Source organism: Tachysurus vachellii, chromosome 7 (genome assembly GCF_030014155.1).
Source record: "Tachysurus vachellii isolate PV-2020 chromosome 7, HZAU_Pvac_v1, whole genome shotgun sequence".
NCBI lineage: Eukaryota > Metazoa > Chordata > Actinopteri > Siluriformes > Bagridae > Tachysurus > Tachysurus vachellii.
The window spans coordinates 6,173,060-6,245,148 of NC_083466.1; the positions used below are offsets into that span (position 1 = coordinate 6,173,060).

Genomic DNA, 72,089 nt, shown 5'->3' on the forward strand with positions numbered 1-72,089 from the left:
AAAGCACAAACCTGCACCACCCGGGAATCGGAATAAACGGCAGGCAGGAATTAATGGCTGCTTTGGAAAAAAATAACCTTACTTATACCATTACCTTTTTAGAGCTTGACATGGAATACCACCAGCTTTTAACATTTGACAGAAAGTTCTATTAGGAAGCTCAAAAAGTGTAAATCTTGCTGATACCACTACATATTGAAGAGCATGACTTGGAATAGAATCAGCTTGTAACATATGACAGAAAGTTCTATTAAGAGGCTCAAATTAACTCAGGAGTTACAGCACTTAAGAAGCCTTTTTCAGCACAGCTTGAAAGGAAGCAGAAGACAAACCTGCACCAGCCAGGAATCGAACCCAGTTCACAAGAATGGGAATCTTGCATGATACCACTACACCACTGGTGCACAGTGCACTGTGCACCAGTGATCTTGCTAGTTATCTGAACATTTGTTGTTCAGGACCTGCAGGATTCTTGAACTTCAGGGTGCCTTCTTAAGAGCTAACTAGAAGTGCACCCAGATGCTACTCCAACCCACAATCATCATGTGAAGCTGAAGCTTTACCTGTTTGGCCTTCAGGTTTGATTTTTTGACAAAACAGTCAATTGGCCGAAACATAGTCTTAGTCACACACAATCGGTTGTAAATGGGGAAAAAAAACAAAAACAATATTTCACTACTGATTAAGATTGTGACAAATTTTTGTCCTTGTACAAAAATGCTAATGCAGAGGGATTTGTGATTTCATAGGAGATGGTGTATAAGTGTAAGTATATAAATATTACAGAATGTAACTGTAATTACACCTTTATATTATTTTATTATAACTGAATTATTATTTGAGAATTGACAAACGTTGTATGTTTGTGAAAACATAAATAAAAAAGTTAGTATGTGATTCTCATTTTCTGAATTAATATTTAGAATATTTTTGTTGATGCTGTTATTGAATATGATTGTAGAGACTACTGATCATTCATTATACAAACAATGCATCTGTTTATCCACAGACTGTTTATAACTCAATGTCAATTGTGATGACATACAGTCACATCAGTCAGCTGCATGAAGACTGCAGAGAACTGCTGGACAGGACCAAGATGGTATTATTAACAATAAACAACACTAAAGTCTCTTCTTGGTGAGTTGGGCTTCTGTTCCCCACATTCACTTCAATAATAAAAATAAATAAATATGTAATATATATGTATTGAGCACTTTATTGTAAATATATTATAAAGATACACATATATTATAAAGATACACACACACATATACTGGGACACTTTTCTGCAAGGAGTGGAGCTTCCCCAGCAGATCAGTCTGGTAAAACATTTACTGCCAAACCCAAGAGGGCTTCCAACAGCGCACCAGTGGAACATGTACATGCTGTTATTGAGTTCCAGGAGCCTGAAAATTTTAAGGGTGAGTTAGTAATTCACCACCACAAACATTTTAGATCTGAGACTATGGTATCACATGCAGATGTAGCTGCACCTGGCACGAGCCTGCTCGTTTTATTATTGCTATCAACCCTAATTGTTGCAGGTCAACGCCACGATCCTGGTGGCCTATTGGATTATGTTTTGGCCTCTTGCATCAAATACAATGGGTTTTGTCCAAAGACTTTTCAGTTTAGCTCTTAGATGCCTCCAGCAGAAACCCAGAACACCAGAAACTCAAAACAGCAGTGCCCCTGTGGCCTAATGGATAAGGCATTGGCCTCCTAAGCCAGTGAATGTGGGTTCGTGTCCCATCTGAGGTGTGCTGAAGCAGAGTGGTGCAGCAGAGTTGTGCTGGGAGCAAAACCAAGCAATCAATAAAACACACCCATCTTCTACTAAGAACAGCCTACATTTTAGCTCTTAGATGCCTCCAGCAGAAACCCAAAATGCCAGAAATTCAAAACAGCAGTGACTTAATACAGCCTTGCACCAGTGGTCTCCTAAGCCAGGGATTGTAGGTTTGAGTCCTATTTAGAGGTACCCTGAAGCAGAGTGGTGCAGCGAAAGCGTGCTGGGCCCATAACCCAGAGGTCGATGGATCGAAACCATCCTCTGCTAAGTGCAGCCTATGTTCTAACTAAATGCAGGTTGTCCAAAATCAAAAAAGAAAGTTTTAATCCAAACTTAAATACTGGACCTGAAAAAAGATGCCCTGTTAAAAAAATACTGCTTTATTCGTCTCAACAAATAAAGTTAATAAACTCATATAGGTGATCTAAGGACAAGAGGAATCCTTAATTGAATGACTGAAATGACTAACTTTTCATATAGGAACAACTATCGAACGTTTCTCTGACCCAGATTGAGCTGTAAAAAGTATAATTTGCCCGTTCCAAGATCAGCCTGAACAGGGCCAGTGGCGCGATGGATAACGTGTCTGACTACAGCTCAGAAGATTCTAGGTTCGACTCCTTGCGGGGTCAGTCTGTTTTCACATTACGTCCAACCTTCCTGCTCACTAACAAAGTTTACAGTCAGAGATCCCTGGTTTAGCCCAAGTGAACAGATCAGGTCAAGTGTGTGATCATGAGAGTGGGTGGGTAAGTTTACATGTTGCAGAAGGTGAAAGATTTCCAGTATTGACAGAAGTCACCACCCCTGACTTGAAGAGGCAAAAACAGAGAACATATTAAAGCTGCTCACATTCTTTTCTCATCCTTTACACAATAAAGCCTCTGTGATATAAACTCTACCTGTTCTTCTATCATACAAACTGCACAAATATGATCTTAACTAGGGTTGAACAATAAAGGGAATTTATGGTGATTAATTAGAAAAACATAAATATAAACATTTTGTTTGGACATAAACTGACATGCATTCAATCAAATATAGATTTTTAAAAAATTACATTTTGACAACACTGGCTGAGGTGAAATATATCCACACATGAGATGGTGTCTGTGACATAGTTCTATATAATAAGTTTGGGAAAAATCTTGGGTCTGAGAGATACATTTAAAGACCCCATGCATTCATGGTGTGTTTTGGAAGCTTTTCTTCCTGATAGGTTTCATCCATTTTTCTTTGCACATGTGCATCATCACTGACCTCATCATAACCACAAAACCTTCGATTGTTGCTCACAGAACGTTGGTCCATGCTAGAGTGGGGTATGAAAATCTAGCCCTGCGTCTAGGTGTTTCGCAAGGGTGTGATGAGTTGGACCCTGCTTAAGTGCATTAGCTGAGCGGTCCAAGGCGCTGGAGTAAGGTTCCAGTCTCTTCGAGGGCGTGGGTTCGAATCCCACTGTTGCCAGGAAACATTTCAAGGCACAGATAAAGCATTTGATAAAGCAGCTAATTGTTCCCTGAGTCTGTGCTAAAGTGGGGTGTGATAAGTTAGCACTGTGTCTGCAACTTTGGGCTGTATTTCCATGCTGGTTTAGTGCAGATGATTGTTAGTTCACATGAACAAGATCATGTCTTTCTTCCATCAACACATTTGGGAGAGCATAAAGGCTTCCAATTCCATAGGTAGCATGGCTGAGTGGTCTAAGCTGCTGGATTTAGGCTTCAGTCTCTTTGGAGGTGTTGGTTCAAATCCCACTGCTGCCATAGACACTGCATATTCCTTCTAGACAGTTTTTTACTGTCAGTGCATTTGTATTTACAATTGTATAATTTTGTTGCACAGTAACTTACACAAAGCACAATGGAGTTTAAATATAACTTTATGTAATATGTAAATACTCACCAAGATGGACATTTGTTTTACATTAATTTGTGTGCAGGATTCATAAGGAGTGTCATAAAGACACCACAAACTACATGGTGTTGTAAATACAATTTAATTATAAGGTATAATAAATAATTATTTATCCAGAGCATACATGTGTGGCTGTATGACCTGTTTGCAGGGTTTTATTTATTAGAGTGTTAAGGTACGGGGGCACGGTGGCTTAGTGGTTAGCACGTTAGTGCCTAAGCTCATTTCAGAGATACCATTCTGATTAAACAACAGTGTAAATAAAGTGTATTAGTAAATAAAATTTGTTTTGATAAATAAGCATTGTGTGTTAATCGTTCACATTCCAAAATGTCTTTGAAGTCTTTGCTGTGGTTTCTGAAGTTTAGTGGTTATCTGCTTTGGCTATCAAATGCTGAAACATTTTCTGTCTTCCTTAAGTCATTTCCAGAATTTTTCAGTTTTATTGAAAGCCTACAGTATGGTGGTGCTTTGAGGTCTCCGTATTGTAGCGTTCATAGCGTTGCCTAAGATGCGAAAGGACCACGGGTTGCAACCAGGCAGGAACATGCTGAGGCTTTTGAGCGTTGCTTCGGTAAGCAACCTGTTGTATCAGCTCATGTGAAAGCAGTCAGAAATTGAGGCTCTGAACGTGACTGGAGCAGTTTCTCCACAACGGGGACTAAACTGCATGCAAGTGTTTGTTGCAGCTGAAACAACATCCAGCTGTAACATAAGCAATTCAATTGTGTCTGCTTCTTGACAATGGCACTCAAGTGTTTGAGCTTCAAACAAGTGTTGGTAAAGGTCATGCGTTGGCCTTGAATCAAACCCAGGTTAACTGCTTGGAAGGCAGCTATGCTCACCACTATACCACCAACACCTTGACTGCAGAAATCCCAACTTTGGTGACTGAAAGTTGATGCTTTTTAGTAACTCTATTTAGTAACTTATTTATTTTGTTACTTAGATGTTTCCCAGGCCTCAGGAAAGGGTGTGCAGGCTTTGTTGTGTTTTCTGTAGTGTAGTGGTTATCACTTTCCTCTCACAAGCGAACGGTCCCCTGTTTGAAACCGGGCAGAAACAAAGATTTGGACTTTTGGTTTAAAGGAAATAAGGGACAAGTTTGGCGCTCTGTGTCGGCCGTTCCTTCTGGAACACCCTGAAACCAGCCTGATTCCCACATAGTGTGACAGTTTTCAAGTGGCTGCTCATCTGCTATTGCGATCACATGAAGAAACAGTTTCTTTCTTCCTTTTGTCAGTTCCTTAATTTATTTTCAGAGTGAGAGCCCAAAGTTGCACTTTGTACTTTCTGTAGTGTAGCGGTTATCACGTTTGCCTAACACACAAAAGGTCCTGGTTTGAAACCGGGCAGAAACATGCTGATGCTTTTGAGCTTTGCTTCAGTAAGCAGCCTGTTGTTTCAGCTCGCGTGACACAGTCAGACATTGAGACTCTAACCGTGATAGATGCAGTTTCTCCACAACAAGGTGCCTCCCTTAAAATTCGCTATACTGCATGAATGAGTGTTTGTTGTAGCTGAAACAACGTACAGAAAACTTTGGACAGAAAACAACCACCCACAACACAAGTGGATATCAGAAAGAGCTCTTACATCAATTCAATTGTGTTAACTATTTTATTCTATCTATAATTTCAGAAGCATCGGTTGCATGTTTGTATGTGTGTGTGTGTGTGTGTGTGTGTGTGTGTGTGTGTGTGTGTGTGTGTGTGTGTGTAAAGATGTACAAAAGCCTGGGAAGTTTACAAACCAGTGAGAGGAATAGAAATACAGGAAAGTAAAGCAGAAGGTAAAATTTTTCAATATGCGGATAATACAACGGTAATTGTAGAAGGGAAAGAAAGTGTCAAACATGTTATGGAGATTATAAAGGAATACTGTAAAGGCTCGGGAAGTAAATGAGGACAAATCAGTATACATGAGGTTTGGGAAGGCATTGATTTTACGGGATTCTTTTAACTTTAAAGAAGTAGATGAAATGAAAATTCTAGGGATTTTAATTGGTAAAAACAAGAAGAAAGTAAGAGATGAAATGTGGGAGGAGCTTTTAACAAGAATAGAATGGAGACTAAACTTTTGGAAACAAAGAGCACTGAACTTGAAAGGGAAGGTTTTAATTTTAAATGTTTTAATGGTGTCTAAGCTTTGGTAGGTTCTATATGTATATGATATGCCTGTTTGGACAGAAAAGAGGCTGAAAAAATGCTTTTGTGACTTTTTATGGGAGGGTAAACCAGCAAGAATAGCTTACAACATGATCTTAGGGGTGGCGGAGAAGGGAGGCTTAGGTTTAATGGACGTAGAACAGAGCAAAATGAGTCTAAGAGTGAAAGTAGTCAAGAAATATCTACAAGAAGAAAACCAATTTGAATGGAAAAAAACACTGAAATATTTTATAAACAAATGTGGCAATTTTAATTTGGACAAGGGAATTTTATGGATGAAAACAAAAAATTGGATGACGGAAGGATTACCGGAATTTTATAGAGAAATGTTAAATGCCTGGGGAAAGCTGTTAAAGATTATTGAGCACTTTCCACAAGGGAGAGAAAGCATTTTAAATCAACCTCTGTTCTTAAACAAAAACATTTTAAAACAAGGGAAAGTAATATTTTTTAAGAAGTGGATGGTAGCAGGGATAACAAGAGTACAGGACGTTTTATATGAATTTAAAAAGGAGTTTCTACCAGAACAGTTTTTTATTGATGCAATGGAAGAGGCAAAAGAGGAATATGATCAGAAAGAACTGAGGGATGAAACAAGAAGAAAAATTGTATGGTTTTAAAAGCTGTACAGTTAAAATGTTTTAGGGAAAAAGTTTTTAAGGAAACAAATACAAATGAGTACTGGGTGTAAACTTTTGAAGGATTAAAAAAAGACGTTATATGGAAAAATATGAAAGGGAAGTGTGTGAAAGTGAAACTGGAGAGTTTCGAATATTTTATAAGGCATGAAGCAGTATTTACAGACGTAATCTTAACCAAGATAGAAATTGAACAAAGTCCAATGTGTAAAGTGTGTCAGGAAAGGGAGGAAGGGTTTTTACATCTGTTTTTACATTGTAAAGAATTGGAATTGTTTTTTAAACAATGTAAAGTTCTAATCAAAGATGTGAGTGGGGACTGGAATGAAAATGATTTGGAATGGAATAGAATGGTAATGTTAGGTCGAGACAAAAAAGTCAAAACAAAAAGTTTGTAAATTTGAGTATGATGTTAATGAAAAGTCTAATATGTGAGAGAAGAATCATAGCCAAAAGAAAAGGAATTGTTTTAGATTTGTGGAGACTTTTAAAAAAAATATGGGCCCAGCAGCAGAAGCGTGCTGGGCCCATAACCCAGAGGTCGATGGATCGAAACCATCCTCTGCTAAGAGCAGCCTACTTTCGAATAAAAATGAAATGGACAAATAGTTTAGCTCCAGCAGAAACCCAAAACGGCAGATGTTTAAAACATCAGCACCCCAGTGGCCTAATGGATTGTGGGTTTGAGTCCCATCTCGGGTGTGCTTAAGCAGTGTGGTGCAAGAAAAGCATGCTTGTAGCAAAACCAAGTGATCAATAAATCACAACCCTCCTCTCCTAGGAACAGCCTACATTTTAACTAAGATGAAAATGTCGTAAATTTCAGAATGGTTGGTATCAACCCTAAACCTTGCAGGTCATTGCCACAATCCTGGTGGCCTACTGGATGAAGCTTTGGCCTCTTGCATCAACGAAAATGGGTTTTGTCCAAAGACATTTCAGTTTAGCTCTTAGATGCCTCCAGCAGAAACCCAAAACGCCAGAAACTTAAAACAGCAGTACCCCAGTGGCCTAATGGATAAGGCACTGGCCACGTGAGTTTCAGGCGTGTTGCAGCAGAGTGGCGCAGCGGAAGCGTGCTGGGCCCATAACCCAGCGGTCGATGGATCGAAACCTTTTACACTTGTTCCACATGTTTCTCTGAATGCCTATTTATACCTGTTGTTTTGCATTAGTATTTGCTGAGTCCTTGTTATTAGTATCTGTTTTGGGTTTGTGCCTCCGTTTTTGTGGTTTCTGATTTGTTTTTCTGTGTTTTGCAATGCTTCTCACTTCTGTTGTTTAGTGTTTTCCTGTATTTTTTCATTTTTAATTACAAAAACTAAAAAACTCTATCATACACATGAACAGCCACACAACACTACCTACACATACACACTTAACTTACACATAAAACTCCAGTAAAGAAATATTTGTCTCAGTGTGTTTATTTAAAAGGTTTCAGCATGAAGGTTTCCATAAATCCAATGCGAAGAAATAAATGTAATATAGAAATAATATAGAAAGGTATGATCTTAAATGTTAAAATTTGAGACAAGATCTTGGAAAATTCAATGGAAAAAATACTTTTTTTTTTTTGAGCTATTTGAGCTCACGATCATGCAGTATTGGGAGGAAAATATAATTTCTGAGGAAGTTCATGACTTTGGAATATTTATCGAAGATATATTTTTGGAATATTTAGACGGAAATATGTTTGGTATATGTTAAACGCGGTAAGCTTGGAGGTATCACAGTGCAACTCAGGCCTCATTTCCTGCAGACATATGAAAGAAAACACCAACCTCCCATCTTCACTACATTCATGGGAGACATAAAGAGCATCCTGTGCAGCTGTTGCACTGTTTAATATGAAACGTACATGCTGTGCCGGAGCACAAGACACTACAACAGATAATGAACATCGCTTAATTCAATAAAGGATTCTTACCAGAATGTCTACTTTTAGAAAACCAGTTTTGTGAACATCACCTCCCTAGACTGGAAGAAGGGATGAGAACATCTGGACAGAACATCTGCCAAACTCTGTACCAGCTTCCTCCCCCAGACAGTCAGTCTCAATAACTGAACTAATATAAATGAAACAATATCTAATCAAAAAATAAATATAATGCATTTGTAGACAGAAAATAATTATTCACATGTAAATATCTATAGGTTTTTGGACAATGTTAGTGTACAGTAAGTGTACGGTATACAGTATAGGCAGATATGTTAAGTTAAAAATTATGTAGATACTGTATTAATTTCCAAGTTGAAATTTTGAGCTCTGTTTGTAGCTCGGTTTCATTCATTTTAGTACTAAAATAAGTCAGATTATACAAAAGTTATATTTAATTCAAGTTTTATTTATTGTTTTTTAAAATAATTTTTTTTTAGTGAGACAAGGTTTCATCCTGAACAGTGTCACTTCCTGGGTGTGGCCTTCTAGAGACGTGTAAAGTTCAGCACATACAGCACTATTATACAGAATCATCACAGAGCTGTGTTCAGAAATGGCTCAACTATACAACTTACTGTACATAGTGAGATACACACCACTGATTCTCACTCTAGTTACAGGTCATTCATTGTATTATATAATATTTATGTTTGTTTTTAAAGCATATAGTAATTTCCTAATTTACCAGTTTAATATTTGCTTTTGAAAAATTCTTTGCAGATTTATTTCTTTATATTCTTTTTCACTCCAGGCAGTTTTGCAGATAAAATTGGACCACAGGATGCCAACATTGTGGGGAAAGAAACAGACAATGTTACTCTGAAATGTTCATATGAGACAAGCAGTGAAAATGTTTTTCTTTACTGGTACAAACAATATCCTAACAGCGCACCACAGTTTTTACTGTATAAAGGTGCAAGGTCATATAGTGGTGACGAGAGCACTCCTGATGATCATCGATTAGAGTCAAAAACAAGCAGAGACTCTACTGAACTTACTATCAGAGGTCTAAAGCTCTCAGATTCTGCACTCTATCATTGTGCTCTATGGGTTGGAGCACAGTGTTACAGAGTCAGTGAAAGGCTTTACAAAAACGTATAAAACCACATTAAAGATCCTCCCTTTACCAACCTGTTATCAGTTAACCACAGACACAAACGATAATTGTGGTAATTTTGTGGTATAAATGAAAACAAGCAGAAAACAAGCAAACACTCCACAGTGTGTTACAGGTGCACAGGAAATGAAATTAAGTTAATTGAACTGTATTGTTTCTTGACAGTTTTGTCCATGATACACTAGTTATGTTATGCATGTATGTACAGCTGCATGTTACTTTGTAGGATGTGAACTAGAGCAATGTCCTTTTATAAACCTCTCAGAACAGATGTAAGTTTGATTGTACATATAATATTGTACAGATTGTACAGAAAATGAAATAAATAAATAAAGAAACTCCTCTAGAGAGTAGAAAGTTCAGTAGAAAGTTTGTTGTCACTTTAACTGCATGTACATTTGATTGCTAAATGTCAATGTTTCTGTTACTGAATCTATTCTAAAACATGACTGAGATTACGGATGTCTCTGACGTTTGAGTTAACTCTATTCTGTTCCCACTAGAACTGTGACATTCAGGATTTCCTCAACACATTTTTATCTGCCAGCATTTGTTAGGTTGCAGCTGCAGGGCACTAAGCACTTGTTTATGATGTTTAGAAGGTAAAGTGGGTTTTAATGTGATTATATAATACATTGTAGTTTTAGTAATGTCACAGACACACTGATAGAAATGAGTATCTATAAGTAAAAATCTATAGCTAGTGATCCTCAGTGAAGTCTGTGCTCTTCTGCTGGCATTGGATATTATTTGTTTTTATTTTGTATTAATATCCAATATGATGTTGATAATCTTTTTTTATTTTTTGTTTCCACTGTTCTTAAGCATAAGTTGTAAACTGCTAAATGTGTCTGAACACTACAGTTCCTGAGATCATAAAAACTCTGCCGTCGCACAAGTCTGCTTTAAAGCACAGCTTAAATCATATCTTCAAGTGTGCTGAGGCAATACAGTGTTGAGCTTTATTAGCACAATAGTGAGTGTCCAGAGAGATGGTGGAGAAGTGTGAAGACTAGTGTAGAAGCAACAATCCAGACACAAAACTAGAGAGATGACTGTTGTTTTCAGGAGGAAAGCGATCAACCTGTGCTGCTCTGCTGAGACAGGATTGAAGTCTGAGACAATGCACAATGGATAATGTGTCTGACTACATATCAGAAGATTCTAGGTTTGACTACTGGCTGGCTTGGTCTGTTTTTACATCATCTCCAACCTTTCAGCTGAATAATGAACTTCAGAACAGTCAGAGATCCCCTGTTCAGCCCAAAAGATCAGATCATGTGTGTGATCATGAGAGTGGGTATGTAAGTGTGCATGTTGCAGAAGGTTAAAGTTTTCCAGTATTGACAGAAGTTTGGTGGTTTTAGCAGAAACTCACCTGGCGGGGGCAGTCCTATGATCAAGGATGTGGTTTGCCCAAAGTAAGGCTCAGACATTGCACTGGGGCGATTTCTCAAATGCTGGTATCCTGAGTGCATAATTTCTGATAGTGCTGGACTATGATCTTTATTTTGTTTGGGGCAGTGGTGGCTCAAGTGGTTAAGGATCTGGGTTGTTGGTCAAAAATGTCAGAGTTCAAGCTGCCACTGTTGGGCAATTGAGCTACGTCCTCAACTCTCCCTGCTCCAGGGAAGCCATATAATAGCTCCCTGTGCTCTGACCCCAACCTCCTCAGTTGGGATATATTAAGAAAAGAATTCCACTGTGCTGTAATGTGCACATGGTGATAATAAAGGCATCTTTGCTCTAAATTCATTTTAAGTAGGTCACTAAAGTGGTAGATAGATTAAAATTATAAGGAGTGGTGTTGGACCAACCACCTTAAATGCAAATGAGGTTATATCATGGAAGGCAGCACTGAATATTTTGTTAGTTTGTTGCAGTGAACATCAGCAAGTCCACAACCCCTGACTTGAAGAGGTAAAAAGAGACAGAGAACATATTACAGTATTACAGAGAGAAAAATATTTTACAAATATATAAATTTACAAAACATGTTATTCTTTTTGACAGCTCAAACCTTCTTCTTTGTAATGTAGGACTGTATATGGGGCAAACTTTATTTGTGTTTTAAGTTATTTCTCTTTGCTGAACACAAGATGGTGAACTCAGTTATCTTATGGTGGACCAAGTACTAGAGCACCATACTGTACAAACCTGCTCACATTCACATTCTTTTTACAATAATCCCTCTGTGATATAAACTCTACCTGTTCTTCTATCATAAATACTGCACAAATATAATCTTAACTAGAGTTGCACAATATTCCAAGTTGAAAACTTACTCTGAATTTATGGTGATTAATTAGAAAATTGAGTAAATTTATATAAACTGTATCATAAAAACATTAATATAAACATTTTGTTTGGACATAAACTGATATGCATTCAATATAATACTGGCTGAGGTGAAATGTATCCACACATGAGATGGTGTGTGTGGCATAGTTCTATAGAATAAGATTGGGAAGAAGCTTGTAAATGCAATGCAATGCACAGATATATAAATAATTAGATGAACAATTGGAATATTTTGGAATAAAAACAAAAAAATAGATTGTTAGACTGAAGATCTAAAGGTCAGTTGTTCAATCCCTGATTTCAGTAATTGGTTTGTTTGGAGACAGGTGGCGTAAGTTCATATCCTCAAGCTACATCGGCTAGGCAGCGCCAAAAAACTTTGCATAGCCATAGTGTCTTTTTATCTTGGTGTTCTTGACAAGCCCATTTGGTAAAGTAAGCATGCCTGAGAGATATATTTAAAGACCCTATGCATTCATGGCATGTTTTGAAAGCTTTTCTTCCTGATTAGGTGGCTGAGATGTTGAGGTGATGGACTACTAATCCATTTTTCTTTGCAGGCATACATTCGGTGTGATGAGTTAGACCCTAAGCACATTAGCTTTAGGAAGCGTGCACAGTAAAGTATTTTTACACAAGCCCCTTGCATGCAGGTAGCTTGGCTGAGCAGTCCAAGGCACTGGATTAAGGCTCCAGCATGGGTTCAAATCCCACTGCTGCTAGAAAATCTTTTTAAGGCACCGAATAAAGCATTCAAGCTGTTCCCCCTTAGTCTGTGCTAGAGTGGGGTGTGATAAGGTTGAACACAGATGCTTGTTAGTTCACATGAGCAAGTTCATGCCAGAACCTTTTTTTTTTTTTGTGGACAGCAGAAGACTTTCTTCCCCCCACACATTTGGGAGAGTATAAAGGCTTACTTCTACTCAGGTAGTATGGCTGAGTGGTTTAAAGGGCTGGATTCAATCTCCAGTCTCTTTGGAGGCATGTGTTTAAAACACACTGCTGCCATAGAAACTTTTTAAAACACTGCATAGTCTTTTTTAAACAGTTTTTTATTGTGTCACCTGATTGTCTACTCAGTCAGTGTATTTGTATTTACAATGGTATAATTTTGTTGCACAGTAACTTACACAAACACAATTAAGTTTTAAATATAACTTCATGTAATATGTAAATACTCACCAAGGTGGACATTTTTTGACATTATTTTGTGTGCAGGATTCAAGAAATGATCTGTGATAGGTTTATATGACTGAACATAACAATCTGACCTCGGACTGAATTTGCTGTGACGCTCACTAATGAAACATACAGAGCAACTGTATTGAAGGTTTTCCCCACATGTAAACAGTCCTATTGTAGGATAAAGTCTAGGATTTAAACTATGGCAGGAATCTGTTTTTAATTTTTAATTTTGGAGCATCTTTTGGAGCTCATTGATTAGATTTATAAACTGTGCATTTAAATAAGGTTACATATTATGACACATTTTATGTGAGTGATGCTTAAAAGGTTTTGTATAACATTGTACATTGGTTTTTGTAAAACATTTTGTGTATCTTTAAAAATAGACCCGTGTGTGTGACTGAAGTGACTGAAAAATTCATTACTTTGGTTTATTTATTTATTTTCATTTCTGACTACAAATTTCGGTGTATTATAATTAATTAATTATTAAAACTATGGTTTATTAGTGCCAGGAAACGACGTGATGTGGTTTGAGGCCACAGCTTATTGACGACATGACGTCACTATGACGCGGCGCCTGTTTTGAATTCGGCGCTGTTCCAGAAAGCTGCGATTTAAAACACGCTTCTTTACAAACTCACTATCAACGCTCTTATCACGCCCTGTAACACGTACGGATTAGACGACTTGTTTACGAGTATGGAGAGAGAGATGAGTGAAGACAGGAAGCTGTGCGGTTTACTGAACGAGATGCGATTGGACGGGTCGCTGTGTGACGCGGTGCTCAGAGTGGACGAAGTGGACTTCAAGGTCCACAAGAACATCCTCTCGGCGTACAGCCCGTATTTCAGGTAAAAAAACAAACACAACTTTTCATCTTAAAATGGTACCTAATGAGCAAAAACTATACCGAAGATGAAATGGTATTTACATTAGTATTAAATGAACAGATCCATAGTCACAACTCACAGCGCGAGTCTGATTTAATGATGATTTCTTAACGCCGACGTTTCCTCACAGCCATCTGACTGAAATCCACCCTGTTACACGATATTGTAATAAAACAAGTGTCAGGATGTTAAGGAGCGCATGTCCAGTGTGTGTACTGTGTAAAACACATGCGGTGACAACTGGGCTGGAAATAAACTATGAAGTGTTTGTTTTTTTCGCTGATATTTAGCTCGAGTTTAGTTTTCTTCGGCTACACCGTCTTCATCTTATCTTCATGGAAGAATATTTATATAGTGATAGATTTATTTCTTTTTAATAATCTGATTGACAGGCTAGAGGAACGCCCTCCGTTTAAACTCTCTCTATCTCCTGACTTCAGCTTATACATCATCAGGACTCCAGTCTATTGTGTGGAGATATTTTTCTAATACACGTTCTTCTCTTCCTGATCTGCAGAGATCTATTCAGAAGATGTAGAAATCTGGATCAGAGAGTGTACAACATCACTGGTGTATCTCCAGAAATCATGGATCTTGTGATCCACTACATGTACACGCAGGACATTCACGTCACCACCGATAAAGTGGAGACTCTTTTGGATGCAGCCAATCACCTGCTCATCCATGACCTTGCACTGAGCTGCTGTGAATTCCTAAAGGATCATCTAAACCCAGATAACTGCTTAAGGATTTGGCAGTACGCTGACGCTAATGCATACTACGAGCTGCGGGATCAGACCTACATGTACACGTTGCATCACTTCGAGGACGTAGTTTTTTCACAGTCTGGAAAATTCCTAGAGCTGACCGTGGAGCAGCTCAGTGACATCCTGGAGAAGGATGAGCTGAACATCAAGGAGGAGAAAACAGCCTTCCAAGCTGTATTCCTGTGGATCAGGCATGAACCCAACGTCCGAAAGCAGCAAATAGTGAACCTGCTGCCGAAGGTGAGTGTCAGTACACCCGACCAGACCATCCAGACCATTCCTACAGTTTGAATGGAACTGAACCCAGACAGTAGACTAACAGTTAGGGTTCCGGTGATAGCGCTGACTTAATTTAAGCTAATTATGTTGTTGCAGAATAAAAAACACACTTTGTAGAAGATTCTTTGCTCATGAATTTTTAGACACAACCTAATCTGAGCAATTTAGTAGTGTTAAAACTGAAGGGAAAGTTCGATTAAATTCTCACTTATGTAAAATAAACAACAAGGCAGCAAACTCACTGGACATCTATAAATACATAGTGGTGATAGGCAGAAAAACCTTGTTATTCCAAAACCTCTTGGTTTATAAGTATTTTTTGCTGATTTATGATGTAATCTGATGCTGTTATTGTTGGAGGATCTTTATTGTTGAAAAAACATATTATCTCACACTCTGCTGTAGAAATCAATTAGGATTTTATTGGGATCTCGTTCAGCTTTACATGTAATAATGATAAAAGTTCAGTGAAATCACACAGTGTGAAAAACAGGAAAATAATCCGTATCCATTTCCACATCATCCTACAACCGTCCAAATTTTGTCCACTTTCTAACCAAAAGTTCTGACCTTTTATATTGTGTTGTCTGTGCTGTGAGGTCAGGTGCGGCTGGCTCTGGTGACTCGGGAATACTTCCTGGAAAATATAAAGAAAAACCCGGTGGTCAGCAGTGTGTGTGAGTGTCAACCCATCATCGCCCACGCCATGAAGGCCATGTACGACTCCAAGATGGCTGAACCAAACACCAGACTCTCGGATCCGTTTACCCGTCCACGGCTCCCATATTCCGTCTTGTTTGCCATCGCCGGCTTCATTGACAAATCTCCTACGAACAGCGTGGAAACGTACGACTCGAAGCTGGACAGCTGGATGTGCATCTCCAGCAGAGCAGAGCGTGCTCGAGCATATCATGGCACAGTGTTCCTGGACGGTTTGGTGTACGTTATTGGTGGCTCTGACATCATGGAGTACTTTAACTCCACGTGCACATTCAATCCTTTGGATGGAACGTGGAACGATGTGGCACCCATGCACTCGCCCCGTGGCTATGTTAGCGTTACCGTGCTGGACGGATTCATCTATGCCATGGGAGGCTTTGATGGCACCGTGAGTCTTAACACAGCTGAGTGTTATCAACCAAGCACCAACCAATGGAGCCTCATCCCATCGATGAACGAGCAGCGAAGTGACGCCAGCGCTGCCACTTTAAATGGCAAGGTAAGCCTTCAATTCTCACACACAGAGTCAGCCATGATACAGTGCAGTGGTACAAAAGAGGGTTGATTGCTTTTGGTTAGAATATAATGACAAGCCCCAGCATTATTTAATGTTTCAGTCCCTGAAGAGACCTTGAAGCTGAACCTGGAGACACCCAGAGCCTTGATTAATTTTTGTCTTTTTTTGGTTCCTTTAGATCTACATCTGTGGAGGTTGCAATGGAAATGAGTGTCATTTCACGGTTGAGTGTTTTGACCCTTATTCTAATCAGTGGACTCTGATTGAGCCGATGCACATGCCCAGGAGTGGCCTAGGTGTCATTGCGCTGAACAACCAATTGTTTGCTGTAAGTACTGAAAATAACACACACACACACACACACACACTGAAAATTTAAACCATATGACCTATGTACTGATATAAGGATAGAAATTTCATCATGAACAGTGGACACTGATCGAGCCAATGCACATGCTTAGGTGAGTTCTAGGCATCATTGTGCTTATCAACCAATTGTTTGCTTTAAGAACTGAAAGTCACATAACACACACACAAATGAAACCATGTGACCTTTGTACTGATATTAGGACTGAAATTTCAAACGTTAAACAAAAATGAGGTGGTAAATGTGAAAATAATTCTATGAATTCTATGATGTTTTATAGATCGGAGGTTTTGATGGCGTCACTCCGATGCAGAGCATCGAGGCCTTTAACCCTCGTACCAACTCCTGGAGGATTCTTTCCCCCATGTTTAACCCACGCAGCAACTTTGGCATCGAGGTAACGAACCTGGTGTTAATACAAGATTAGACCCAACTAGAAAAACATGGAGTTAATAAACTATAATCCATATACTGTCTGACTTCACCATGTGATCGTCTTCTTCTTCTTCCAGGTGATGGACGGTCGCTTGTATGTGATTGGTGGCTGTAATGATGAAGGCACAACCTCCAGGTGCGAGTACTACGATGTGTATAAAGATGAGTGGTAAGAGCTGCTTACTGTCACTTCCAGAGATCTGGGTTTATGTAGTTAAGTTTATCCTAGAAACTTGTGTGTGTGTGTATTTATTGTATTAAACTCAACCCCAGGATAAATGTGATGTTATGATGATAATTAAACACAGAAACACCACAAACATGACAAAAGTTTGATTTCCTGCAGGTTCAAGATCCAGAACATGAACACTTGCCGCAGTGCGGTCAGCTGCTGTGTGGTTTCTGGGCTTCCCAACGTCACAGATTACACCACAAAACGTGATCTTTTTCTCTAGATGCACAGCTTTTATTAACTATTTAAGCACAACTCAAGCTCAAGCTCTTTCTTCATCTGTCTTCACATTTGCTTCTCATTTAGAATCGTTTTATTATTTAATTGCCAGGTATTGTGAATGGATTTATTAATTAATTGCCTATTTATTGACATATTATAGAGTACAGATTAGGATTTAACCTCTATCTGTCATTTTAAACATTTATTTTATTGTTTTAATCATCTGCGTAATTCACCTGTGTTTATGACACAATAGTCTGTTATCAGAAATCTGTATAAATATTCAGGGATAACAATGTTTATTTTATTTATTTATTGCATCTTTGGGAGCTCAGAGTTTATAGTTATATACAGAACAAATCAATCAGATTATGTATGAAGTATTTCATGTAAGAGTGATGAGTGAAAGGTACGAAAAGTCAAAAAATCTATTTCTATAATTGTGTATAACATTCATTACGGGAAATGTTACTTTATACCTTTAAAACTACTCAGGTGTGTGTCAATGAATATTAAATGTTTTAAAATGAATATATATGAATATAACAGTGTATTGATTTTTTTGGTTCTTTTGCATTTCAAAAAATAAAAAAAAAATCATAATGTGCTGGGTGTTAAAACACAATGTTTAATATAAAATGTGTCTTATATGTATATTGAGTTTTTTTTTTTTTTTTTTACTTTTTATATGAATCAAAGTGTACAGAATACAAAACTTGTCTCACTTTATTATTGTTACTAAATCTCATGTACTGGATCTATAATATATTCAGCTGTATGAGTGTGGAGCTTCCTGGTTTGTTATAATAATAATGAAACACAAATAAATTCATTAATATTGTTTCATCACTGTCTTTTTTTTTAATCATTTTTGACTACATATATTTTACTGTTTTATAGTTATTTTGATTAAAACCATTTAAAGAAGGCTTCTAACACAATAAATCTGAGATTTATATTAAAATAATTCAGAAAGATCTTTCTATTTTTTTTTTATTCTGAACAGAAACAATATTTTAGTGTTTCCTGTCTCCTGTGTCCCACAACACTCCTCTTTAGTCAGAAACCAGCTAAAGTGAAAGACAATAATGTTTAATACAATTCTTTATGTATCAGAGACTACACTGAAGCTGAGAGTAGAAATCAAACACATGGATAATTATTTTCAGTACCTGAGCTTAGTTCTACTTTGCAGTGTGATATGTTTTGCTCACAGAAAACACTTTCTACATGGATCAACCTTAAAAAAAAAAACAAACAAAAAAAAAAAAAAAAAACAAATGCAACAATAAAAAATAATAAAAAAACAATAAAAAATAAAAAATGTAATGGATATACATTTTTTTTTGTAACCAGACATACAGGAAGTGATTACTTCTGTGCAGGACGTTAGGCCTGTTTAGGTTCCTGAAATCACTTTGGAAAGGAAAAATAATGTTAAACAGTTAAGGACATTTTAAACAAAATAATAAAACTTTAGCTTGAGCAATTTTAGTTGATTTTATTCAAATTAAAGTTTTCATTTTCGTTCCCTGTAGAGATTCTAATCCCTGATTCTAATCAAACAATAATTAACTTTATTAAGCTTCCTAACTGTTCACTGAGTCTGTGCTAGAGTGGGGTGTGATAAGCTAGCACTGGATCTGCATCTTTCACAACTCTGGGCTGTATTTCTGTGCTGGTTGGACACAGATGCTTGTTAATTGACATAAGCAAGTTCATGCCAGAATGTTCCTGCATGTCTGTGGGTAGCGTGGCCGAGTGGTCTAAGGCGCTGGATTTAGGCTCCAGTCTCTTTGGAGGCGTGGGTTCAAATCCCACTGCTGCCAGGGAAATGTTTCAAGGCATGGATTTAGTGTCCTGTCTCTGCTAAAGTGGGGTGTGATAACCTAGCAGTCTGGATCTTAACTTTGGTAGATATTTCTGTGCTGGTAAACTTACACGCTCACACTAGCTTGCATCCTGTTTCTGCTCTTTGGAGGCGTGGGTTAAATCCCACCGCTGTCAGAGAAACTTTTTTTTTTAATCTCACCTAAATGTCTGCTCAGTCAGTGTATTTGTATTTACAATGGTAAAATTTTGTTGCACAGTAACTTACACAAAGCACAATGGAGTTTAAAATATAACTTTATGTAATATGTTAACACTTTATGTAAATACTCACCAAGATGGAAATTCTTTGACATTATTTTGTGTGCAGGATTTGAAACGATCTGTGTTGTTATGGAGGAATGCACAGTGCATTGGGGGTTCGGCCTTAATAGTCCTGCAGTAGGCAAAGTGCTGGGTGCATGGGATTGATGAATGTGCAGGGTGGAAATTCAGCTGAATTCCACCCTGCACAAATCTGGCTGTTTTAATCAAGATTATCCTGCAAGATTTTTTTCAATTACCTTAAGTTCCCTATTATAGGCTAACCTGCAATTTTGTAAAGCTACCTCAAACAAGAGGCTGAGGCTATAGAGTGCCAGTGAACTTTGCAAAGTGTTGTGGGGTCTTAACAAAACAAAGGCTCACACTCGCGTCCCGTTGCTAATGCTCACAGCATTGTGTCCCATTGCCGAAATAGCTCAGCTGGGAGAGCGTTAGACTGAAGATCTAAAGGTCCCTGGTTCGATCCCGGGTTTCGGCAATTGGTTTGCTTCTAGAGAGGTGGCGTATGTTTGTATCATTGGCTAGGGAGTGCCGATAAACTTTGCAAATCCCTTGTGGCTTTGGATCTTGGTGTTCTTGACAAGACCTTTTTTAAACCTGTTTGGTAAAGGAATTGTGCCAGAAAGCTACATTTAAAGACACCGTGATTTTCAAATCTATCCCTGGGTCTAGGTGTTTTACAAGGGTGTACTGACTTAGGACCTGCTTAAGCGCATTTGCTTTAGGAAGTGTGCATGGTACAGTCTTTGTACACAGGCCCCTCCTGAGCCTGGGTTTACATGCAGGTACTGTGGCACAGTGGTTTTTCCAACCGATATAGCGGTTACACCTCACAAAACGGAGAAGCTCTTCAAAGTTTTCTTCCAGAAAGCCACACTGTTGGAACAGCTGTTGTGTACCGTTTGAAACCAAAGTCAACACTTCACCCACTTCTTCAACCCCACGAGTCCTCCTCCTGCAGTGTTTGGCCAGCTCACTGGAGGTGATGCTTGACAGAATTTGGGCTTCAGATGGAATATGGCCACCACATTTTTTTAAAAGCTCTGCCTTCTTTGCCTCTTTAAGCTGATGGATGTCAGGACACAGTGGTCAGGACACAGTTCAAGACTTGGCCAAACTTGTTTCCAATATTGGTCATCCATGTAGCTGTGTCTGCAATGCCACCAGCAAGACTTTTGGTAATCTATATGAGCACAAATAACACAAACAACCATCAAGTATAAATAATATTTGTAATGTATACATACACACAAGCAGATGTGTATATATATATATATATATATATATATATATATATATATATATATATATATATCGTCACTGTCGGGCGGAATCCTCGTATCTCCAAACCCATTATTTTTCAGGAAATTAAAGAAACGCGTATTTTTTTGAGTTATTAAACATTGTATCGTTAAAGTTGTTATTATACCTTATATTGCTATCACATACTGTTGTGTACCAACATTAACACAACATTTTCCCAAAGTCACGTTTTATCGGAGATACAAGCTTTATGACTTGGGAGCAGGGAGATACGAGATTATGCTGTCATTGATAAGAACGGTACAGACACAGACGTCGCTGCTGCCAGCAGTGTTCAATAAAGTCTGCGGTCACGTTGAGCCTTTTGACAAGAGACAAGGCTTCAATAGTTAACCAAAGCTAATGACTGTAGTTACATACATCTTCCTAAACTCTATTTTAAAGGTTTAAGAGCTATAAGTGATGCAATACAAAACACAATAAGCTGATTAGGCTGTCTAATAGGTGGAAATTAGTCTAATCTGTTCGCAAACTTACCTTCATGGCTCACGGGTTTCTTTCTGCACAGAAGCATTACAACTATCGATTTTTAACAAAACAGACCTACTCAAATGTATCTAACCTAACTATTTTCACTTGTTAGTGTCCAAAAAACAGTGCCAAGAGAGGCATTGTCTATAAGTAGGCTGACTTAAAGTCAGTAAAATAATAATAAAAACAATAATTTAATAGTGGTATCCAAAACATTAAATTTAATTCAAATATTATATTACAAAAAAAACATTTTAAAACGTCAATGAACATGTAAAATAAGTAGTAATAAATAGATATTTAAAATACATCAATAACACAGATAAACACAGATAAAATCATAGTTAAAGGAATAGTTCACCCAAAAAATACAATTAATAAAGGTCAAATTATCGTTTCACTACGTTATACGGCATGTTTACCTATAATAACGAGGCAAAAAGCCAGCCAGCTTGTTAAAGTGATGATGAGCATGACGGCAAAGGCAGCTACTTGTTGAACATAACGGTTTGCCTTGACTTTGTAAGATACAATCCTATCTTATCTGCAGATTTTTTTTTCTTTGAGCCCCACGAAAATCACTTTAGATTCCCGCGGAGTGAAGAAGAGGTGGAGTTACGAGGTTTCTCATACAGTTGAAGTGTCCAATGGAGTTAAGAGATTTGCGCTCAAGCTATTTTCAAGGCTTTAGATTGGTTAATAACTTGTAAAAATAACAGACCCACGTGGGGACTGACCAATAGCATCGATATGTGAAAAAATATGAAATTGACAAAATTTGGACATACGAGGTTTCGCCGCCCGACAGCGACGATATATATATCTCTGTGTGTGTGTGTGTGTGTGTGTGTTTGTGTATGCATATGTGAGTGTGTATTTACCTTCTTTGTTGAATCAAGCTTCAGAATTCTACCATATGTAGAGGTAATGACACCCTTCAGCTCATCCAGATGACCAACAGTCTGACAGGTATTCTACAGTTTGCCTTGCCCACTCCTCACTGTGAATTCCTTGTAGGGACGCTGCAAGTAACTTGAGCTGTTTCCGGCAGACCTTGACTTCAACAAAGTCACACACTTCCTATCAAGGACAAGCTGAGTAGTGAGGACAGCCGGGAATTTGTTTCTGTGGGAAGGATCTAGTTGTTTAAGCACCTCCAAACTCCAAGGGCATATAGGAATCCTACACTTGCTACAGCGAGGGTAGTCTGCTCCAATGAGATAATACCTGGAGTCAATATCGATGACTTCCCTCACTTTTGTGTAAATTCCAGAATGGTGCATTTTCATATTGCACTCATCACATTTTAGAGGGATGCCCCACATCTACATTGGAGCCCACAGAAACATTCGCTGTCTGAAATAGCTACCTGGATCAGGAGGTGAAGGGCTTGGTGGATAAAACCAGTTCTGTGAAAATTGCTGCTTTAGCTGTCCTGTGCTGTCATAAAGACACTGTGCTATGCACTACTGATCTGCTGGTTTAATAACTCTACAGAATTGCTTGGGGAGAAAACACCCAATTCACTTCTGGAAGCTTCAGATTGATGTCTGTTGTGCATGATGTTTGAGGAGCACTTTGTAAAGTTTCTTGTCACGCTTGGGTGAAACTGGACTTTTGGATGCCAGCAGCCACCGATATATGTTCTTGATCAGCTACAGGATGATTTTCAAATGACTCTCTGAGTGAAGCTGTAGGTGGCACCACAGTTGCCCTGCCTTGTTCTGCAACACTGGTGAAAAGGTGGTCATTTTCAATGTGCTGAAGCAGTCCAACTGCACCCCAGACTTTTTTGTCACACTGGTCACAACTCTCTTTGGTATGGTAGTCTAAGAGATGGCCAGAGAAATGCTCCGCCTCAATACTTTTGCTGCACAAAGCACAACTGACTGTAATATGTGCATGAGTGTTGGTTTGAGATGCTGGCTGAGCTGTTGTGCTGGTTTGAGATGCTGGGCGAGCTGTTGTGCTGGTATGAGGGGCTGATGCTGGGTGAGCTGTTGTGCTGTTATGAGAGGCATTAATTGTTCAGGGTGCCTTCTTAAGAAGCTGAAGCGTTACCTTTTAGGCCTTCAGCCTTGATTTTCAAAGTCCATTTCAATGTTTTTTCATCCGGCTCACACATGTGACAGACCAGATTGTGAAAGTGATAATAAGCAGCAGTGAACAGAAGTGCTTGGCAGTTCCTAAAGAACACCTTATAAGTTGACCCAGATGGGACTCGAACCCCCAATCCTCAGCTCCAAAGGCTGATGCCTTATCCATTAGGCCACTGAGCCTGCAGACAAAGGTTGCAGACAAAGGTTGCAGACAAAGGTTGCAGACAAAGGTTTCAGGAAAAACTTTTTTTTAAACCATATCATTTTTTACTGCTATCGCATGAGTTTATTATCCGCATTCACTCCAATCCTTCACCATTGTCCAGATAGATCTGAAAAGCTCTGGAAAGCAACAATTGAGCCTTCTTCAAATAAGATGCTTAAAGAAACACATCCCCAAAACATTCTGTTTAATGCAAGAATAAAAGGCAGCTTGGCAAAATCCAAATCTTGCTGATGCCACTACATTTTGAAGAGCATGACTTATAATAGAATCAGCTTGTAACATATGACAGAAAGTTCCATTTAGAAGCTCACATTGACTCAGGAGTTACAGCACTTAGGAAGCCTTTTACGGCACAGCTTGAAAGGAAGCAGAAGACAAACCTGCACCAGCCAGGAATCAAACCCAGTTCACAAGAATGGGAATCTTGTATGATACCACTACACCACTGGTGCACTGTGCACCAGGCTCTTTTGCTAGTTATCCTAGCATTTGTTGTTCAGGACCTGCAGGATTCTTGAACTTCAGGGTGCCTTCTTAAGAGCTAACTAGAAGTGCACCCAGATGCTACTCCAACCCACAATCATCATGTGAAGCTGAAGCTTTACCTGTTAGGCCTTCAGCTTTGATTTTTTGATTTGTTGATTTTTTGACAAAACAGTCAATTGGCCGAAACATAGTCTTAGTCACACACAATCGGTTGTAAATGAAAAAAAAAACAACAATGTTTCACTACTGATTAAGATTGTGAAAAATGTTTGTCCTTGTACAAAAATGCTAATGCAGAGGGATTTGTGATTTCATAGGAGATGGTGTATAAGTGTAAGTATATAAATATTACAGATTGTAACTGTAATTACACCTTTATATTATTTTATTATAACTTAATTTTTATTTGAGAATTGACAAACGTTGAATGTTTGTAAAAACATAAATAAAAAAGGTAGTATGTGATTCTCATTTTCTGAATTAATATTTAGAATATTTTTGTTGATGCTGTTATTGAATATGATTGTAGAGACTACTGATCATTCATTATACAAACAATGCATCTGTTTATCCACAGACTGTTTATAACTCAATGTCAATTGTGATGACATACAGTCACATCAATCAGCTGCATGAAGACTGCAGAGAACTGCTGTACAGGACCAAGATGGTATTATTAACAATAAACAACACTAAAGTCTCTTCTTGGTGAGTTGGGCTTCTGTTCCCCACATTCACTTCAATAATAAAAATAAATAAATATGTAATATATACATATTGAGCACTTTATTGTAAATATAGGTGTATTATAAAGATACACACACACACACACATATACCGGGACACTTTTCTGCAAGGAGTGGAGCTTTCCCAGAAGATCAGTGTGGCAAAGCATTTACTGCAAAACCCAAGAGGGCTTCCGACAGCACACATGGAACATGTACATGCTGTTATCGAGTTCCAGGAGCCTGAAAATTTTAAGGGTGAGGCAGTAATTCACCACCGCAAACATGCTAGAACTGAGACTATGGTATCACATGCAGATGTAGCTGCACCTGGCATGAGCCTGACTCATGTGGCATGTGAATCTTCTTTCTGGCCCAGTGTCAAGCATGATCCTGTGTGGTTTACTGGCCTGGATTTTCAAATCAGCAGGGTCATCACCCATCAGTGCCAGAGATGTATATCTCTGGGATATACATCCTTTCTGCCAGGTAATCACCCATCAGTGCCAGAACCTTTGCTAACCTTTGTAATAAGTGAAAAGCTCTATAATGATACTATTTATATAATAATTATTGTAGGTATAATATAATAATTGAGATTAAATTAAATAGTAATAATAGTTACATATATATATATATATATATATATATATATATATATATATATATATATATATATATATATATAGAGAGAGAGAGAGAGAGAGAGAGAGAGAGAGAGAGAGAGAGAGAGTTGTTATTAATGCTTGTCTTGTTAATAAGTTAAAATATAAATTGTTTATGTTGAAATAAATTGTATTAGTAAATAAAATTGGATAAATTTGGATAAATAAGCATTGCGTGTTAATCGTTCACTTTACAAAAATCGTGCACTGTACAAAAACTAGTTTTGTTATATTGTTTAAAAGATGCAACCATGTGCCCCCATTGCAGCACAATTATCCTGCACTACAACCCCTCTACTTATTTTTCTCTTTTCCCCCTTTTCTTTGCTGAAGCAGAGTGGCGCAGCGGAAGCGTGCTGGGCCCATAACCCAGAGGTCGATGGATCGAAACCATCCTCTGCTAAGTGCAGCCTACTTTCTAATAAAAATGAAATGGCTTAATATTTGTTGCAGTTTAGCTCTTAAATGCCTCCAGCAGAAACCCAAAATGCCAGAAAATCAAAACAGCAGTGATTTAATACAGCCTTTTGCCAGTGGCCTCCTAAGCCAGGGATTGTAGGTGTGCTTAAGCAGTGTGCTGCAGGAAAAGCATGCTTGTAGCAAAACCAAGTGATCAATAAATTGCAACCCTCCTCTCCTAGGAACAGCCTACATTTTAACTAAGAAGAAAATGGGATAAATTTCAGAATGGTTGCTATCAACCCTAATCGTTGCAGGTCATTGCCACAATCCTGGTGGCCTACTGGATGAAGCTTTGGCCTCTTGCATCAAAGACAATGGGTTTTGTCCAAAGACATTTCAGTTTAGCTCTTAGATGCCTTCAGCAGAAACCCAAAACGCCAGAAACTTAAAACAGCAGTGACCTAATGGATAAGGCACTGGCCACGTATTGTAGGTTTGAGTCCTATTTGGCAGGTGTGTTGAAGCAGAGTGGCGCAGCGGAAGCGTGCTGGGCCCATAACCCAGAGGTCGATGGATCGAAACCATCCTCTGCTAAGAGCAGCCTGCTTTCTAATAAAAATGAAATGGCTTAATATTTGTTGCAGTTTAGCTCTTAGATGCCTCCAGCAAAAACCCAAAATGCCAGAAAATCAAAACAGCAGTGACTTAATACACCCTTGCTCCGGTGGCCTCCTAAGCCAGGGATTGTAGGTTTGAGTCCCTTTTGAATGTTGTGCTGAAGCAGAGTGGCGCAGCGGAAGCGTGCTGGGCCCATAACCCAGAGGTCGATGGATCGAAACCATCCTCTGCTAAGAGCAGCCTGCTTTGTAGGATTTTATTTTTTGTAAATATTTTATTTTTTCAGGGTCACATATTGCACATCAAGTTATATTTTTAGAAACACAAAAACATTTTATGTTAAACATAAAACATTTTGCACCAAAAGTAACTGAGCCTGCTTTCTTCTGGACATGGAGCATGCTTTTTCCCCACTAATTTAATAAATAAATATCAACATTATAAACATGCATTTCCATGGTATATGATCAGATAAAGTTTGTTAATTAAATGAGATTTTTCATTTCAGTTAATACTTTCACAAAGCTTCTGCAGTAGGCTACAGACTGTAATATCTCCTGTGTGTCTTTTAGATCATGAACATACACTGACATAGAGCATGAATACAGTAGGTTGTAGCTTTGTAATGAAATATTATTATTATTATTATTATTATTATTATTATTATTATTATTATTATTATTATTATTATATGAATATTAATATAAATATGAATATGACATGTTTTATAATTCGTTAATAATAATAGCATATATATATTATTAATGCTTGTTAACAACGATTATGAAAACTTTTTTTTCTTAATCTATTATTAAATATATTTTTTATCCACATCTCGCGAGCCCTGTTACAACCTGTCATATCCGTTTATTTTTGTTTAAACTGCCTCTATTATGATGCTGTGTTCCATCGAATCATTTTAAATCCAAACACAACACTGAGCTGAATGGAGCAACATCCTACATCCTATACTACAGAAAGCGACTTTAAAGAAAGAAAGAAAACTCCATGGATTTCCGCGCTCTTCCCGACCAAACTCAGTCAGCTCACTGTAAGAGAACGTGACATTAATTTCATAGTGTTTTTACAATAAAGCAGGTTTAAATTACACCGTGTTACAGTCTAATGTTTTCTATCTAAACGAGATCCTCTTTTGAGGGTGCAGCCAATAGGAAGCGCGGTCACATTAACGCATGATTTAACTTAAACAACCTCGAACTTATCACTTATATATACTGCTGAAACATTACACACTGGATCTCGATAAACCAAATATACAAGTAAAAACTATACAAATCTGAAATCTCCAAACAAAATCTTCTCAAATAGCGTCTTCACTATGTTGACATACAATTTACTACACAGCAGGAATTCACTTTCTGATTGTCGCAGTCTCTTGTTTCACTCTGATTGGATAAATCCAAGTGCGCACTTATTTAATAGTTTTGAATGATGTCATAACATTCTAGAAATACTTGTAGAAGTGCTGTCTACAGCCAACAAGCAGACGAACAAGTACTTCAGAATGACAAATTTCGTCAGTTTTGCTCACCAGCTAAACCTGTACAGCTTCAGAAAAGTCTGCCCGGACTATATCAGCTTCATACAGCACTTTTAAAAGTTTTCAATAACACTGAGCTTCTATCTGTTGGTTACAGATCATTTAGCTGGGATGGAAGTCTGGATCAACAGCAGAAACTTTCCCATCAACTTGTGGCATTTGGTGACTGATCCTCAGATTTGTTCAATCTGCTGGGATGATACTGGGGAAGGAATACTGACATGTCCGGAGGCCTTCAAAGCTGAAGTGCTGTCTACAGCCCACAAGCAGATGAGCAAGTACTTCAGAACAACAAATTTCATCAGTTTTGCTCGCCAGCTAAACCTGTACGGCTTCAGAAAAGTGTGCCCGGACTATATGATCTCATTGGAGCAAGTCAGCTTCATACAGCACTTTTAAAACACGAACTTCAAACGGGCTAACCCAGTGCTTCTGGTCAACCTAAAGAGACTCATGCCTTCAACAAGGCCAAGCTTGCCGCAGGAGAGGGAGTGTCCAAGCAGTAAAGACCTTTCCATCCAATGCTGAATACACCTGAGAACTCTGCAGTGGTCAGTCAGTAGATAGGCAGAACAAACTATAATTTATTCTTTCATTTATATATTCATTCATTGTTAGTTGTCACCTAATGGTCAGACAGTTTGACTCCTAACCCTAAGGTTGTGGGTCCGAGTCTCGGGCTGGCAATACCACGACTGAGGTGCCCTTGAGCAAGGCACCGAACCCCCCCAACTGCTCCCCGGGCACCGCAGCATAAATGGCTGCCCACTGCTCCGGGTGTGTGTGTGTTCACTGCTGTGTGTGCACTTTGGATGGGTTAAATGCAGAGAACGAATTCTGAGTATGGGTCACCGTACTTAGCTGTATGTCACGCCACTTTTTTTTTTTACTCTGGTCAGTTTCAAGGTGGCTTCAGAACCTATCAAAATAAAACTGGGTGCTCTGATTAAGATGGCAGCCCATCACACATATTCACACTTATGTGCTATTTATTGGCATAACTAATTCATTTTCTGGCATGTAATGGGGAGGATGTAGGAGGTATGAAATCTAAGTACATTAAGCAGCAGACAGTATATACAGACAGAATTTTTCCGTGTGCACATTCATCCAGTCCAATGCAACAGGTCTCACATTGTGCAGTGCATGATGGGAATTTCAGTGCCTTCATACCTCATTACTCACTGTGCAGTTTGTATGCACCAGGTGATGAATAGTGAAAGATATAATAGTTTAATTACTCTAAGCCTCATATATACAGCCCGGTTGCATGCTGCTGTAGCAAATACAATAGTATTGGGCATTAGTATGATGTATGCTTGCATGCAATTTGGGATGTAGCCCAGTCCATTCATTCACAATTTCAGTGTTGACAGATAATAGGTAACAGGTATTTGTCCAACCTCCATGAGTATCACTTTATCTATCTTTTCCCCCCAAATATAGATTTCTAGGAAATATAAATTAAGATGACATATCATAATATCAGTCAATATAATTCTATTATATATTGTACACAAATACAATGTGCTTGTGTAGCCCCTGTCTCAGGGCTTATCCAATTTTAAATGTCTGTTCCTCTAAATTTGTTTAAGGACCTTTTAAGGCATGTGCCATTTAAATACTCGAGTTTGAAAGAACAACTGAAAGCATCATAAAGGGGAAATATTAAAACAAATGAATCAGTGCCACACACACAAACGGTTAACCAGGAATGTATATTGTGGCAGTATATGTGAATGCTTTTTTTCCCTGTTCTGGCACTTCAGAAAACCCAAGTAATTAAAATAAACTGTCAATTAACTTGAAACAAATATAAACAAAATAATTATAAGCCAAGCATTTTAAAAAGTCTCTTTCCTTTTCTAAGGATGCAAAAAAAAAATATGTAAGAAAAATGTCTCAGTCCAGGGCAATGTGAATGAAGTAAAGTCTCAGTCCTACCACTTCCCCAGAAATAACATCCAGGTTATCAAGAACAGAAGAACCAAGAGCTGAAAAGTCGATACATGACGACAAGGTGACAAAGAGTTTATCCAGAAGAATCCACTCAGATTATCCATGTTCCAATCATATCATCCAACAATTTGTCCAGGAAACAAACACCAGTCTGCACAACATACATTTTAAAATGATTAAATCAACACATTATAACACTTAAACATCCCTTCTTTGGAAACGTTTGCAAAACAAACTCTTGTTTTATCCATCTTTGACAGTTTGAGCACTAACACACTATTACATCATTTAAATTAGCACAGTTACATTTTATACGTTAGCAATTTTACTCTACATGTGAAAGAAACACAATAACATGAGCACTGCACGAAGCCTTACACGACACAATCTATTACTGTAGCGAGTTGTCAATAAAGCCTGTTACAAAAAGATCACGTTCTGAAATGTGGGAACACTTTCATTTGATTTTGCCCAATAAGGTGGATATATATGGTTTTGTAGTAAAGCCTATATTTATAACTTAAATCTCACTCATCATTGGGCAATTATACGATTCAATGTAACATTTCATGTCATACATTTTGTCATATATATATATATATATATATATATATATATATATATATATATATATATATATATATATATATATTTAATGGATAGTAGTAATAAGTTGAAAAATATATGAATGCAAGAAAAGCCTTTTGTGCACTGCTTAATACCATGATCTTTTTTTAAATGGTTCACACTTTATACTTTTTAGACAAGGTCTATCCTTAATCTGTTTTTAGGTCCAGTGTTTGATTTGCTCCCAGCAGCTGGTCTATAATAATAATAATACATCATCCATGTTGAGGCATTTTCGTGCAAAGCATGACAGTGCCAGATCCTCTGTCCAAGATGTGTCTCTCTCTCTCTCTCTCTCTCTTTCTGTGTTGTAGGAAACAAAAAAAGTCAAGATTGATGAGGCTCTTGTGAACATGATTGTCCAAGACTCGCAGCCTTTTACCATTGTGGAGGATGTTGGCTTCAGAAATTTTGTCAGCCTCCTGGATCCTACATACGTACATGCTCCCATCAAGGCAAACACTGAAGACAAAGGTGGAGAAAAGGTTTACAGAGGAGAAAGAGAGAGCTAAAGAAGTGGTTAGGGCTACAGCTGTGACCTTAACTTCGGATATGTGGACATCAATTCATATGGATTCTTATTTAGCTGTTACTTGCCATTTCATTGACAGTAAAGAACAACTTGCTATGGTGTTGCTGGGAGTAGGAAAATTTCCTGCTTCACATACTGTACAGCAGCAAACATTGCTGCAGTGAAGACATCTCTCATTGAGGAATGGGGGATTCAGTCTAAAATTAGATGTCTTGTCAATGATACAGCTGCTAATATGATAGCATGTGCCAACAATTACAGCTAAGGAGTACCATTTGCATAGCTCATGCTCTAAACCTTGTTGTTAAAAAAGCTATTGACTTCCCAGGGCTTCAAGACAGCAGGATGTCAGCAAGTGGTGACTGATGAGAAGGCAGCAAAGCTCTGCACCAACCTCATCACACTAATGTCAGAGGTTGGCTCATTATGAAACAGCAAGCCAAATGAACAGGTGGACACCTGATTGCTGATTGTTAATAAAACATAATTAAGCACAAAGCATCCATCTAGCCTACAGTACAGTAGTCTGTAAGGGAGATTTATAATCGTGTAAAAGTGTCTGCACTTATGTACCTTCAACATTCATGAGTTTGATTTTTTTTTCTAAAAAAAAAAAACAGTAAAAATGTCCACATTCACCATACAAAAAGTTATCTTTATTACATTTTTGTTTGGAGTTACCATGTGTATGCAATGGAACATGCTTTGGTCATGTATTTAATATATTGATTCATTTATTTATTAATCTATCTTTAATTTGTCAATCCATTGATTTTTGCTTGTAAAATTAATACGTTGTTTGGTTGTTGAACATTCTGTGATAGCGCTTTCACCAGCAGAGGTCCTCATCGAGCTCTGATTTGAAAAGCTTCGAGTAATGAACCTTTTTCCGATACAATTGGGTTGAAAGCTTCACTGCTTTAAGAAAGCTTCACTTCACCATCACTACAAAACGTACAGAGGGTGGCACGCGCTCCTAACCTAGTGTGTCTAATACAGTAATGATTTCCTACGTGTTGCACAATGTAGGTCACGTGACGTACTTACCTGTCCATTTTCCCCAATATAAACAAAGTCACAAACACAGGGCGAATGAACACTAACGTACAGATGCAGAACGAGTGACTAACAAACTGGGTTAACGAACAGACTGATATACAAACGGAAAAACACCACAACAAGCAAATCAGCACACAGGTTATCAAACGCGGCTCAAGTTCAACAGAAACACGAGCGAACTCCATGAATGAATGGTGGTGTGTTTAATTATGCGGGATCGGGTGTTGATTGGTGGATCGAAGAGTGATGTCACACCGGATAATCAAGATTGACAGGAAAGGTGTCTAATGGCAGGGATCTGAGGAGACAGATGGCGGAGAAAAGAGAGGGGGGAAAAAAAAAAAACCCAGAACCGACAAACAGCACGTAACATGATCAGATAAAGTTTGTTAATTAAATGAGATTTTTTATTTGAGTTAAAACTTTCACAAAGCTTCTGCAGTAGGCTACAGACTGTAATATCTCCTGTGTGCCTTTTAGATCATGAACATACACTGACATAGAGCATGAATACAGTAGGTTGTAGCTTCGCAATGAAATACTACTACTACTACTACTACTACTAATAATAATAATAATAATAATTTTTAATAATTCACTAATAATAATAGCTTTATTATTTTTCCTTTTAATATATTTTATTAATGCTTGTTATCAACAATTATGAACCTGTGCACACGTCATATCCGTCGTGTTTATTTATGTTTAAACTGCCTCTATTATGATGCCGCGTTCCATCGAATCATTTTAAATCCAAACACAACACTGAGCTGAACGGAGCAACATTGAATATCTGCACTAAAATAAAGAGATTTTAGAAGAAAACTCCATGGATTTCCGCGCTCCTCCCGACCAAACTCAGTCAGCTCACGGTAAGAGAATGTGACTTTAATGTCATAGTGTTTTTACAATAAAGCAGGTTTAAATTACACCGTGTTACAGTCTAATGTTTTCTATCTAAACGAGATCCTCTTTTGACGTGAATTAGCACAATGCTACTTACTGTGCTAGCGAACTTGGACACAGGTATAAATGACAGTAAAAATACTGAACCGAATCGATGAGCTTGACTTAAGAATCGATTTTAATTTCACAATAAAATATTTCCTCTGTTGTTTGGTGACTTTTCACAATCCTCACTACAGGTTTTACAGTAAAGCAGGTGTAACATAGTGATTAGACACATACATGATTAGCTCCGGACTTTTAGTTACAATGTGTTTTCTACCTGTAGAATGTAGCTAATCATTTCATTTACACAACAGCACAGTGAGGGTCATATTGTATTTAAGGGTTAATAGCAAACATTACAGGCTTTTATTTAATTATAGTTTATTATTATTCTCTCTCTCTCTCTCTCTCTCTCTCTCTCTCTCTCTCTCTCTCTCTCTTTCTCTCCAAAATAAAATGGATTTTAACTTAAAAATTGTATTATTATGTTTTTCTGTCTACAGGCTTCTTTATCTCCCAGTCTGAGGTACTGAAGAGTGCTGCAGTTATACAGATTGAAACACACACACAACACAACATTTTTGCTTAATATTGCAATATATTATAATATATTAACTACATCTATGATGTTTAATCAATTATTTTTTTCTACTACTAATTCTACTTCTAATTACATCAACAATAATAATAATCTTTTACTTTCCCAGCCTGCTGTTCCTTCACATCTCAGAAGCTTCTGACAATCTACATGTTGGAGTCAGCTGATCTGGACGAACAGATCAGGATGCTGTGTGAGTCTCACAGTCATATACAAACTTCCACACAAATACAGCTCAAATACACTTCCTCACAGCATGAGAAGTGTTTTCTTAAATACAACAGTGTCTACAGTCTACTGTCTACTTTACACTCCTCTTGCTTTTGGAATATGGAGCCGAGCCAAACCAAACAAAAGACAAAGCAGCATCTCTCCATCTCACTCATCTCTCTCTCTCTCTCTCTCTGCAGATGAGTACATTTTTCCCCTAGTGGAGAAAATCCACCCGACTGGGGCCAAACACATAACCAGGTTGGTTATCGAAGGAGAGAACAACTACGACCTGGTCAACTTGATTGCAGAGCCCAACCGTCTGCGTGCCCATGTACGTGTACACATACACACACTCATACATAAACACACACATAGAGGGGGTTACTCTTTCTTTTTTCTTTTTGTATGTTTTAGTAAATTGTCTAGATGTTTAGCAATATATAAATTGTGTTCTGTCTGATTCATGCAGTTGACATGAGTTAGCTTTACTTGTGTGGAAACAAAGCCACACCTACTAATAATGACTTATTTACAGATACTCACATTTATGTATATCACTTGCTTATTCAATCATATCTTGTGCTCTCACCAAAACCAAGCCAGCCAATGAGCGGTTAACGCTCAGTTCCAGTCCCGAGCACAGATAAAATTGGAGGGTTGAGTCAAAAAGGGCATCAGACATAAAACCTGTGCCAAATCAAAACATGTGGATCGGACAACCCACTGGGGCGACCCCGAACATGGAGCAGCCAAAGGACAACAACAACATACTTATTCAATCATCATACACAAATCAGGCAGATGAAACACTGTAATTTACTGTCATATTCATGCGTGTGTGCAGGTCGAGCAGATTGCTGCTGTGCTTCAGGCGAGGGAAGCTGGCCAGGACGTGGTAAGTACTCTGATGCACACAATAATTCTCAGACAAATGCTACACAATTTTATTCTGCAGTCATTACACACACTTTGCAATGATTGAATTTCTTCAATCTGCTCAATAGAAATCTGCTGAATAGAATACATGCGGAATGACAATTTTGGAATATCATAATTATTAAGACCAGAGCAATAATAGTATAATATTGTTATAACGTAATAAACTGTAATTAAAATTAAATTGGTAATTATCATTATATATAAAAGAAATATAACATTATAATCAGTGCATGTCTACTTTTCTTTTTTCAGCATTTTCCTTCACTCAAGAAGAAGAAGAAGAGGACGAGGAGAAAGAAGAACATCTAATATTTTCAATAAACTGTATATATTGTAAATATTGTATATTATATTTGATGTTAATGTATATGTAATGTTTTAATATTAAAAACTTTGAATCAAAATATTAATGACTGTTTATTTAATAATAGTAATAATGTAAGGGAAAATTCAGACAATTTTTATACTTTTTTTCCCTGAATAATGTTAATCTCCAATTAATGCAACAAAATAAAAACTTAATTTTGTAATAAGTGTTGAGAAAAATGACTACCAGAATCTAATTGTATTAAACTCAGACTTTATAGCACATAATCAGTTAAGCCTAAGTGCCTTAGCTGTAGTAGATAAGCTAATCAAAATGAAATAATCACTCAGAGAAACATGGATCAAAAGACGTTTGTTGATGAAAGGCCTAGTGAATATAAGTATAAGGATATGATGGAGAGGGAGAAGTACGTGGAAACGAGGAGAAGATGAGGAGGCATAAGGAAAGCTGCCTAAAATGGTGAAGATGCCAGGAGTGCTGGGAAGCTTGGGATGACAGAACTACTTTATATAGAAGCAAAAAGATGAGAAGGTTGAGGACAAATAATCCACGGAGACTGTTGTTAAAATCCACACTCGTGTTCTCTTGGAGTCCAGAGAGGAATGTGCAGGTTTCAGGAAGTGTCAGGCTTAAGTATATATATAAAAACTCAGAAACAAGGTTGAAAATATTGGGAAATCAGAAATCGTAAATCCATAAAAGGAATAAATAAAAAGGCCGTACGAGCTGAAAACTCAAAAATAATAGGAAATTAGGAGGAGCTATGTAAAATAGATAGGAGGAGACAAAATCTTAAACTTGATAATAATGGGAAATCGGATAGAGCATGCAAATTAAGAGAAGGATAAAAGAGACAGCCTGACTGAGACTTTACGCACTCGACTGCACAACGCTTGGACAATAGGATTGGCATTACCTATGGAAAAGGATCATTATTACGCATATGCGTTTCGCATTTACAGACTTTTTTTTATTGCTTTTGGAAGTAGGACTGCATCCTGGAGGTCAGCTATCAGGCCATAATGAGTGAAAGGAGGCCAAAAACCCCTGATGTTGCCACAATGTACCAAAGTCATGTGTGGCGTTGAAGGCGTACCTGCTATCAGTGTATACAGTCACAGTCTCAACCTCTGCCAACTTGCAGGCTTCTATAAGGGCAGTAAGTTCTGCTGCCTCTGCTGAGTAATGAGATGAGAGCTTACCTGAAAGTAAAATTTCATTCTGGTTAAATGAAAGTGTGTTCCATTTGTGGTGGCACATCCGATGGGGGGATGGGTGAATAATGGACAACTAATAGGTCTGTCATTTTTGGATGCGGAGCCATGCTCAACGTTACAAAAAACAAAGTGCACACTACTTCACACACTCTACACACTCCACACTGGTGCGTTTTCTTAAAGCAACACTACACAGACTGTTCAGTGTATGACATCTAATTACCACATGAGCAGACAGTTTGATCGGCTGTATAATCGCTCTCACAGTACTTTGATGTTATATACAAATCAGTGTTGACAGCGCCACCTCAAGATGAACACACCTAATGTCTGTTAGGGTGGCTGAGTGGGGGAAGAATAAGCTGTAACACAAGCATTTACTTGTACCATGGACTGTCATTGTAAAAACCACAAATGTGCTGTTTGTAATATATTTTATCTTAAAAATGTATTTGTTTTTGCAGAGATCAATGCCCTGATGTCGAAGGTCAACCAGCAAGAAGCTGAGAAGGCACTGTCAAAATGGTTCACCGGGGCAAGAGACAGAGGAGGACAGAGGGCATCAAGAATGCACCAAAGGATGTCTGTTTAAGGTTTTCTGAAAGGTTATAAGTGGAGTTGTTGCTTTTTACTGTGGTAGTTCTTGAATTTTGTTCTTACTTTAATTTGCCAACTTTTATTTAATCCAACTCTAAATGTAATGTTTTTCCAAAAACACTTTTTTGTAATTTTTTTTCCAATACACTTCTTATTAAAGTATATTGAAAGCTTTTCAATACACTCTAGACTGCTTCTAAAATATGTTTGTGCCATTGTGACAAATGTGGCATGAGGGCGAGTGATGGAATTTGAATGCATTTAAGTGTCACTGTGTGCTTTACTGTTGCTGTTCAGATTTGTCTATTATTATGGAAGCTTGGTTCAACCACAAAATTCTTAGTTTTTCTTGCAATTCAGACTTTGTTCTCCTTAATGTGAGAAGTAATGCCCATGTAGTCCCCATGTTGTGCCTATATACAATTAAAATCTGTGAATAATATGGATCTTGTGCATGTTGCCCAGCTAGGGCCCATCTAGTGGCGATTGCAATCCTGCATGAAATCCATGTGGGCAGCTGACATGAGGACATAATGGAAAACATGGACAATCCAATATAGGGCTCATTTTATTGCCCATTTCATACCCATTTGGGCCCTACTGTACCTTCTGAGACAAATGGACTCATTTTGTCACATATTTTTTTACTCCAACGGTGTTATTTGGCGGCGTTAAGGATGCTCATTCTCAGGGTAGATACTGTAGTCTGTTTTTATACACAGACAAATAACTACATTGTTATTATTACATTGAGAGAGCGAGAGAGAGAGAGAGAGAGAGAGAGAGAGAGAGAGAGAGAGAGAGAGAGATAATTCGGTATGCTTGTAATCATGTATTGGCTATAGACAATGTATATTATGTACAAAGTGCAGCCAGGAACACCGACAAGACAAGTTATCAACTAACAGGGAGAGTCAGAAGGTGATAGACATAATGGCTTCCTGGGACATAAAGTGCCCCACCACTTCATAGTCAGCACACCTGAGTGAACATGAGAGAGTGGTAATGTGACAGTATCCAGACATCCCAGTTCACCAAACAATCTATGCCCATAAACCCTCCAGATCTGCTCCTTTACCTAAGAATAGCTATTCATAAAAAGCTAGACTAAACAAATGTGTATTTACTCTTCAATAAAACAATGAGAATGTGTCTAAGTGCTAAATACTAATTAGAAGGCTGTTCCGTAACTGTGGGGTTTTGTAAGAATGAGCCTCATGAGCCTCTCTGTTCTGACTGGAGGAATTACACTGCAGATGAAGTGCATTTTATTGTCTAGTAACTTCACACACACACATTACATATATATATATATATATATATATATATATATATATATATATATACATATATATATATATATATATATATGTATATATATATATATATATATATATATATATATATGTATATATATATATATATATATATATATATATATATATATATATATATATATATATATATATATATATATATATATATGTCAAACTAATCAGTGAGAGACAATGTGCTTTAAAACAAAATAAATATTGACTAAATGAATGTGTGTGAATTAAAAGTGTGTGTATTACACATTAAAAGAGATGAATATCTTTTATTTGTACAGTCCTTTAAAAACAGACAATGTTCAAGCACCAGAATTTTTTTATTCACGTTATTTTATTTTGTTTCTGTGAGATATGTAGCCATGTTACTGTCCATGTATTGATGACACATTAATATGTTAAAGGTTTTGCAGTGCATTATTATTTCTGCTGATACAGAAATGCAGTGTTGAAAGCAGTGTGTAAACACTTTTATTACCTGACAAGAGGTTTTTGTTCAGTGTTACTAAGGTTCCTTTCAACAGAATGAGATCATCTCCAAAACTAAGGATTATCTTATTATCAGCATATTCTGATCTTTTACAGTGTTCAGTGTGAGAAAGTTTGAAGAAAAGAACTGTTAAATAAAAGTATTTTGATTTGAAATATTGTTTTGTGATTCATGATCAAGTATCTAAATAAGTAAATGTATCTAAAGGGAATTGTGGGTTTTACACACTATTGTTTTTTTGTTTTGTTTGTTTGTTTTGTTTTTTATTCTACCTGAGCCTAAGAGAAAGTTGCATGCTATTTTCGGGGAAGTCTCTCTCTTTCTTTCTCATGATTTTTAAGAGATTATATTATTGTTTATACATGTCATGTACAGAACAGCTTTACTCTGCTCGATCTCAAGAGAATAATCAGTTAATTCACTCCTATCTTATCCACACTGCATTGTCTCCCAGTCAAATTTATATTGATTATAAAATACTAGAACTGACCTTTTAATACACTGAATGATCTCATGCCACAGTACCTGAGGAAACTTTTCAATAATCTGCAACACCTACTTTGATCAAAATGTGCAGGTTATTTGGTAGGAACTAAAGTAGTAAAGTCCACAGCAGGGGGCGGAGCATTCTCTTACTTCACATTAGTGTTATCACTGCACGTTAAAACTTTTGCAGGAAAATAAGCTGGACCGCCTTTCATTTTCTGACTTTATCCCACTTTACATTTATCCATTTTATCATTCTTGAATTTGTATATTGCTGTTCTTCAGTAGGGGGGCATGATGGCTTAGTGGTTAGCACGTTCGCCTCACACCTCCCGGGTTGGGGGTTCGATTCCCATTTCCGCCGTGTGTGTGTGTGGAGTTTGCATGTTCTCCCCGTGCCTCGGGGGTTTCCTCCAGGTACTCCGGTTTCCTCCCCCGGTCCAAAGACATGCATGGTAGGTTGATTGGCATATCTGGAAAATTGTCTGTAGTGAGTGAATGAGAGAGTGTGTGTGTGTGCCCTGTGATGGGTTGGCACTCCGTCCAGGGTGTATCCTGCCTTGATGCCCGATGACGCCTGAGACCTGTGACCTGAGGTAGTTCGGATAAGCAGTAGAAAGTGAGTGAGTGAGAGAACTTAAGGTTTTCACATTGTTTACCTTTTTCTTAAAGGCTGTTTTTAAGGGTTTTAGGGATGTGGTTCAGTTATTATTTGGCACTAAACGGTCAATAAATTGTGTGCTAAAAGAAATGTCCTCTTGAGCTGTTTTTTCTTGGAAAAATCTTGTAAATTTAAATATTACAATACCAGTATATTTGTACAAGTATGTTAATACAGAGAATAAAGTAATGAAACTGCAGGAATACAGTACAAACAATAAACCCTGCTGCCAGTATTTTACAGTTAATTTACAGGTAAATCTTTTACAGTGTATCAGATACATAGGTTAAGAAGCATAATACGGCTAGTTTTACATTCAAAAGGTTTGGCAAACATAGCGAATAAAAGTCGTACATAAATGTTTTTTTTTAATTTTTATTAAAATCTCGCAGGATGTTCATGAGCTTTTCTAGTCGATAAACACCTTTAAATTGAGAGAGGATTAAGGAAAATACTCAGGTCGTTAACTCTTAGTTCAACGATCTGTTAAAGAGTAAAGGAGAGCTTGGTCTTCGGACCTTTCTCGGAGACAGAATAGACGTGGCACGCTCTGAAGTTTCCCATGTGTGTGGCTGGTCAGGGGGTTCCAGAGATGAGTGAATGGTCCAGTAGTCCACAACGTCTTCATACGTTTGGTTGCTGCAAATTTCTTTGTTTTTTTTCTTTAACTTCGTTCAGAACATATTTGATGTTAGGCTCATCTCACCATTCACATACGACAGCTTCAGCATTACCTTGAATTTTTTCCAGGGATGGGGTGTGATTTATTCTACACAATTTCAGAGCCTTTACCAGAGGGTATTTTATCCAAGGTTTAAACAGTTTTTTTTAACAATCTGAAGGCTTTCATGTGTAGATGGTACTCTTCAGGATCAAACAAACACGCATGCTGGAATTGACTCAGATGATCAATCTCGCAATTGTCTCTGAGATCGTTGTCAATAATTTTGTCCAACAGCTCCCCCATTACACCCCGGATGATGGCTAAAGCAGTGGTGGAAAGACAGCCATCGGTTTCATCACCATTTGAAGGCAGAAAGGTCAGATTTCTCTTTCTGAAGAATTTGCAGGTTTTTTCTTCATCTTTAAAACCAGAACATGTTTCATCATCTTTATCCAAGTTAGCAAGTGAGTTGTAAAATTAAGGTAAGAATTCCTGAGCCATTTCACTCGTCATTGCTCAAATAGTCGATGCTCCTTTACACAAATGCAAACTGTTTTTAAACACTTTTAGGAGGATGCAGTGTGGGTGGTGCGAGGTGCTGGGAAGGGGGTGGTGGTCTTGGGGGTGGGGTCTTGAAAGATTCATTCGTAATCAAGGTTTAGTTTTACTCTTACTTTGTCAGATTCAGCTTTTTTCCGGAATAAATTGTCGATTTGATTAAAGTAGCATTGTAGATTGTGCCAGCTGGCTGGATCAAACCTCACATTGCATTTCTCTTTATCAGATGTGTAGTTGCTGGTAATTGTGGAAAAATACAGTGAAAGCTGGTATGTTTGCTGCGGAGGTGTACTGTTGCTCCTCCATTTTTGTTTGTAAGCCTCTGGTGAAAATAAATCCAATCAAACAATGTAGTCAAAATCCTTAAAGCATTTACACCGATGAAAAGTTATGACCTCAGTAGCTTTGCTCCAGTGGATGTGATCCGGTACAGATAGCTTGAAAAGCAATACGTCTGGTGATTCAGCATTGAAGTGAAAGCTGGCTGTATAACCATTTGACATCGTTAAATACTGACTACTTTCCTGCTCTAAAACCTTTGCAAATCTTGACATAGTAGAATGCCTCTTTCATCGGTGCATCAGGAGAAACCACCATAGCTATGATCAAAGAATCATTAGATGTTATGCATGTAGGGAGAGATATGGTATTTGAAGGGTAAATTCAGGGTGAGTGTGTGCACACTTGTGTGACAGTATAGGTAACTCCCATTAACCAGTCTGTGGGGGGTATTCAACAGGCAATACCCTGTTGAGAGCAGTGTCACTTTTGTCCAAGATGTCTTGGACTTCTTAGAGTTTCAACTGGGCGGAAAAGCAGCCTCCCCGTCGGGGAATCGAACCCCGGTCTTCCGCGTGACAGGCAGAGATAGTGTCCACTACACTAACGAGGAACACCTGTCTTGAAAGTTGAAGGCTGCCGGCAACTGGGACTGGACTGCACCTGCCCCAGTGCAAGTTAAATGCTGACAATAGGGTGCCAGGTTAAGTGATCAAATCAACCTGTGCGATCTTGCTCTCTGATTGAGTCTTGGGGCTTGGCAGTGCTGCTTTTGTCAAACCTGTTCCATTATATTAACTAGGATCAATTTGCTGCTTTTGTCAGAGAATTCTTGGCTATGTTACAGTTGGAACTACAAAGCAACCTCCCCATCGAGTGCAAGTTAAATGCCGCAAATAGGGTGCCAGGTTAAGGGATCAAATCAACCTGTGGCATCTTGCTCTCTGATTGAGTCTTGGGGCATGGCAGTGCTGCTTTAGTCAAACCTGTTCCATTATACTAATTAGGATCAGTTTGCCGCTTTTGTCAGAGAAGTGTGAGCGATCACAGTTTTCCGATTGACAGGCAGAGATACAGTGCATTTTATTGAAGACGATCAGCTGGCTTCAAGAGTTCAGTCTGTTTCCGATTTTAACACAAAAACAGCACAATTAATTTTTTTTTTTTTTTGTAAATCAGATGATTTTCAATATGAGGTTTGGTTGAAGCAGAGACCAGCCAAAGGTAAGCAGGCTGGGTGGCACACAAACTGTGGCTAAAACACTGAAATCCACTGGGGAATTTCTCAAGGCCAGCATTTCATTTTATTGAATATAATCAGTTGGCTTCAAGCGTTCTGTCTGTTTCCTATTTTAACACAAAAACAGCACTATTCTTTTTATTTTTATAAACCAGATGATTTTTCTCTATGAAGTTTGGTTGAAACAGAGACCAGTCAAAAGCAAGCAGGTTGGGTGGCACATAAACTTTGGCTAAAACACTGAAATCCACTGGGGAATTTCTCAAGGCCAGAATTTGGGACTAGACTGCGCCTGCCCCAGTGCAAGTTAAATGCCAAAAATAGGGTGCCAGGTTCAGTGATTAAATCAAACTGTGTGGCATCTTGCTCTCTGATTGATGTCTCTTGGGGCTTGGCAGTGCTGCTTTAGTCAAACCTGTTCCATTATATTGACTAGGATCAATTTGCTGCTTTTGTCTACTACTAAACTACTACTAAACTAGTCGCAGCGGTCACGGCCCACTGCTTGTCTCTGACTTTCAACCGCAGAATGTGTGAGTCTATGTTTGCGTTATGCTGCAGTTTTGTCTTGGCTTCAGGACCTCGTGGCGCAACGGTAGCGCGTCTGACTCCAGATCAGAAGGTTGCGTGTTCAAATCACGTCGGGGTCATGCCTTTCTCTTTCATTCACATTAGTGTGCCAGGGCATTTTATGCACAGTCAAATGCGATGACTTACATGACATCGGATTTCTGCGATGGTCATGCTTTTGTTGCACAGGTAGCAGCATTTAAGATGGAAAACACACTGATCTCTGTTTATCTTATCTGCTCCGAGCACATGATTTGTACAATAAAGCAGCAGCAAGCCAAGCATTTTCTCCCCTCGGGATTGTTGAAGCATTCAGACACCAGCAGCAACCTAAAGCAGGCTTTTCACATTTCAGCCACCCACATGTACAAACGCCCAAACAGGGACTTGAACCCTGGACCCTCAGATTAAAAGTCTGATGCTCTACCGACTGAGCTATCCGGGCTCTGAGCAGCGTGTGCCTTTAGTTCCAAACGGGACAGGACTGTGAAACTGTGCGTTCAGACGTGTCCTCTGATTATTTTGATCTTTTGCTCTATAATCTTGCTGGAATATCGGAATCAGGTCTGTGTCCACGCATGTTTAAGAGGATTCCGGTGATTAAACCGATCTCGTGCTCTGGATCAGAATATGTATATCCCCTCTGGTCCTTGGCGCGTTAGACAATTTATTTATAAACCATGATGGACTTTCCGTGAATTTTGCGATATCCAACTTCATCTGCAGTATTCCAGGATGAAATCCAACGTGTCTTCTATTTCCGTTACCACTGATTTCCCATTATCTGAGACATGTAATAACACAAAGGACTTGTATGCCTGGTGAACATGTGACATTACAAGAGAAAGTTGAAGTTTGATCTTATCACATAGGCTGTCTAGTCTCTAAGTTGTGCTTCACACAAACGCGCTAAGGTGAGAATTGACAGAGAAGCTTAAAAATATTTCTTTAATAGGTTGGGTAAGGGAATCCAGTCATGTTATGTATTAAAATAGCTTCCACGGCATTATCTGAAAACGCTTCTACCAAGATGGGGGAAACTAGTCGCAGCGGTCACGGCCCACTGCTTGTCTCTGACTTTCAACCGTATGTTTTTTTGTCCTCGTCGATGGAGAAGTATGTGTGCGTCTATGTTTGCGTTATGCTGCAGTTTTGTCTTGGTTTCGGGACCTCGTGGTGTAACGGTAGTGTGTCTGACTACAAATCAGAAGGTTGCGTGTTCAAATCACGTCGGGGTCATGCCTTTCTCTTTCATACACATTAGTGTGCTAGGGCTTTTTATGCACAGTCAAATGCGATGACTTACATGCCATCAGATTTCTGCGATGGTCATGCTTTTGTTGCACAGGTAGCAGCATTTAAGATGGAAAACACACTGATCTCTGTTTATCTTATCTGCTCCGAGCACATGATTTGTACAATAAAGCAGCAGCAAGCCAAGCATTTTCTAACCTCGGGATTGTTGAAGCATTCAGACATCAGCAGCAACCTAAAGCATGCTTTTCACATTTCAGCCACCCACATGTACAAACACCCGAATCAGGTCTCTGTCCACGCATGTTTAAGAGGAATCCGGTGATTAAACTGATCTCGTGCTCTGGATCAGAATATGTATATCCCCTCCGTTCCTTGGCGCGTTAGACAATTTATTTATAAACCGTGATGGACTTTCCGTGAATTTTGCGATATCCAACTTCATCTGCAGTATTCCAGGATGAAATCCAACGTGTCTTCTATTTCCGTTACCACTGATTTTCCCTTATCTGAGACATGTAATAACACAAAGGACTTGTATGCCTGGTGAACATGTGACATTACAAGAGAAAGTTGAAGTTTGATCTCATCACATAGGCTGTCTAGTCTCTAAGTTGTGCTTCACACTCACGCGCTAAGGTGAGAATTGACAGAGAAGCTTAAAAATATTTCTTTAATAGGTCGGGTAAGGGAATCCAGTCATGTTATGTATTAAAATAGCTTCCACGGCATTCTCTGAAAAAGCTTCTACCAAGATGGGGGAAACTAGTCGCAGAGGTCACGGCCCACTGCTTGTCTCTGACTTTCAACCGCATGTTTTTTTGTCCTCGTCGATGGAGAAGAATGTGTGAGTCTATGTTTGCGTTATGCTGCAGTGTTGTATTGGTTTCGGGACCTCGTGGCGCAACGGTAGCGCGTCTGACTCCAGATCAGAAGGTTGTGTGTTCAAATCACGTCGGGGTCATGCCTTTCTCTTTCATTCACATTAGTGTGCCAGGGCTTTTTATGCACAGTCAAATGCGATGACTTACATGCCATCGGATTTCTGCGATGGTCAAGCTTTTGTTGCACAGGTAGTAGCATTTAAGATGGAAAACACACTGATCTCTGATATCTGCTCCGAGCACATGATTTGTACAATAAAGCAGCAGCAAGCCAAGCATTTTCTCCCCTCTGGATTGTTGAAGCATTCAGACATCAGCAGCAACCTAAAGCATGCTTTTCACATTTCAGCCACCCACATGTACAAACGCCCGAACAGGGACTTGAACCCTGGACCCTCAGATTAAAAGTCTGATGCTCTACCGACTGAGCTATCCGGGCTCTGATTAGCGTGCGCCTTTACAGGGTTCCCACGTGTCCTGGAAAACCTGGAAATTTATGACCAATGTTCCAGTCCTGGAAAACACATGGAAAATGAGAGAAAACATAAATTGTCCTGGAAAAAATCTTGTTGTCCTGGAAAATTATTTTATTTTTATTTACTTTATTATTTTAATTATTAAATTATTATTATAAATGTTCTTGATCATTTAAAGAACAGTTTACAACTGGTCAAAACAATTAACGTTAGCAACAGAAAGCGCTCTGTTCATGGACGCTGAGTTTTGACGGGTTTTAGTTATGCTGTTTAATCTCGCTGTGATGGATGACGCTGTCTTGTGTTGGCGGTTTCAGGTGCTAGGAATGGTTTAAGTGCTCGAATGTTTTCAAACCGAGAATTGGTATTGTCCCGCCTCCCTGTCACCCTATTGGTTGGCACATTTGTCTTTTAGGCCTATGGATTGATTCTAGCCGAACCTTAACCGGAAGGCGGGATTTCTAGCAGCAGCGTTTGCGAAAAAACACAGCCCTTTCCTCTTATCTCCAGTGTCGTGCTACTAATCAGCAGTAGTTATGCTATTAATCAGCGGGGCCTATAAGGGGCGGGTCGGCCGGCCGGCAAACCGTGTCTCCGGCAGCCCACGGCTCATTTGCGGCACAACAGGGCCAACGATCCTCTTTCCACACAGTGCGGGGGGGGGGTGTGTGTGTGTGTGTGTGTGTGTGTGTCTATGTGGCGTAATCGGTTAGTGCCAAGCCCCAAGACTCAATCAGAGAGCAAGATGCCACACAGTTTGATTTGATCACTGAACCTGGCACCCTATTTTTGGCATTTAACTTGAACTGGGGCAGGCACAGTCTAGTCCCAAATGCTGGCCTTTAGAAATTCCCCAACCTTTCCTATTTTAACACAAAAACAGCACAATTAATTTTTTTTGTAAATCAGATGATTTTCAATATGAGGTTTGGTTGAAGCAGAGTCCAGCCAAAGGCAAGCAGGCTGGGTGGCACACAAACTGTGGCTAAAACACTGAAATCCACTGGGGAATTTCTCAAGGCCAGAATTTGGGACTAGACTGCGCCTGCCCCAGTGCAAGTTAAATGCTGAAAATAGGGTGCCAGGTTCAGTGATGGTTCAATGGTCCAGGTTCAAATCAAACTGTGTGGCATCTTGCTCTCTGATTGAGTCTTGGGGCTTGGCATTGCTGCTTTAGTCAAACCTGTTCCATTTGTAACAGTCCCTGCCTGTCACAGGGTTTAACGCAGTTTTGTTAACAATTCATCCTGGCCACTAGGGGGACACATAGGGATATGTCCTGTAGGGGATAAAAAAGGAAATTGAAGAGTAAAAAGGGAGATCATGTTTGAAGCTACCTTATGCTCTGTGGTGATGGTCATCTTAACCATGCTTTGAGAAACTATTGTTTTCCTGCTCCAAGAGGGTTATTTTGCTCATCAGCTGGGACTATGTGTGATGGACAGATATGCAGCTTATTGGGCTGAAGAAACTCTCTCTGGGATTTAGTTGGATTCTATGCCACAGGCCTTAACATCCAACGCCTTCTTGTTCATCTACAGATAAGACTGTTTTTCTGTTTACTGGACTGTTTCTGATCTCACCTCTAATAGACTTAATGCCTGTTTGCTATATATTGAAGCCTATGCTCATGGAAGTCTTATGGAGTTGTATTTATGTATATATTTGTGTGATTTGACAAGTTCTGGCATGTGGATACGTTAAACATGTAAATATGGTGAATACAAATGATGCAAGCAACAAAAGAAATGATCCCCCTTGTAATTCCTTATAGCATAAACAGTGCAAAGTAACTGAGACTGTTATAGATTGGTGGCCCGTACGGGGCTTGAACCCGCGACCTTGGCGTTATCAGCACCAATGACGTTCCTGTTCGCAAGAAAGCTTACCGTGTATCACAGCAAAAACAAGCGTTCATTGACCATGAAATCAGGGTCATGTTGGATAAGAAGATCATCCAACCTTCATTTTCTTCTTGGGCTGCTCCGGTAGTAATAGTGCCTAAGAAGGAGGGTGGACAAAGATTTTGTATTGATTTCAGAGGTCTGAATGCAAAGACGTATCTGGATGGGTACCCCATGCCTCAGATCCATGATATCCTTGAGTCAGTGCATGGAGCAGCAGTTTTTAGTACCCTTGATCTTAAAAGTGGATATTGGCAAGTTGAGATGGATCCTGAAAGCGTCCATAAAACTGCTTTTGTGACACAGTCAGGGCTATATGAATTTTTACAGTTACTGTTTGGCCTTAAGAACTCAGCAGCCTCGTTTCAACATCTTATGGAGTTTGTGCTAAAGGATCAGAAAGGTAAAAGTTGCTTTGTGTACATTGATGATATTGTGGTGTACTCAAAGTCTGAGGAAGAACATCTTAACCACCTCAGAGCAGTGTTGCAGTGTCTACATAATGCTGGCTTAACTTTAAATCTTCAAAAGTGTAACTTGATGCAGAAGTCATTGAAGTTTCTCGGACATGTGATTTCAGCCGAAGGAATATGGACAGATCAAGACAAAGTCAATGCTGTTACCAACTTCCCTGTGCCAAAGTCGCTGAAAGAAATACAATGATTTTTAGGTATGGCAGGCTGGTATCAGAGATTTATTCCAAGGTTTTCTGAGAAAGCTGCTCCCTTACATGCCTTGAAAAGAAAAGGAGCTACTTGGATGTGGACGGAAGAATGTCAGAATTCCTTTAATTTGATTAAGCGTGAGTTGGTTAGTGCACCAATTCTTATTGCTCCTGACCTTAATGAATCGTTTAAAGTCCAAACTGATGCAAGTGACCTTGGACTAGGAGCTGTCCTAACCCAAGAAATAGCAGGAGTGGAACCTGTAGTGGCCTATGCTTCACGTCTTTTAAGAGGTGCTGAGAAGTCCTACTCCGTTTCAGAAAAGGAATGCTATGCTGTGGTGTGGGCAGTAGAAAGATGGAGACCTTACCTGGAGGGGAGACCATTTGAAGTGATCACTGATCATGCCGCTCTTGCCTGGGTCTTCAACCATCCAAAACCCTCTTCTTGATTGATACGGTGGGGTATTTGTCTCCAAGAGTTTGAGTTTACAGTTTTATACAGAAAAGGACAATGTAATATTGTTCCAGACACACTTTCTCGTAGTTTCCCTGAATCTTCTGCACTTAACCTAATCGCGATGACAAAATCCAAGGATGCATCAACTGCTTTTTCAACCTTTACCATAGAATGGTCAGACATTGCCAAGGCTCAACAAGAGGATGCAGAAATCCAGGAAATCATTGCTGAAGTGCAGTCAAGCTCTGAACCAGCTCGCAATCGTATTCACTATGTAATGAAGAATGGTTTTCTCTTCAGAAACATAAATCAAGGAAAGAAAGGAGTAAAACTGCAACTTGTGGTGCCAACCTCTTTGAGAGATGACTTTCTGAAATATGCTCACGACAACCCATTAAGTGGACACCTCGGCAGACTTAAGACATTGTTGAGACTGGTGGATATATGCTATTGGCCAACAATACGCTCAGATGTATGGAAGCATTGTAAGGAATGCCAGGTATGCCAAAAGTACAAACCAACAGTTTCGAAGTTAGCTGGCTATATGCAATCTACCCCGGTAGTGGAACCTGGGCACATGCTGGGAATTGACCTAATGGGACCATTCCCTAAAATTCCTAAACAGAATGTCCATCTCTTGGTGATTGTGGATTACTGCTCAAAATGGGTTGAGTTGTTTCCGCTGCGAGTAGCCAAAGCTACTCAAATTTCACGCATTTTGGTTGAAGAAATTTTTACTAGATGGGGCACTCCTATGTATTTGGTATCTGACCGAGGAACACAATTCACCTCTCAACTCATTGGTCTAATATGCAAACGATGGAATGTCATACAGAAACTCACCACAGCGGCTCATCTGCAAACCAACTTAACCGAACGGATAAACCGAACACTTAAAACCATGATTGCCTCTTATGTGCAGGACCATCATCGCCAGTGGGACCGGTGGCTAGCAGAATTCCGGTTTGCTATTAATACAGCATGGCAGGAAAGTACGGGGTTCACACCAGCCGAAGTTATGCTGGGTCGCAAGTTGAAAGGACCCCTAGAAAGGGCTATCTTAAGACCATCTGATCCGAACAGTCCAGCCTATCCGGTTCTGGAAAAGTCAGAAGAACTGATTCAAGCTGTGAGAAGGAATGTGGAGCACGCCCAGAATAAACAACGCAAGTACTATAATCTACGTAGGAGACAAGCTCACGTACAAATTGGAGATTTAGTATGGGTTCGTGCACATCCCCTGTCACGTGCTGATGAAGGTTTTATGGCAAAACTGGCCACAAAGTGGAAAGGTCCTGCCAAAGTAGTTAAATGTCTTGATCCTGTTAATTACTCTGTGTCTTTCATTGATCAACCTGAACATGTAGATTCTTTTCACGTACAGAAATTAAAACCTTATTTTGGCAGAATATAAAAGTTCCAAAATGAAAAGGCGGATATGTAACAGTCCCTGCCTGTCACAGGGTTTAACGCAGTTTTGTTAACAATTCATCCTGGCCACTAGGGGGACACATAGGGATATGTCCTGTAGGGGATAAAAAAGGAAATTGAAGAGTAAAAAGGGAGATCATGTTTGAAGCTACCTTATGCTCTGTGGTGATGGTCATCTTAACCATGCTTTGAGAAACTATTGTTTTCCTGCTCCAAGAGGGTTATTTTGCTCATGAGCTGGGACTATGTGTGATGGACAGATATGCAGCTTATTGGGCTGAAGAAACTCTCTCTGGGATTTAGTTGGATTCTATGCCACAGGCCTTAACATCCAACGCCTTCTTGTTCATCTACAGATAAGACTGTTTTTCTGTTTACTGGACTGTTTCTGATCTCACCTGTAATAGACTTAATGCCTGTTTGCTATATATTGAAGCCTATGCTCATGGAAGTCTTAAGGAGTTGTATTTATGTATATATTTGTGTGATTTGACAAGTTCTGGGATGTGGATACGTTAAACATGTAAATATGGTGAATACAAATGATGCAAGCAACAAAAGAAATGATCCTCCTTGTAATTTCTTATAGCATGAACAGTGCAAAGTAACTGAGACTGTTATACATTATATTAACTAGGATCAATTTGCTGCTTTTGTCAGACAATTCTTGGCTTTGTTACATTTGGAACTACAAAGCAACCTCCCCATCAAGGAATCGAAACTCTGTCTTCCACACGCACGTTTAGAGCAGTGCCGCTTTCGTCCAAGATGTCTTGGACTTCTTAGAGTTTCAACTGGGCGGAAAAGCAGCCTCCCCGTCGGGGAATCGAACCCCAGTCTTCCACGTGACCGGTGGAGATACTGTCCACTATACTAATGAGGAACACCTGTCCTGAAAGTTGAAAGCTGCCGGCAACTTGGACTGGACTGCGCCTGCCCCAGTGCAAGTTAAATGCTGAAAATAGGGTGCCAGGTTAAGTGATCAAATCAAACTGTGTGGCCTCTTGCTCTCTGATTGAGTCTTGGGGCATGGCAGTGTTGCTTTTGTCAAACCTGTTCCATTATACTAATTAGGATCAGTTTGCTGCTTTTGTCAGAGAAAAGTGAGCGATCACAGTTTTCCAATTGACAGGCAGAGATACAGTGCATTTTATTGAAGACGATCAGCTGGCTTCAAGAGTTCAGTCTGTTTCCTATTTTGACACAAAAACAGCACAATTAATTTTTATTTTTTTTGTAAATCAGATGATTTTTCAATATGAGGTTTGGTTGAAGCAGAGACCAGCCAAAGGCAAGCAGGCTGGGTGGCACACAAACTGTGGCTAAAACACTGAAATCCACTGGGGAATTTCTCAAGGCCAGCATTTGGGACTAGACTGCACCTGCCGCAGTGCAAGTTAAATGCCAAAAATAGGGTGCCAGGTTAAGGGATCAAATCAACCTGTGTGGCTTCTTGCTCTTTAATTGAGTCTTGGGGCATGACAGTGCTGCTTTTTTCAAACCTGTTCCGAAAAGTCTTTGCTTTCCTTCAGTTGGAATTATAAAGCAACCTCCCCATCTAGGAATCGAAACACTGTCTTCCGCAGGCAAGTTGAGAGCAGTGCTGCCTTTGTCCAAGACGTCTTGGCCTTCTTAGAGTTTGAACTGGGCAGAAAAGCAGCCTCCCCATCGGGGAATCGAACCCTGGTCCTCCGCGAGGTGGCAAGATGTGTATAGTTGGCACAGAGTGCCAGCGGCGTGAATTGTTTAGCTAAAAATCCCTAAACCGTTTCCAATTCATTTTCAATGGTAGTGCTAAACCACTACAGTTGCAGTATATTTTCGGCCGCTGACCCTTTTGAACCCTTTTGATGGTTCCGCCATCTGCGCATGCGCCGTGAGATTACGCGCACTGTTTGACTCCCGTTCGCTTCATTCGACAGTATCGGCTCGTCGATCACAGGTAAGTTACCTTAAATTGACTCCTTTTGTGTTTTACAGTTAACGCTAAGCTCCTATTAGCTTCGTGCGAACAGTTTTTTTTTCTTATGATTATTCTTCGAAACATCGTCTGTGGTTTACTCATTATTCATATTAATTCAATATTAATAATTAAGAGTTTTCCGGGTTAATTACATACTAAATGATGAATGAACGTGTCTGTTTTTGTTTTTTGTGTGTGTGTCTATCAGTTTACATGGATTAAACTAATTTTAAATGACTTTATTTTTGTCCTGTTGGCGTGTTTTTTTGATGACATTGTGATTTATTAGTCAAATTATTAATGAGCAATGACTTTCTTTGTGATTTTATGGATTTAATGACTTACAGAACAGTTGTTTTAAAAAAAAAAAAAAATTCAAGCACATTGAATGCTTTTAGTGTTAGTTACACTCTCTATGATAATGAGTGTTTGAAACTCTTTGTCTATGATGGCTCCTATGGCCCATTGTCTTTTTCCATACATCAAATACCCCTTTTCCACCAAAAAGGACCGAGTGCAGATTCAGAGCTAGAACTGGTGCTGGTTCAAAGTTGGTTCCACTGGCGAACCTCCTAAGAAACGGTTTGCCTTTCCACCAGCTAGAGAGCCATCACAGAGCTGAGTATGACGTCACTGTATACGTGTCACGTGTCCCAGCAACTTTAGCGCAGCAGCAGCAAACACAAACACATCAACAATGGCGGATGCTGCTTTACTGTTAATGCTCATGGCTTTGTAAACCTACATTAACACCCAAACTCGGCGAATCCAACGTGTACGTGCAGCTCCATGTAATTTGTATAAACTGAGGTTGTAATTGAGAAAGTACATAATGTTATTTTTTTATTAACACAGAAAAAAGTTAGCCTTAGCATGCAGCTACCTACTATCATGTGTGCTGATAATGTATCATATTGCGGTAAAGTAAAAATGTATTAAACATTAGTATACTTAAGATACATTAACAAATGCGCTCACAGTAGCCCTGCCCACAGCCCCTAACACAAGCGGTTCTTAAGTGTAGACCAGTAACGTTTTGGTGCTACTTAAGAACCACTTTTCCTGGTTCAGAGCCGGTGCTTTGGCTGTCGAAAAAGAAAGAACTGGTTCTAAATTAGGCTCTGGCTCCGAACCAGCACTCAAACTGCCTCGGTGGAAAAGGGGCAAAAGTCACTCCTAGGTGATAAACCACTAGGTGTGAAGGACTTGTCTGGGAACAGCTGTTAAGTGTTGCCTGATAACATATGATTGTAAAGTTTGGGCCAGGGTGGGTAGGGATTATAAACAAACAGTGTATAATGTTTTATAGAGATTATTGTAAGGTTTTGTTTTAAACAGACATGCTAACATTTACTACTCTTTCTGTATTACAGGTCACCATGCACAAAAAAATCGGTGTTTTTCCCAGTGTGCATTAAGGTCATGTTCCGTAAGGGAACCCTCGGATATCTCCTTCAGGAGCCAACCGAGGAGGCCAGGGTGATCAAAGATAACCCATCTCTTCAGGACAAGTCAGCACCAAAGAAGGAGGAGCTCATCAGGCAAAAGACAGGAGGGGATGCCTTTGACAAAACAGAAGTTCTTGGCGAGTACATCCTGCAGTTTGGAAAGTACAAGGGGAAATCTTTCCGGTGGCTTCTTGAAAATGACATGGGTTACACCGTCTACCTGATAAAGAACCTTCAACAGGAAGAGTCCATGTGGATCTTTACGTCAGAAGGACCCAGCAAGAGCAGTCTGTTATCCTTTTCTAATTATGCCTGCAGTTTTAACGAAATTCAGTCTCTGCTCAGTTATGTGTCCAAAAACCCGGGTGCACCAGCAGCCTCATCGGAGGGTGACCAGCTGGTTGGTTTTGGTGCTCATGCGAAGAATTCATGGCAGGAGGGCTGGACCAACAGGGCTGATGGTTACTCATCCTTTATATCGGGGGCGACTTGTGTCCCGGGGACACGGATGTACAATGAATAACATCATAGCTTGTTTTACATGCACACTATACTTTAATTAATATAGAGGTATAATTTAAGAAATCCGAGTACACTGAAAAGCCTTGATGCCCGATGACGCCTGAGATAGGCACAGGCTCCCCGTGACCCGAGGTAGTTCGGATAAGCGGTAGAAAATGAGTGAGTGAAAATGTTGTCTTTCACCAACAGAAATGGATGATGACAATGAGTTAGAGAGTGCGATGCTGAACATCTTCCCCTCCAAGATACAGTTGCGGTGTGTTGTAAACTTTTTCCAGAGAAGACCAGGAGACTTGGATATCCTTGTGCAGTAGTTTTTATTGTAGATACACAATGAAACAAGTCTGCAAGTCAGAGCATACTGGCACGGGAGCTGCAGTCATCAAGTCTGACTTAATGTTGTAATACATTGTAAATATATACATTTTAGGGGCAGTCCCATCAGATAGAGACAAAACACTCAGGGGACAATCAAAGCATGAAAGGATGTAACAGCCCCCACACCAGATCCTGGAATTTCACCCTTAATCCCATTAACATAACAGTCTTTCTCAGACCTTGAATCAAATGGCCACCTTAAACAATGGGACAAATGGCACAAAGAGACAGATGATATCCTGAGTTACCTTGCCCCTTTCCTTTCATATTAATGAGATACAGGAACCACAAGTCTAATGTAAAGTTTGAATTTAACTAGCATTGTAACTTGATTTGGCTTCTACATGATCCACAAAATATGCTAGAACTAAAAGGAAATAAAACAATGACTTAAAATTATTTTCCCACAATTCCCCCTTTGAGAGTTCTAATAACTCTCACAATAGATTTAAGTCAATAATAATAACAAAGATAAAATCATGCTCAGTTTTCTATCTACAAAAAAAAAATATCTGGCCTGTGCGCTTTAACATAGAGCCAGTATTCTTGCATCATTCTTGCAAGATACAGGCAAAAGAAAACTTTTTAAGGGTAATAGTTCTTTGTTGTTTTCTGGAGTCCAAATCTTCTGCAGTGCACATTGTAGCTTGATATATGATGTCCCTTTTGTCATCAGGTAAATGAAGACAGTAAGAATTGATGTTGTCTGCCAGTCCTGAGCAGTTGTTCTGCAGATGTCTTCAGATGTCAGAGCTTTGGTGCTTCTGTTGCCTTGGTTGTCGCAGTGCTTTTCAGTCCTTGTATCTGTAACACAAACATAAGAAGGCGAGCAAGAGAGAAGCAGGAGAGCAATATTTCCATACTACATTTTACGATTCATCTATGTGATCGTATAGTTTTTAGTTTCAGAATCTCTGTGATCGTATACTTTTTTTTAGTTTACTTTCCCTAATCTGCAGTGTTATGACACCTAAGGACCAGTTAGGTAAGGATAAGCTAATAAAAGGGGAATTCTATGAGGAAATCTTCACCACCGGGTTGACCCCCGAGGCCTACTGCCTTCGGTTCCTCCCTGGGCTCCTTACTGGTCTGTGTGTCCTAGTCTATCCCTGCAGGTGATGAAACTACTTTACAGTGTGAGACATGAGTCCAACTTTTTCCTTTACATAGTAGCATTCTGGCAACTTTCTTCACTACTTCTCCTGTAAAATACGTCCTGTTTGCTCTCTGTACTTGACCTGATGCTTGTGGTCTATATGGACAATGAAGATTCCACTTCATTTTAAGCATTCGGGCAACTTCTTTCAATGATTTCAAAATCTACAACTACCGAGACATCAGTCTTTCCCTTACATGGGTTCATTGAGATTTAATCTACCTGTAAGTGTTGAACAAGCCCTGGTGGGGCTGGGGTATGTTCTGCTGATGGGATGTTATTCTGTTGGCATACAACCGTGTTTGTCTGGCTCTGTGGCTATACCTCTAAAAGCCGGATTCCAGGATTCCACCAGTGATTTGACAAAGGTTGAATCATTGCTGCTGGACTAATGTGACCTAAGTTATGTAACTGCTGAGCCAAATATGGCAGAAGTGATTCTGGTGCCATATATTTTCCCCCTTTGGTCCAGCAGCCCGTAAAATCAACCATGGCTCCCTTATCTAACCATTTCCATGCTTCATACATTGGAACATCTTTGTAGAGGTCTGTTAGGGAGTCTGGAGGCATAATGACACCGGTTGTTGTCATTCTAGTACCCACTTGCACTGTACTGTATGAACAGGCTTTTTTAGCAGCTACGTCTGCAAGAGCTTTACCCTGTGATTCTGCAGTGTTAGGTTTAGAATCTGGGAGATGACTAGAAGCTACTACATCAGATACAGAGGTCATTGCTTTTCCTGCTCTATTATTCCCTCCAATGACTTGAGCTGAACCATCAACAAACAATTCAAAATCAGCATTATTTAGCAGAGTCTCTGCAATAGCATTTGAAGATGAGTGTGTAAGCATAACACAGTCATTAGTCATTTCTTCATCCTCTAAAGGAACATCAGTCATTGCAGACACAAGAGGATGGGTTAGTGACAGGGGCATGGTCCAAAACCAAGTTGAGGGCTGTGAGAGTCGTTAACCAATTTCCCCAACAGGAGGAGGTGATTTTAGCTTGATTCTTTGATGTGGATACTGAATTTGGGCACCTGACTTTTATTGTTTGGCCTAAAACTGCATTTGTACAGGCCTGAACAAACTGTCCTAGGGTTTCACTAGAAAGAGGATGAACTACCTCTGGGTTATAAGCAGGCTGGGTGGGTGAGGGGTTATGTTGTAAATTTCTTCTGCTATCTTGCTGCTTTTTCCTACAGTCTTTTACCCAGTGCCCTGATTTTCCACAATAGTTACATGTTCCCTCTCTCTTAGGGAATCCGGGTTCTTGCCTAGTCTCTGCATAGGAATTATTTAGCGATGCTGCGGCTGTTCTGACTTTTATCTTAACATCAGAATCCCTTTCCCAGATGGCTAACCTGTCCAAGTTGCTTTTCAGTGTTTGAATAGACCAAGTAAGGTCTAAGAAAGGCAAAGCATTCCTGTACTCTGATGAAAGGCCATCAAACCATGCCCTGACTAATGGTCCCTTATCATCTAATACATCATCTGGACTGTTAGCTATTCCACTGTATGCAACAGCTGATTGACAAAATCTTTCAGTGTATTCACTTACAGTTTCTTCCTTTTTTTGCACACAACTAGTGACTCTGGCCCAGTCAATCTTTGGCCCAATAATATCCTTCAGTATCCTAAGGACTCCTTCTCGAAACTCATCTTTGCTATCATGTTTGAACTCCGAACTATTCACAGCACTTTCAAAGCAATTAAATTCTGACTCTGTTAACACCTGAGACATAAGTTGAGTGACCTCCGCTAGAGACATGTCATAGAGATGCAATTTTTTTGATAATGCTCTCCTAAATTCAGAAAAGTTAGCACGTGCTGATGGCAAACTTTGAGAAAGTCTCTCTATTGCTTCAGGCCCTAAAGCTTTAATGACAGTTTGCACTTGTAATGTTGGAGATGGGCCAGTAGTATTTTCTACCTCCTCTATTCTACTCTGAACCCTTTTTCGTGCTCCACACACAAGGGCATTGACCGGCTGATCAATAAGGTCACTAAAGGACACATTGTCTCCCTCTTGGTTAAACAAAGACTCCAAGTCAGGATATACATTTTCTGACGGCGTTGACTTTTTTACACAATTTTTTCCTGAAGCCTTGCTGTGCCCTAACTTCTTAGTGATGGAAGATACTCGAGCACGTAATTCTTTGTTTTGCTCTTCTAGCTCTGCAATACGTTGGGCATGCTCATGTGCTGAGGAAACACAAAATTCCATGTGGCAACAGATAATTCCTTTGACGTTTTTCTTTCTGATACAAGCACCTAGCACCTTTTTGCACTCTTCAATAGACCACACTTTGTCTGGATGAATGCCATATTTCTTTGCCAAATTTTGTTTGACTGAATCTGTCACTATAGCATTCATTTGCTCTGCCAACATTGATTTGAACTCTCCACTAGTCCACAAAGGGGTAGCTAATCCACCTTTTTCAGTAGTGGGGATCAGTCTTGCATTCTTTTTAAACATTTTGATTGCTATGGGATTTCTCTTTTTAGACAATCTACTGTTAGTTTCTCTAAAGTAGGGAATAACCCATAACTGTTTCTAATTTCTAGAGGATAACACACAATTCTTCCCTGAGGTACAGGTGATAAACCAAAACTCTTCCCCGATAAACAGAGGGTGACTCAAATTTCTTCCCTGATGAACAGAGGATACACCAAAATTCTTCCCTGATCAACAGAGGATAACTCAAATTTCTTCCCTGGTAAACAGAGGATAAACCACAAAATCTTCCCTGGTAAACAGAGGATAAACCAAAATTCTTCCCTGATCAACAGAGGATAAACCAAAATTCTTCCCTGATCAACAGAGGATAAACCAAAATTCTTCCCTGATCAACAGAGGATAAACCAAAATTCTTCCCTGATCAACAGAGGATAAACCAAAATTCTTCCCTGATCAACAGAGGATAAACCAAAATTCTTCCCTGGTCAACAGAGGATAAACCAAAATTCTTCCCTGGTCAACAGAGGATAAACCAAAATTCTTCCCTGGTCAACAGAGGATAAACCAAAATTCTTCCCTGATCAACAGAGGATAAACCAAAATTCTTCCCTGATCAACAGAGGATAAACCAAAATTCTTCCCTGATCAACAGAGGATAAACCAAAATTCTTCCCTGATCAACAGAGGATAAACCAAAATTCTTCCCTGATCAACAGAGGATATTCTTCCCTGCCTGAACAGAGGATAGCATAAAATTCGTCCCTGCCTAAACAGAGGATAGCATAAAATTCGTCCCTGCCTAAACAGAGGATAAACCAAACTTGTAGTTAACCAAACCCTGCAGCTGTTTGTTAACTCTTCCCTGACAAAGCAGAGGATAACCACATGTATACTGGTCTGTAGGTTCTTTGGATAGAGTGACACTCACCAAATCAAAGTTGAGTTGGAAAAAAATCTGAAGATTCTGGAGCTTGAAGTTTTGAAGAAGTTTAGTGAGATGAGAAGCTCTATCCGGGTCATGGCACCATCTGTTGTAAACTTTTTCCAGAGAAGACCAGGAGACTTGGATATCCTTGTGCAGTAGTTTTTATTGTAGATACACAATGAAACAAGTCTGCAAGTCAGAGCATACTGGCACGGGAGCTGCAGTCATCAAGTCTGACTTAATGTTGTAATACATTGTAAATATACACATTTTAGGGGCAGTCCCATCAGATAGAGACAAAACACTCAGGTGACAATCAAAGCATGAAAGGATGTAACAGCCCCCACACCAGATCCTGGAATTTCACCCTTAATCCCATTAACATAACAGTCTTTCTCAGACCTTGAATCAAATGGCCACCTTAAACAATGGGACAAATGGCACAAAGAGACAGATGATATCCTGAGTTACCTTGCCCCTTTCCTTTCATATTAATGAGATACAGGAACCACAAGTCTAATGTAAAGTTTGAATTTAACTAGCATTGTAACTTGATTTGGCTTCTACATGATCCACAAAATATGCTAGAACTAAAAGGAAATAAAACAATGACTTAAAATTATTTTCCCACAGGTGTCACTATTTCTTTCTGTACTGACTGCATGTAAATTGATTGTGTTCCAAATGGATTTTCATTTTGCCAAAAGTCTTAAAAATAGGCTGTATATGTTAATGCGTTGTGTGCTTATCACTAGCTCCACGACCACTGTCATCAACAACATCATCCTCAGCTGACCTTGGACGGTCTGCAGGATCAGGAAAAAGTTTTTACACATCAGGCTCAGCACTGGAGCACAGTTCTGTTGAATTGTGATATGAAATGCTCTCCAAGTCTGAATAAAAAGCCTTTCTTATTGTGTCAATGTTTTGGCCATGTTCTGGCCTTGTTCCACTAACAAACGTCTGTGCCGTTGGCAATATACTAACTGTTCAATGGGCTACAAATTGATTCCCCGACCACCAAGAACTGATATCAACCACAATCAGGGTAGGTATTCTTTTTTTTATTGTTGAGTTTTAAATATTTCTGTCTACACGTTAAAAACAACCCAATTTGGGTTATTTTGGCAACCCAGCGCTGGGTCAAAAAGGGACGTACCCAACACTGGGTTATTTTAACCCAACTAGTTGGGTTATCATGTTTAACCCAGCATGCTGGATTGTGATTTTAACCCAATTATTAGTTAAAAATGACTACACTGCTGGGTTGAATTTAACCCAAAATGGGTCAGAAATTTAATTGATTAAAATAATGAATCTACAGCAATACTTACTTCAGTAATCAAACCCCGCCCACGGGAAACACGGAAGTATGTGGAAGCAATTTAGGTGATCTAAATAAAATGTCGTCCTTCATTTTATTAATACACGTTTTCTTATTTTTGTAAAGGATGTCTAGGCTAAAATAGCAAACCTTAAATCTAATATATAATATGTGTAATATACAGAGCTGATTTCATCATAACAGTATGTAAATGTATCAAATATCACAGTAAATGCTTCACTGACTTCAGTCAGAAAATTTTACTTTAAGAATACAAATTTAAAATATGAAAACATTTCATAACATTTACATTAACCTCAATATCTGAAGATATAAGAATCATCAGTAAGAATCAATAAATAGCAATGTAATTGTAGTGTTGTATAAGAAAAATAGAAGAATTTAGAATAATGAACATACATCAAACTGACTGTCAGGAAAATTTACTTCCAATTAAATATGTATGTGAAATATGAAAACATTTCACGTAACAGTGAACAAGTTAAAGAACACAGAATCCAATGAAGCAGTTAGGTCACAGTAGTAATAATAAAAGTTAATTAACTATACACAGTTGAATTAATAAAAAAAAAAAAAAAAAGTTAGTTTGTCTGTAAAAATGAATGCTCGCAGAATTCTCTATGTGCAGATGACTGAGAAACAGATTCAGATTCCAAGGGACCGTGTGCAAAGTGCAAAACCCGAAAAGCGAATACAAAAAAGTCAATAACTTTTCATATAAAAAAATCATAAAAATTATACAAAAAGACATTTCCCCCAAATCTGTGTTGTAGTATAACTATCAGGACATCAGTGATGTGTGAGCTGGTGACAGTACAGTGTATTACAGTGAAGTTATTGACTGTTTTTTAGTTTTCGCTTTTCGGGTTTTACCCTTTGCAGATGGTCCCTTGGTTTCTCAGTCGTCTGCACATAGAGACTTGTGTATTTTGTCCACCGTGGAGGAAAGCTGATTTTGAGGAAAATTGGGTTGTAGCTGCCTCTCTAAATTACTACTATAGAAAAGAGGTGTTATTTGTGTAATAAGAGCATTTAGCTCAGGAGTTATTGACTCGGGAAACTCCAATCTGTAAATATGCGGCCAACTTTACTTAAGTCTAACAAAATACGTTACCATCAAGTAAACTCCGCCTTATAAAAACCGTATCTAACACAAAGTCATTTATAATAAAGTAGATTTAACACGTACACAAGTAATATATAAAAAGCATTTACCCTATTTCCTTCCAAGCTCCGATGAAGATGCCACGCGCGCTCTCCTGTTCACTGTTCTGGGATCTGTCGTGAGTCTGAGCACGGCTGTCACGGCCGCGAGGTAGTCTCAGTTTAACTGAGTGAAAGCCTAAATTGCGCTTATAACATTAGTTTATACAGTAAAGCAGATTTTTTATGGCTATAAACATTGTTAAAAACATATGGAATAACTTACATTTCAGACAGAATTTCACTCGCTTATATCTGAAGACTTGATTTTCACGTTGACGTGCATGCTCTCTTTAACGTCCGAGTTCCCAACACAGCGCCGCTGGTTTATAGCTCAAGACAATTTTCAACCCAAACTTGGGTTAAAACAGCCCAAAGTCCTACCAAATGGCCTCAACACAGCATTTGGGTTGATAAAACAACCCAGCGTTTTTTAGAGTGTACTAACTCATGATGATGCATGTGCGTGTAAGTTACCTTTTCACAGTTTGAAATTATTAACATTCCTTTGGTAGGCATAATGTTTACTGTTTATTACTATTATAAAGATAAGCGAGTGAAGTAAGTGTGGGGTATTTTGAAGCTTTTATATTATTATACACAAATGACTGACAAGATTTTGCATTTTGCAGTGTCTTCTGCTGCCCTCACCATAACACCTCCTGACACCAGGCAACTGCCACCAGTCAATGGTAAATTGTTAATGTGTAATTACATTATAATTCTGCTTATATATTTGTACTTTTTTCTCATTTACTATGGTACTAATCTTATTTTCTACTTTGATTTTGTATCTTTTCCTTCTTTTGGCACCAGCCTTGACAGCTCAGAAAACGCCCGTGGCTCTTCCCAAAGAGCTGATGTTTTGTTTCCCGGAACAATCAGCTTCCACACAATCTATGAGACTGGTTTTAACTGCAGGTGTGTTTAGTGTCAGATTTGTTAGCAAATTGTCATGTTCACCTACCTTTACTGTTTAGCATTTAAAATCATATTTATAATCTCTATAATAAATATAATTTATTATAAATAAATAAATAATAATAAATAATAAAATAATAATAATAAATAATAATAATAATAAAAAATAAATAATAATTGCTCATAGAGGAATAATGCTCTGTTTTAGCAGACATCAGCACCACAGACAGCTCTCCAGTCTGTAGGACACCTACAATTGAGGAATGTGGCAAAAATGGTAAGGTTGTATTTCAGATGACTCGACTTGACATATTGAAAACATTCGGATGACTCGACTTGACATATTGAATTTTTTTTTTTTTTTTTTTTTTTAGATATATTTTTTTTATAAAATTATTTCTAAAAATAATTTTGAGAAAATGTCTCATCTTCAGATAACACTTCATATAGTGTTCTACATACAGCTGAGGCATCACATGGTAAGATTGGATTTATGCACCTATCTGAGTCATTAATGTAGTTGTTTTCTTTGTGTATTGTCCCACTTTTGAATGTATTTTTAATTATTATTTGTCTTTCCAGATTCATTAACCTCTGCCCTTGGCTCTTCAGTGTGCAGCCGTCCTCCTCTGCAACAGACACCTACAAGTAAGAAAGATTACTTTGTGTCTTTGTTATAGGGAATGAGTGATTGCCATAGTCAAGGTCTGTATCTATAATTAGAAAATCATCCTTTTATATTTTTTTACAGCCGTCTCTAGAGGCCCTCCTCCACAACCTCTTGACTATGATTACGATGTCCGTGAGTGGAAGTGTTCGCATCAGCAGAAGATCTGGATGAAGACAGAGCTGGAATCCATGGGTCTATGGCCAGGCTCACCCCCTGTGAGCAACCCCATGAAGACAGTGTCTCTGTGGCATTTGCCTCCTCAGATCTGATCTGAGAACTGATCGACACCATCTCTGATCTACCATCCCCCAAATATTTCCAACTTCATCCATTTTTTATTTGGAAGCCTGAAAATGACACCTTGATGGCTAGACTAAGGAATATCTATGCTCTGCCATGCATTGACGGGTGTAGGCAGACAAAGGTTACGTCTGCTGGATTTGGTAGGCCTCGTGTGATTGTGGGCCTCACAGGTCAGTACTACCTGTTCTCATCACGATTGTGTTGCAAATTCTGCAAAAAATGATGGTATGCAGACAACCCACAGTGGCTGGAAAAGCTCCCCAAAAGGTTTACTAATTTACTGCCTGCGGTTCTAACTTATAGGAAAGCCATCTGTAAGTCTCTGTTGGATGAGCTACGGCGTATAGGTAAATCGCCCACGGACATGGCCAACCAGGTGATGGAAATGATGCACCTCAAATACGAGCGTGCGAACTTGGCCTACCTTCTGACTTGCCAGAGTGTCCTGGACTCTAAGGCAGGCAAGTACGGGCAGAAGAGCATCACCAGTTTCATAAGAAAGGAAACTCAGTCTGCTCCCTTTGGTGATTATGATGATATTGATGGACGGAATGGCCTCTGTGTGTCTGCTCACTATCTTACTGACTGCCTCCTCCATGAGTACCAGCGCCAGAATGGCCATATCATGGGTGATGGTGCAGTTTGAGACGGAAAAGTCATTAGAACCCATGTACCAGGGGCTTTCTCATCGGTACAGGATGGCAGGAGTGGAGAAGGCACAGTACCAGTGGGTACACAGGTGAGACATTACATGTCACACAATTCATAGATATAAAGACTAGATACAATGGCATGCAAAGATGACTAATTACATCTTGACTGATTTGTTTTGTTTCTTTGATTGATACAGCAGAATTAATGTTCACAGCTACACTTTTATGTTGTGTTTTCAGGGATTGCTGTGCAGCATACAGAGTGCCAGACCCTGAAAAATCAGAACACCTGAACTGGGATGCTTGGCAGACAGTGGATACCGTTATTCTGGAGGCAACATCTGGTGTTCTGAAAAACACATGTGCATCAAGGTCCCAATTCGACGAGAACATAGTGATCAAACTTGATCTACTTCATTGTCTGAGGGTGAGGGGGCTAAAGTTGATGTGTGGATTCCAATAAGAGGAACGTCTCAGCAGGAGAGCTACTACTTTCACCAGGCTCAGTGGGTCACTGGCACACGTGTTTCCTCTGAACTGTTTCAAGCCCAGAGCATGACCGGAGTGGCACGCTGGAACTGCGTCTGGTGGATCTGAAAATACCAGGTGTTCGGCTTCCGGGAGTGTTTGATCCGTTGCTAATTGCCGATCTTAATACTGCTTCAGCAAGGGTGTTAGGAACGGCAAAATATCCCATCCTTCAGTTGTTCACCAAAGACACTGGAGAGAGGTTTGGACTGGAGTATGTGGAACCTGGATGTCGCCCTGTTGTGCTGGACTGGGAAAAGCACAAGAGCAAGACCACTCAAGCTTTCAGTCCAGCTGATCACGGAAGCACGCCCACTGCAGACCATCCTGGTGAGCTTGATGTGACTTCAAGTCCTCAGCTAGTGTCAGGTAGATATTTTAAAGACGAATAGACTTAATGAATAAACAAGACATTGTTATTATACATTTATTATTTGTAGCAACATTCTTGATGCTATTTTTTTGTTTTTTTGTAGAATTTGCTCCCTTGCATTCTTCATTGGATAGTGCCCATTTGGAACTACAGTCAGAACCAGGTAACCTTTTGACAGATGAACAATTTTGTGCACCTACTGCCTTTGTTTTTTCCCTTATCCATAAAACTATGCTTAACTTGTAGAATCCACCAGGATCTTGCTTGTGCCGTCACTGGCCTCATCTCATGGTGCCCATGCAGAACCTGGGTCAAATCCAGGTAAATTACAGATGAACAGATTTTGTTATCAAACACTGTTAAAATTTATTTTGGGGCACAAAGATTGATTCTGTTTGATTTCCTTTATGTAGAAACCACATACACACCACCCCTGCCCATGCTGGCCTCACCTTCTAGTACCTGCACTGGACCAATGAAGACTGGTGGAAGGGTGTTTGTGCTGGACCACAAACTTTGGACAGCTCCAATGAAGGTGGCCATTGACAGCTTGTTGAATAAGCATCATGGGAAGAAGGACCTGCTAAAGCTTGTGGATCAGGAGTATGCAGCAATGGTCCACAGTTCCTGTACTGACCCCAACAGCATGCTTCATCCAACCACAAGACTGCACATATCACAATATGTCAAGCACTTGGCCAAACTGCTGAATACCAGTACTTCATTAAACACAAGTCCAGAAAAACTGCAGGAACGACAGCAACTCTGGCACTCGTTGACAGAGGGGAGTGAAACTACCAGTGTGCCAGTGGTAACTATGCACCCTGCAGTTGTACATCCACCAGCACCTGCTCAAACCAAACCCTTGACTCCTGAGAGCTTGGAGAAAATTGTTGAGGGCATCATGGAGCGGCAACAACAGCAACAGCAACAGCCAGAGCAGAGAAAGCAGACAAAGACGTGTCTTGCCTGTGGACAGCCAAAGTCTCGCTATGAGAACGATGGCTCCTCTGTCCACTTTTTTTTATCAACAAGGCCCTGTCAGATATTTCAGCGCCACTGACAGTTTGTACACCTTGATGTGCTGCGCTATTAATTTGAAAAATTCATCAACATGCGATTTCTCTGGAAAATTGTCCGTAGTGTGTGATTGCGTGAGTGATTGAGAGTGTGTGCGTGCCCTGCGATGGGTTGGCACTCCGTCTAGGGTGTATCCTGCCTTGATGCCTGATGACGGCTGAGATAGGCACAGGCTCCCAGTGACCCGAGGTAGTTCGGATAAGCGGTAGAACATGAATGAATGAATTAATTAATCAACATGCGATTAGCCTGTTCATAAAATTCGTAAGAGTGCACTTTACACTAAAGTCCCATACAGAGCAGAGCTGCGCTGTTATCCACTGCAGCCAAAGTTTGTATGTCTTCATGTAGTGTCCTTTCTATTTTCAACAGACTTGTCTGGCACTCAATGTTTTAATCAGCTTTAAAAGAGCACTCCTCAGCATCCTTGTATTACCGAGCAGCGTGGAACGGCTCCAGAAGCCTCGTCCGAGCAGAATTGGTGACGTTTGTAAGATGCTTCCAGGGTGAAGGCTCTTGGCACACACATCGACTCATAAGCTTGCACTGAATAAAATCCCAGGCCTCCAGCATGGCAAGCAAGAGTTCTTGCAATAACCCAACAATGCCTAGAAGAAGAGCTCCAGGACGCCCCCGGGTGCGATTGACCACACTTTTAACTGATCTTCTCAGGCTACTCCGTCGGCCTGCAAAAAGTCTGTTTATTAAATTTGATGCGCAAGTTCCTTTCTGAGTCCCTTTTCCTTGTATAATCGAGCAGCATGGAAGCCTCCTGGAGCCTAGTCCAAGCAGCATTGGCAACGCTTGCACGAAGAAGGCTGTATATAATATAATAATATATAAAAAGGCTGTATATAATAATCGCAATAATAATAATCATAATATATTTTTTTCATTTTATGATTTTCATTATTATACAATAGCTTTATTTTTCCTTTTTATATTTTATTAATGCTTGTTAACAACAATTATGAAGAAAAAAATTCTTAATCTACAATTATTTTTATCAAATATTTAAAAAAATATCAGTAATAATAATAATAATAGCGTTATTTTTTTTTTTTTACATTTTTTTTAATTTTATATTTTATTAATGCTTGTCAACTGTAACGAACGCGAAACAGAGCGGACCCAAACGCAGGATAGCATAAATCAAAATATGGTTTAATAACTTAAAACATGAAACAGGACGCAGACTAGACAGGACAAATCACAGTAGATGCCGCGCTGCACAAAGCAACGCGGCACAGTTAAATACAAAAAGACAATGACCATAAGGATCAGGTGTGATGACAGGGGCGAGGCACACGGCGAGGCAGGTGGGGGGAGCAAGGCACACGGCGAGGCAGGTGGGGGGAGCAAGGCACACGGCGAGGCAGGTGGGGGGAGCAAGGCACACGGCGAGGCAGGTGGGGGGGCGAGGCAGGTGGGGGGGGCGAGGCAGGTGGGGGGCGAGGCACACGGCGAGGTAGATGGGGGGAGCAAGGACCACGGCGAAGGCAGGTGGGGGGAGCAAGGCACACGGCGAGGCAGGTGGGTGGAGCAAGGCACAGGGTGAGGCAGGTGGCGGGGGAGCAAGGCACATGGCGAGGCAGGTGAGGGGAGCAAGGCACACGGCGGCCAGAGAGGGCCGAGCGATGTCCACAGCCGAGCTGAAGGGCCGAGCGACGTCCACAGCCGAGCTGAAGGGCCGAGCGACGTCCACAGCCGAGCTGAAGGGCCGAGCGACGTCCACAGCCGAGCTGAAGGGCCAAGCACAACCCCTGACGCACCCCGGCCAGATCCACCCCCAGAGTCCAGGAAAGGGAGGGCGGGAGGGGAAAAAAAATAAATCCTCCACAGAACAGGGAAGTCCAAAAACAGGAAAAAACACAGGCCTGCGACACCCCCCGCGGACAGGAAGTGGGGCGACGTCCTCCACGGAAACCAAAAGTGAAGCGACGCCCCCCACCAGAAAGTGCGGGGCGATGTCACAGGACACTGAAAAACAAAACAAACCTTGGGCTGGCGACATGGCCCGCAACCAGGAAGTGAGGCGGCGCCCCCCGCGAAAAAAACAAAAGCGAGGCGGCGCCCCTCACCGAAAAAATGCGGACCCACGTCGCCAAACGCGCCAAGTCCAGAGGGGGGAAAAAAAAACACGACACGAAAAAAGTACTCCCAGTCAGCCGGTCCAGGTAGCTGCTATCCCGCTGGGTCCTCATGTGGCGGCATCTTCTGTAACGAACGCGAAACAGAGCGGACCCAAACGCAGGATAGCATAAATCAAAATAGGGTTTAATAACTTAAAACATGAAACAGGCCGCAGACTAGACAGGACAAATCACAGTAGATGCCGCGCTGCACAAAGCAACGCGGCACAGTTAAATACAAAAAGACAATGACAATAAGGATCAGGTGTGATGACAGGGAGTAGCAGACGAAGGCGGGGCAGACACGTGGCGAGAAACATAAACAAATGCACGTGGCCAGAGTCCGGGCAGAGTCCTTACATCAACAATGATTATGAAAACTTTTTTTCTTAATCCATTATTAAATATTTTTATCCATATCTCGCATGCCCTGTTAGAACCTGTGCACACGTCATATCCGTCGTGTTTGATCTTTTTCTTTAACTTTTTCTTTTCTTTAACTGCAAGTAGCAATATCCTACATCCAACTTTAAAGAACGAAAGAAACTCCATGGATTTCCTCCCGACCAAACTCAGTCAGCTCATGGTAAGAGAATGTGACTTTAATTTCATAGTGTTTTTACAATAAAGCAGGTTTAAATTACAGTGTGTTATGGTCTAATGTTTTCTATCTAAACAGGATCCTCTTTTGACGTGAATTAGCACAATGCTACTTAATGTGCTAGCAAACTTGAACACAGATATAAATGACAGTAAAAATACTAAACCGAATCGATGAGCTTGACTTAAGAATCGATTTTAATTTCACAATAAAATATTTCCTCTGTTGTTTGGTGACTTTTCACAATCCTCACTACAGGTTTTACAGTAAAGCAGGTGTAACATAGTGATTAGACACATACATGATTAGCTCCGGACTTTTTTTTTTACATGAAAAAAGTTAGCTAAAAATACTTGTGAAACACAGCAAATTCTCAAAGCCTTGAGTGTCTACTTTCATAGAAGTCATTAACAAGCACAGTGGAGTGTGACATGACAAACAAATTTAAGACTGAACACAGACACAACAAAACAGACACCAATGTCATTTTCATATTTCATTATTCATTATTCATTCATTGTTGGATGTACAGTGTATATGCATTTAGAGATAACGAGAGCACGCGAGAGAGAGAGAGAGAGAGAGAGAGAGAGAGAGAGAGAGCACACAGCAGCTTAATTCTGAAACTTTTTTTTTTTTTATGCAAACAGACAATTACAATATTTACAGAAGAGAAATTAGATACAAAATACAAATACAAAGACCAACAAAACAAAACGTGTGTGTGTATGTAACTGTAAGTGTAACTGGGTGTGGGAGTGGAGATATATGAATGAAGGAGCATGTAGGGAAATACAACAGATATAAAATGTATACGTATATATATATATATATATATATCAAAGAGGAATATATATATATAAATTTAAATAACAATAATTATAATGACAATAATAATGATAAAGATAGTAATAGTATCACACAAAACAAAACAAACAAAAAAAAAATTAATTGAATCAAAATAAATAAATAAAACAAAAATAAAAATGGAAAATGGGGAATGAGGAGGGTGGCAGTATCAACAGTAATAGCAATAATAATAATAATAATAATAATAAGAAGAAGAAGAAGAAGAAGAATGAAAAACCCAATTAATAAGAAATAGTAATATAGTATTAGCAGTAGTAGTAATGATAAACATATTTACAAATATACTCATTTCCTCCGGAATGAAGGGGAGGTTAAAGGATCAGGAAGAGGACAAATAGAAATAGTAGTAGTAATAGCAATAATAATGCTGATACAGCCATTAATAGTAATGATAATAGTAGTACTTATAATAGCAATGATAATAATAATAATAATAATAATAATAATAATAATAATAATAATAATAATGGTAATATTGATACAGCTATTAATGATAAGGTATTATAAAGCTGCTTCTGATACCCCTCATGGCCATGGCATAGTATAGACCCCCGCCAGCGTCATATTACAACGGGCTATCAAGGTGAGGTGCTGCCGGGTCCAGGGTCCCAAAATCCATCCCCATCCCCAGCCGTCCCACACATGCCACGCTTACCCTGTTTGTGTGTGTGTTTTTTTTTTTTTTTGGCTTTCATTGTTATAATCATGATATGTTTGTCAACTAGTGTATAATGCATTAAAAAAGCATGGCGTGTAGCATGGAACCAGCCCAGTGCAAAGCCCAGGCCGCCATGCCCGTGCCACACTTACCCTATGTGTGTGTTTTATATATATATATATATATATATATATATATATATATATATATAATCACATATTAGATGAGGTGTGCACACATTCATTCAAATATATATATTTATATTTATAAATATATAAAATATATGTATTTTTTATTATGCTCCAAATGAATGTGTGCACACCTCATCTAATATGTGATGCATTAAAACAGCGAGACAAGTGCAGGGCCAACCGGAGTCAAGAAATCTCAGGCATAAGTACAAGCTGGAGGGCGAAAGCCCAATGCCCCCGGCCCCACATCACACCCACCCACAACTAATCAGAACTGCACATGGCAGGGTATGCCACATGGTATGCCACATCCAACCAGGGTCCAGAAGCAGCGGAAAAGAGAGAGAGAGAGAGAGAGAAAGAGAGAGAGAGAGATTTAAATATAATCTTATAAGTATTTTATTTATATTCGATATTAGTCTGTGTAGCTGCCTCTTCCTGACCCCCCTCCTCCCAATCATGTGTAATTATTGATGGGATTATTGATGGTGTATCATTGAGCGTGGCTTCAGACAAAGAAGGTCAGTGGATTGATGACTGTTTGAAGTTAAAGAGAGATGACCAAGAAGGGTGTAATTCTGATGTATTATTTTGAATGGAGGTAGACAAGTTTTCCATGGAGATGTACTCTATTAGTAAATTTTTCCAAGTTGTAATGTGTATGGTGTTCCTTGATTTCCAGTTCATGAGTATAGTTTTCCTGGCGATAGTCAGAGCCACTAGGAGTAATTGACTGTTTGTACTGTTTAAATTGATTATGGATACGTCACCTAATATACAGAGGGAGGGAGACAGCGGGATGTGACAACCCATAAGATTGGATAGTGAGTCAGTAACGTTTTCCCAGAATTTTTTAACTGAGGTGCAAAGCCAAATAGCGTGTAAATAGGTGTCTGGGGTGTTTTGTGTGCAATGTGAGCATGTTTATGAAATAAAACCCATTTTAAATAATTTCTGTCTAGTTAGATGAAATCTATGAAGTACTTTATACTGTATAAGTTGTAAGTTGCCGTTTTTTGTCATGAAGTAGATATTTTTGCAGATTTGTGTCCAGAAAGCGGTATTGGGAGCAATGGATAAGTCTGATTCCCATTTAGGATTGGTTAGGCTTAAT

At 39.3% G+C, this 72,089-nt stretch overlaps 1 protein-coding gene and 10 non-coding genes across 11 annotated transcripts; 6 read left to right on the forward strand and 5 right to left on the reverse strand.

Moving 5' to 3' along the window:
• Window positions 1-333: 333 nt before the first annotated feature.
• trnag-ccc (transfer RNA glycine (anticodon CCC)) lies at window positions 334-404 on the reverse strand. Its single transcript has one exon. It is a non-coding gene; the product is annotated as a tRNA-Gly (tRNA).
• A 13,275-nt stretch (window positions 405-13,679) lies between these two features.
• LOC132847908 (kelch-like protein 10) lies at window positions 13,680-17,640 on the forward strand. Its single transcript, XM_060873405.1, has 7 exons — window positions 13,680-13,917; window positions 14,474-14,963; window positions 15,607-16,221; window positions 16,418-16,567; window positions 16,887-17,003; window positions 17,119-17,210; window positions 17,388-17,640. Exons 1-7 carry the CDS (start codon window positions 13,766-13,768, stop codon window positions 17,494-17,496), a joined length of 1,725 nt encoding a protein of 574 aa, XP_060729388.1. The 5' UTR covers window positions 13,680-13,765; the 3' UTR covers window positions 17,497-17,640.
• Window positions 17,641-19,242: 1,602 nt separating this feature from the next.
• On the forward strand, window positions 19,243-19,324 carry trnal-uag (transfer RNA leucine (anticodon UAG)). Its single transcript has one exon. It is a non-coding gene; the product is annotated as a tRNA-Leu (tRNA).
• Window positions 19,325-20,054: 730 nt separating this feature from the next.
• trnaf-gaa (transfer RNA phenylalanine (anticodon GAA)) lies at window positions 20,055-20,127 on the forward strand. Its single transcript has one exon. It is a non-coding gene; the product is annotated as a tRNA-Phe (tRNA).
• A 3,522-nt stretch (window positions 20,128-23,649) lies between these two features.
• trnaq-uug (transfer RNA glutamine (anticodon UUG)) lies at window positions 23,650-23,722 on the reverse strand. Its single transcript has one exon. It is a non-coding gene; the product is annotated as a tRNA-Gln (tRNA).
• Window positions 23,723-24,149: 427 nt separating this feature from the next.
• Window positions 24,150-24,220, reverse strand: trnag-ccc (transfer RNA glycine (anticodon CCC)). The gene has a single exon. It is a non-coding gene; the product is annotated as a tRNA-Gly (tRNA).
• Window positions 24,221-43,529: 19,309 nt separating this feature from the next.
• On the forward strand, window positions 43,530-43,601 carry trnaw-cca (transfer RNA tryptophan (anticodon CCA)). The gene has a single exon. It is a non-coding gene; the product is annotated as a tRNA-Trp (tRNA).
• A 292-nt stretch (window positions 43,602-43,893) lies between these two features.
• Window positions 43,894-43,966, reverse strand: trnak-uuu (transfer RNA lysine (anticodon UUU)). Its single transcript has one exon. It is a non-coding gene; the product is annotated as a tRNA-Lys (tRNA).
• Window positions 43,967-44,688: 722 nt separating this feature from the next.
• trnac-aca (transfer RNA cysteine (anticodon ACA)) lies at window positions 44,689-44,760 on the forward strand. Its single transcript has one exon. It is a non-coding gene; the product is annotated as a tRNA-Cys (tRNA).
• A 907-nt stretch (window positions 44,761-45,667) lies between these two features.
• Window positions 45,668-45,739, forward strand: trnaw-cca (transfer RNA tryptophan (anticodon CCA)). Its single transcript has one exon. It is a non-coding gene; the product is annotated as a tRNA-Trp (tRNA).
• Window positions 45,740-46,025: 286 nt separating this feature from the next.
• On the reverse strand, window positions 46,026-46,098 carry trnak-uuu (transfer RNA lysine (anticodon UUU)). Its single transcript has one exon. It is a non-coding gene; the product is annotated as a tRNA-Lys (tRNA).
• Window positions 46,099-72,089: the final 25,991 nt, after the last annotated feature.

What these genes read in the sequence shown, in the direction of transcription:
- LOC132847908 (XM_060873405.1), top strand. Translation starts at nt 13,766, where the DNA reads ATGGAGAGAGAGATGAGTGAAGACAGGAAGCTGTGCGGTTTACTGAAC. An exon ending in CTGCCACTTTAAATGGCAAG is followed by an intron (nt 16,222 to 16,417) that starts GTAAGCCTTCAA and finishes TGGTTCCTTTAG; the next exon opens with ATCTACATCTGTGGAGGTTG. An exon ending in GATGTGTATAAAGATGAGTG is followed by an intron (nt 17,211 to 17,387) that starts GTAAGAGCTGCT and finishes GATTTCCTGCAG; the next exon opens with GTTCAAGATCCAGAACATGA.